Source organism: Balaenoptera borealis (assembly GCF_965194805.1).
Source record: "Balaenoptera borealis genome assembly, chromosome: 13".
NCBI classification, from domain to species: Eukaryota; Metazoa; Chordata; class Mammalia; order Artiodactyla; family Balaenopteridae; genus Balaenoptera; species Balaenoptera borealis.
Genome location: NC_138870.1, coordinates 46,352,068 through 46,407,317, shown reverse-complemented (window position 1 = coordinate 46,407,317; position 55,250 = coordinate 46,352,068). Strand labels below are relative to the sequence as shown.

Sequence of the window (55,250 nt, the reverse complement as noted above, 5' to 3'; positions counted from 1 at the left end):
AACCACTGCGCCACCAGAGAAATCCTTTAATGGTTTTCTGAACAACTTTTCAAAACTTCACACAAGGGTCACCTCTTCAATAATGCCTTTGCTGACCCCTATCCCAAGCCTCTGTGCCAGCACTGCATGAGGCACAGATTTCTCAAAGGATCTATCTACCTGCACATGTATACATAGTTAGACCAATCATGAGCCCCTGCTCTTCTTCAAAGCAGGAGTTACGCCTTTCCATACTTTCACATCCATCTCATTATGGGGCGTATGGTAAGTGCACAACAAATGTTAATGGAATGAAGAAATGAAGGACTGGCAAATCTTGTCTCCAGGCAATTTGAAATACTTATTATGTTCCAGCCACGAAGACAAAAGTTGGCGGATAAGCTGTAAAACAGTATTCTGTTAAGGAAAGTAACCTTCTTTTCCACTTGAGACAGAGGTAGAAGAACTCAGCAACAATCATTGCAGGATAAGTGGCAATGAATATTTGGAGAAGAGACTTCGGAGTTGGAAAGAGGGGAAGGACTCATAAAGGTAGGAGTAGAATCTCATTCTTGAGAAATAGTTCCGTGCCATTCTTTCGTCGTTGGCCTGATGTTGGTGGCCAGGCACAGCTGAGCTAGCCGGCAGGAGGATGGATGGGATTTAGGAAGGTCCTTTGAGTAAAACTCTCTTCTCTCTTTCTGATCTAATCTAATTCCAGGGGCCCAGATTGGATGGGGAAGACAAAACCACCCAGGCAAGAAGAGTCAAATATCCTCAGCAAATATTGGCAGCGCTCATTTACTCCTCATTGGCCCCATACCCCAAAGGTGGGGGAAGAGAATTCCAGGCTGAAAATATAATTAGTCAGCCTGCTGGTTTGGGCTCTAATTTAATCTGGGCAGCTGTGCCAGGAGCCTGTATTAGCATGACACTGGGAGGCGGAGAATATAATTACTGAGCAACAGAGTAGGGGAGGAGAAGTGAGATGGTGTCCAGTTTGTGCCTGTGTTAGAGGATGGGGGGTGCAGGGTGATGTCAGTGGAAAGTGAGGATTCCCCTGGGAGAAGGGACGAGGAAAGAGACTTCTGTCCGTGGATGGACGGTGACTTTAATTTGGCTTTTGAGAAATTATGTGTGTGGAGCACAGAATGTGTGCACATGTGTTGGTGTGTTTTTTTTGGGGGGGGGGGTTGGTGAGCTTGGTAGCTAGCAGCTCGTCCACTCTGCATGACAAAGGTGAGCTTGAGAGTTGATGGATGGGCCTTGTTAGCTAGTGTGGAGGAGAAGGGGACAGGGGACGGGAGTGTTGGAGCAGGTTGTGGTTGAATTCTGGACTGATATTCTCAGATACCTTTTCAGTGGGTCTGTCTAAATGGAGAAAGCAGAAGGATTTTAAATTGGTACACTCATTATCTCCTCCTTGTCTTAGGCAAAAGAAATGTGATTGAAAAAAATACTTCGTAGGCAATTTCATTTAGACCAAAAGGCTACCAGCTACTCATTTTACTTTGAGGATGCCTACTTTGTGCAGAGCTCTGGGTTAATAAGCAGCTTATACTTTAATGTCTTAAATTGTCCTTTGAAAGCTCAACAAGGTATTTGGTATTATAATTCCCACTTAACAATGGAGGAAACTGAGGCTCAGAGATGTTAATCGCAATACTCACAGTCAGACAGCTAGTAAGTGTTAAAGGTATAATTTAAATCCAGGCCTGTCTGACTCAAAACACTATGCTATTAACCAGCAACCCAAAATAGGTGTTATCCTCTCCATATATATTTGGGGAAACTGAGGCTCGGAGTAGTGACATAATTTGCATTAGCTCAAAACGTGAGTTAGTATCACAACTGGAAACAGATCTTGGATCTCACACTATGCAGCCTTTTTTGCATAAAGGACATATAAAGGAAAGAAGATATTGTTTACCAGGAAAAGAACTGGATATCTTGAAAGATGTAGAAATAAAAGAACGGTTTTCCTCACCCTCAACCCAACATTCTTTTCATCATAAGTAAAAAGTGTGAGAACAAACAGCTAAATTCTTTGCTCACTTACTATGTACTGGGTGATATACTAAGCTTTATATACCCTCTCATTTCACTCCCACTACACCAGAGATGTGCACTATTATTGTCCCACATTACATGAGAAGACTAAGGCTTCAGGACTGTGCAGCTCGTCCAAACTCACATCGCTGGTTAATGATGGCAGGGCAGGGATTCAAATCCTGACAGCCCACCACTCGCTTCATCACTGTCTTCCTGTGAAACACACTTTTCCTTCAAGCATCATCCCACCCTTCCCTCGGTGTCCAAGCTGGACCTGCCAGGTTTATCTACCCCCATAAAGCGACATAAAACTTCAAAACTCCACAGAAATCTTCCTTTATTTCAATCCTAAGCCAGTTCCCACTCACATTTCAGCCTGTTATTTGGGGGAGTGGGAAGACATGTAGATATTTATTGGGGATCTTTTTCTTTACTCTCAGAGTTAACGTTCCCTGTGGCTTTTAACTTTTCCCCTCCCCTGCAACGTCCTGCAGATTTGTCCTCTGTTCTATATCCTAGGGGCCTCTTGTCTTTTAAGCAAAAATCAGAGGCGAAACCTGGTTCTTCCTTTGCTTTTGTACTTTGAGGTTCCATCACTCCTTGGGCTCTCTTGTTCCCAGGCAAAGATCTCCCCCGGGGACCTTGAGAGCCACTGGGAGTAGGAAGGGAGAGAAGTCAGCTCTTGCCTTCCGAGGGAGGGAAGGAGGGAGGGAGGAAGGGAGGGAGGAAGGACAGAGGGAAGCTATGCTCCAGGGACTCTGGACAACGATTAGCTGGAGGAGATGGCCCTGCCTGCCTGCCCAGTCCTGCTTGCTCAGCTGCTCAGCGTCGGCCCTGCCCCCGAGAGAAGAGTGGTTCTTCTCTAGGGTCCCTGCCAATCTCGTGGGCTCTGGCAAAGGAGCCAAGAAGGACTCAGATGTGTCCTGCATCCCAAAGCCCACAGGCACCACTGGGCAGCTCCACAGCCCACGTCCAGGAAGCCAGAAGAGGCATCTTGATTTCACAGGTCTCCCTACCCCTGAAATCCTCCATCCCTACAGCTTTTACGCCCTATGTTTTCCCCCCTCAGCCCCCCATATCCTCTCCTCCCTCCTCAGAAGAAGGAGGGACGAGCTATAATTAGAAAAATCTTCTGACTGAAAGTCAAAAAGGTTAGTTTTGTCACTAGCTGTGTGAGCAATATCTTCCTCTATAAAATAAGACAAATGGCATCTGCTCCTTATTGCCCACCATGCTGGGAGGAAAATGCATGTTAAGAAGCTGGTTATATCAGTTACTGAGACAATGACAAGGGTTGCTCTTAGTATGGCCATCGCAATGAGTGGAGCAGAAGTGACACAGGTTTCATAATCAGACAGACCAGGGATGAAATCCTGGCCTTCTACAGAGACTGCTGGAACTCATTTTCTTCATCTGTACATTAGGAATAATAATGCCTGCCTTGAAGGGTTGCTGTGAGATTTAAGTGAGTGGATGCATAGTGAAACATCTAGAAGAGAGGTAGGTGGATAGTGAGAGCTTAAGAAATGTTTGTCCTCTCCCAGATTCTAATGGCCCCCAAATCCAGCCCAGAGCTGTAGGCTCCTGCAGTTACCACTGTGCTGGTTGTGCCTTGCACAGGGCTGTCTGCCCAAGCGAGCAAATACAACCAAGGTGGGTGCTCTGAGATCAGGCAGCATTGACCTGGAAGAAGGGTATTTTTTCCCCCTCTAATCTATCAAGGTTGTCATGTGCTAGACTCAAGGTTAAAAGGTTTCTTGAAGCAGGTTAGGACTCCAATACCAGAGTTCTAGGCAGAAGAAGGACAATGTACAGGAGTTAAAGATAGTAAAATCACTCTCTCTCACACACACACACGCACACGCACACACCACACACAAACGCATAATGCACAGACACAGCTTCCAGAATGATATTTCTAAACATGGTTCTAATTATATCTTGCCCTACTCCATATATTTTTGATATATTTCGGACTCTCCACCATTAAGAAAATATAATACTAAAACTAGTAAGTGAAAGTTGAAAGTTTGATAAGGAATAGGATGTTTACATACTTTCAAAATATTTAAAAGCACTTATTAATTAGATAGGAAAATTATAACTTTACAATGAAAGACAAAACAAAAGGAGAATACTGCCTCGTGTTACCAATAATGGGAAAATTTATGCCATGTGCTTCCCGATGTGATGCACTGAGAAGGATGTTACATCACTTACATCATCCTGACCCATGAAAGTTGTCTAACCCAGAGTTAAGCACATGCAACTGCAAAAAAACCAACTTGGGGGACGCTCTACAGGATAGAAGGACTATACTCTTCCCAAAAGTCAAGGTCATGAGAGAGAAATGGAAGTTGAAGAGCAGTTCCAGACAAAAGGAGATGAAAGAGACGTGAAATCTATGTGCCGTGTGTGATTCTGCACATTATGGGGGAAGAAATGAAATTTGAATAAGATCTGTATTAGATAATAGTATTGTATCACTGTCAGATTTCCTGATTTTGATCATTGTACTAGACGTGTAAAAATCAGTAGCTTTGTTTTTAGGTAAAGGGTAAAGGGGCATAACATCTGCAAATTATTCTCACATGGTTCAGAAAAAAAAAGAGACTGTGTGATAAAGAAAAATATTAACCGTTGTCAGTCAGGGTGACAGATGTCCTGGAGTTCTCTTTATTCTTTTTACTCTTCCATAAGTTCGAAATTATTACAAAAGAAAAATTTACAAAATAAAACAAAGTTCAAACCCTGAACCATGACATCCAAGGATTTCTTAGATCTAGCCTCAAACTGTCTTAACAATCTTATGTTCCTCTCGTTCTTCGTCATACAACTCACCTTGCGCTACTTAAGTTTTCCCAAACATAACCTGTATTTTCCACCTTGGTACTTAATGCTCACTCAGATCTGCCAGCATAACCTTCATTTTTTTTCCTCAACCTTTTGAAATCCTATTGAACTTTGACCCAAATAAAAATTTACCCAATCTGAAGAAGAAACCCGCATTTACCCACTTTAGCCCCTAAATCCAGCCAGTCTCCTGGGTTAATTCATCATTTTGGGTTAGGTCAACATTCTGAGCTGTGGGCTAGCTGCTGATGCCACCTAGTAAATAACCACAACCGGAACTCAGAGAATTGGTATAGGCTGCCACCTGGTGGTCGTCAGGGAAAAAATTATTTGAAGAATTCATCTGTGAGTACAGAGGTTTGCGGGATGGGAAACGTCAGGACACACAGATTCTGCTTCAAGTCTCATTTAATTCATCTGTGGGTTATCAAATCCACTCTACAGAAGTGGGTTTTGAAGACTAGAGTTAATATACATTCATTGTTTTTCCCAGAGTATTTACTCAACAAATGGTAACTAGTATTATTAGAAACAGAAACTATTATACTGGAAAGAACCTTAAAGACCATTTATTTGTATCTGATCATGTTGTAGTGAAGAATCCTGAAATCCAGGAGAGATGCAGAGCAAAGCCTAAAGGACAGGCTTTTGGACTCCTCACTCTTTTACCAAATGTAGGTCAAAAGAAACAAGTTCAACCTGAGTGCAGCAAAAATGATAGTATGTGATTGTAGAACACTTTGGTTTAAATCTCATTCACACCCACCCTCTCATTTACTCCTACCTTCTAAGGTGGGCCCGGCCAGCTGCTAGGTCCGGGCTTCTAAGGGCAGGAGGGGCTCCAGAGGAGGGAACTGCTTCTCCAGGGAAGGAGGAGGGCAGTTGTGACAGGAGCAGGTGCCTGCGAAAGATGAGATGTTTCCTCCAAGAGGTCTGTTCGAGCAACTCGCCTTTCAAAACTGGGGTGGTTACGCTCCAGTTTTACTTTCTCTTGTGTGTGAATCACTTCCTTTCAGATTTTCTCTCTGTGCTTCTCCCTGGTTCGGCTTCTCTTCTTTCTTCTCCTCACTTCTTCCTCTTTGTTTCTCTCTAACCCTAACAAAGAGAACTCTCCTTGGAGCCGAGACTCCTGCCCAAACCAAGCGCTGGGGTGGATGCTATACGATCTCCCTCTCTGCAGCTCTCCCTCTGATCAGAGGCAGACGGTTGTCCCACTTCCTCTGATCAACTGACACAACGCGGATGAAGCATTTTGACATCTTTCCAGCAATCCTGGTGTGTTGTTCTACCCCCGTCACTGGTGCTGCCCCACGCCCTCCCGTGCCTGCCTACCCACTCCGCCCACCGGGTCTCTGGTCCACTGTGTCTGGGGAGAGCATTCTCGCTTTGGGGGAATGGCCTCAGGGCTTCAGAGCTTCCCTTCCGTAGAGATGAGCGAAGGACGTAGGCTTAGAAAAGAGCCCCCCGCTTCCTCCAATCTGTTTAACTCCTGCCCCGTCCTCACCGGAACCCAAGTTCTTGTGTTCTGCCTCTAAACCCTAACCCCACACTCAAACCCTACATTTTTTCCCCTTATACTAAATCTACAGCAGCCTCCAAATTCTACCTGCTGTTGTGACTTTTCATGCCTATCCTTTTAAGGTTTTAGAGTGCTGGACCTAAAGACCCCAGCTTAAAATGTTTCCCGAATCCGTGAGGTCACTAGCCTGCTGGCATTTGCTCCATCGTTTCTCGAAGGTTCAACCCACCTTAAATGCTCTTTCACCCAAACATTTTGATTGCATTTCAGTCATCCCCCTCGTTCGTTTCCTACCACCAGTTTTACCATTGCTATGAGTGTTGACTTTGTACCAGGTTCCTGGTAGAGAGAGGAACCCTCCTAGAAGCCCTCTTTTCTTCTAGGTAGGGAGATCAATTTGAAAATTATTCCACATTTCTCATTCCTTAAGTCCACAGGGCTGTCCTATCCCCCAAAGTCCTCTGACTCCCATCCTGTGAAATCCCCAGATCCCTCATCCTCCACTGCACTTACACTCACATCCTGTGGACCCCAGGCTCTGTCCTCCTCAAAGGGGTTGTAAAACACTGAGCTTACTACGTGAATCACACTTGAGACCCCAGTGAAATTAAACAACGTGCTTCTAAATTAAACAGGCTTGATCAGATGAAAGCTAGGACATAGGCTTACCAGATAGTCAAACAATCTGTGTTCAGATCATCTGAGTATGATAAAGAGAGGAACATCATTATTTAATCTAGAGAAGGCAGAACTGAAATGGCTGTAGTGGAGGACAACTTCCCCATAAGTAATTTTCTTGGGATGCTCCTCCAAAAAAAAACAAAACAAAACAGACTAAGACATTTGGGAAATAGAAACTCCTAAGAGAGTCACAATTCATATCAGCTTATTAAAAGCTTCGAGAAGTTGTGCCTTAAAGAATCAGGTTTTTCTTTTGTTAACCATGTATTTTCCCAAATAATTTGATCACACAAGAGAGTAAGCCCTCTAGGAGATAGCATTTCATATTGTCTCTCTTTGTATCCCCCTGGATCTAGCTTATCTCTGGAACTTAGAAGGTACCCAATTAAATACAATTTAAATAGAATTGTCATTTCAGATCTCTACAGGAATACCTTCTGCAGAGGCCTGTGACATATCTTTAGTTCTGCTGGACTTGCAACTAGGGAAGAGATAGCAAAACAGAATTAAGAACTTTCCTGCAATTAAGTTGAGTGATTCAGGGGGACGGGTGCGATAGAAAAGTTAGCAAATCGCATTTCTTGGAATCCTGTACTCACAGAGCACAGAAGCAGAGAAAAGGACAAGATGATCTCGGAGGACATTTTCTGGTGTGGAGAAAGTTCGGAAAACTTTCAACTCCTTGACGAGTTGAACCCTCACCTTCTCCCCTAGGGTTCCATCCACGCCCTCGCCCCACTTTTGAGCCTTTGGCACAGGAAGGAGACAAACTCACTCAAACTCCCACATTGGTAATTTGAAGAGACAGACTCAGTAGAAAATGACTGTTTGCAAACCCGAGGGTGTGGAAAAGAGAAAGCTGAGAACTGAAATGGAAGCATGTCGCTTGCATCTGGGCCTGGGCAGGGGGGCCCAGCTGCTCGGCCCAGAGCAGCGGCTGTGAACAGCAGCTTCTCCATCCTGGGACAGCCTCGCTGGGCAGCTGTCCTGGCTCTGCCCCAGGTCTGGCTGGGCAGCCTGCCAACTAGCTCTCAATTCTATAGCTTCAGAACTCATGCCCAGCCCCAGCTCATCTGTTTGATGACACCTCAGTGCTCAGAAACTGTTCTTACTTATCAGTGTTATCAGGTTACATGTCGGGAGGATAACATCATTCAAAAGCAATTTTTACTTAGCTTTGCAAAGGCCAACAGGTTGTTTTTCTTTTTCCCTAACGCATTCTCTCTTATCTTCCTAGTGATTTCTTACCAAAGATCCGTCACTTAATATTTTCGTTTCCCGTAATAAACCACACGTGGGTACATGAAAGAAGAGAAAAACAGTGTATGTACATATTATAGGTTTCTAGAACCAAGAGAATCTTAGAAAATATTCCTCTGTTTGTCAGAAGAGGAAACTGATAGCCAGGGAAATTAAGTAATTGTCATATAGCTAGTGTTAAAGCCAGATGGCTTTTTTACTCCCAGTTCAGTGTTTTTACTAAATTTCATAAAGCACCGAGGGAGGCCACCCTAAAATGACAAGCTGGCCATGTGATAAAGTGTTGAACTGAAGAATTGCATGGGCAGCAGAGAGCTAACTCAACATCTCAGATGGTTTAAGCGTTTTTATTTTTAACCAGGGAAAAAAAAATGAACAAAATCTCCTAAAAACCTCCTGAAATCCTGAACTGCATCTAGCAGAAAAAGGACAATTGGTCAAGGTTTCAGGAAGCCTGTGGAATATACGATCAGAGAACTTGACAGTGTCAACTGAGGCTCTTAACGTTATTAAAGGACAGAGGAAGAGTAGCTGAGAGAGAAATACTCTACAACTGAGGAAGAAGACAAACATAGAAGAATATTCTGGCCTTCTTTGTCCTCCTGGGAATCATATAGCCTTCATCCTAATCTTCCAGCAACAGCTTATAAAGAAGCAAACATTTCTTTAACAAACAAAATCTCTAGAAATTTCCTTGTGAAATGGCTTCTTTAATCAGTAAGGTCACTTTGATGGATACAGGGATATAGCATTTCAATTTATAGATAAATTGAAAACGTTGTATTAAAGAGCTTTAAGAAAATAGCCGCAATTTGTTGAGCATTTGCCGTGAGTTAAGCCCTGGACTAAATACTCTACATTCCTTTTTTCCTAGAGCTTTGCAACCAGTCCTTTAAGAAGATTATGGCCAGGACAGTCATTCCTGTTGCTGACCAGTCCTGTGCCTTCAGAGACGTTCAGCATCTTTGGTCCTTAGGCACTAAATACCAGGAGCAGCTTCCTATCACTCTAAAAATTAAAATGCGCTATAGAGGTGGTATTTCCCTGTCCCCAGCATGTTGAAAATAACTGTTAAGGAAATTAATGAATTTCAGAAACTTAAGGTTAAAAATAATTTTAAGAGTTCCCTTAGTTAGTTTTTGTAGTTAATTTGTACAGAAAAAAATAATGTTAAAGAGACCAAGGGAGTGCTAGCACTGGCTTTTTTACTTGTTGATTTTGAGTTAATTCTCAGAAAAGCATATGTTTAGCACCTACTATGTACTGGGAAAATATGTTAGACATTTTTATCCCTACATATAAATGAATGTATTGTGTGTGTCTCTGTGTATTAGAGAGAGACATCAAGAATTATTATTTTAATACTAATCTTTGAAGGAAATAACATTTAGAGAACCTAATTTGCTGAGCAGAAATTTTATTTAGGCTTCTTTCCACGATACTATAACTATATTGTGAATATTCAATGAAGTTGTCCTACTGGCAATTGGAAATGGAATTTGGGAACATGGTAAAAAGAGATCCAGCTGTAGTTATAGCCATAAATTTGGGGGGGAAAAAAGAATGAATATGCGAAAGTCAGTCACAGCACATCAGAGCTGTGTCTTGTACAATAAATATTATGATAAATATTTATAAGTAAATGACACAGGGAAGGAACCATAATTAGGACCAGGAAAGAAAGATAGGAAATAACTTGAATGGTGCAACATCAAAGAAGAAAAAGTATTAGGAAATATTGGAGAGATAAGGAGAGGTATCGTCAAGGATGCTGAATGCTGGTCAGAGGTGAAAGTGATAGAGGAATGGGAAAAAATTCTAGAGTCTAGTAAGTCTTCTTGGAACTGAAAGCCAATAAATTGAAGACATCTCCAGGGTGTGACAGATTTTGGAAAATCTTTGGAAAGCAATCATTTATTTAAAAAAAGAAATACTTTGAACTGGTTTGAGCATGAAAACAAAACATTAAGAAGTCAACACAGAGAAACAGTTGCTTACAATGGTGCAGTATTTGAAAACAAGCTTCTGGGGAATTTACCAGAGTGTGAAAGAGTTACCAAAACAGATCCACTCTGGCTTAGAGCCCTCCCAAGTGTGTGATGGGGCTGTAAGCATCTTCTCTGAGATAAATGTGAGATAATTTTTGGGAGAGAGCCTTACCATTTTTAGACACCTCTCCTCCTGGAGACAGAAGCTTTATGTGAGGCAGTGGGGTTATCTGAGGCAGTTATATGGTTAGAAGACTTTCCTATACACACATCCTTAAATGAGCTGTACCTTCGCCTTAACGGGAAAAGATCTCCTGTTGTCTTGCAAAGACCACGGCAGCTCTGTGATGGGATGGGCGCCCTAGTGGTGAGCTCCGGGGACCGCAGATATTTTGTTCTACAGTCAGTCTGCCGAGCTACAGAGCAGAGGATGTGGCCAGGGTAGGAGGAGGGGACTGTACATATGTGAGCGTATGTGTGTGTGTGTTTTCTCATTTCCGCTTCCCCTTTCAAGCTGGCAACAGCATTTTAATGAAGACAAAGATACAATATGCAATATGATACCTTCTCCCTGTCCTCACCTCCATCCCACCCGGGAAGGGCTGTGCCCATCTCTGAGAACTGCTTTGCCTCAAACTCAGCTCTTTACCAGTGAACAGGTGAGTACAACTTCCACCTCAATTTTAAGACTGTACTGATTTAGGATGGTGCCGGGAGATAGGAGGAAACAAGTCAAAGAAAAATCAGGCTGCGAAGAAAATGGAAATGTCAGGAGAAAAGCTCCCACATCCCTGACTTCAACCTTAAAAAATACATCACTGCGCCTCTTGGAACACGGTCTCTTTATTTTTTTTTTCCTTCCTATTATCAGAGAGGTACTCTTGCTAGGGTCACAGAACATGGGTTCCTTTGACGGCCTGAATTAATATTTAGGAATTTTTCATCCTTCTCACCTGAGAAGTTCCTCTCTGTGTCTTGCTGTCCTCACTTTTGCTTCATTTCAGTCTGATTCTAACTTGGAAAAGTTCTCAAGGAGAAAAGTTTCTTAGCTTCATCTGGGTCCCATTCTAGCATCCATAACTCTGACTCTCGGGAATACCTAGCCAGAATTAATTTTGCTTTTTGTGGGTATGACCACTTTCTTCAAAAGCTGTAGAAGAAAGCTGCTGAGGAGATAACTATAGCAACATATACTAGGGTGAAAGGGGAGGGAGAATTTATACAACTGGACGACACCGGGCCAAATTTACTGGAAGGCTCAAGATCAATAACCACCTGTCAGGTTTGGTGTTCAAGCCGTACATCTCAGAGATGGATCAATGAATATATTGACCACTTAATGACCTGTGTAATTCTGACGAGGGATGGGGTCTGCTCCTCCAACACACCTGGTCTCAGTGGTAGCCAGGCTGAGCATGTCACCACCTGCATGAGTTTGGGGGAAGGTAGAGGAGTGGAAAGATCCTCTACGCTGGGGTTTTCCCATGCCCTGCTTGATACTGAACCCACCTTTGGGTGGAGGAGCAGAGGTGCGTCCCCAGTGTAGAACAAGGACAAGATGAAAGAGCCCCCCAGAACTGATAAGACCCCAAGTGTTTGGAAGAGATCCCCAGTGACTCTGTCTACCACAAATAGCCCTAAATAGAGAGGCAAGGGAACTTTCTAGACAGTACACAACAGTGCCCAGGATAGGAGGTTGGAGGTTGCAGACTTTCGACTTGTGTGTCCAATCTTCAGTTATTAGGCTTGAGTGATTAGAGCTAAAGATCTGGTCTAATTTTCCTGTAACTTGGAACATTATTAGGAATAAGGTAAGACAGGTTTATTATCTACCTCTACTGAGAATATCAGAGATAACAAGCTAAAGCTATCACAAGAGAGATAGAAAGAGATCTTACAAATGATTTTTTCTTCACGTGCACCCCAAGGAGTTTAGAAACTCTTTACACCCATGCTAAAGACACTTTCTCATAACTCCTTTGCTCTACTGAAACTTAGATGGAGTCCTGTGATTAAGCATAATGTAGTAGCCGTGGAGACCCAATACCATCATTTGGTTAATGATTCATATTCTGTTAGAAAATGGAGAGGAAGTTTGGTCCCAGCCCAGGTGATGATTCACATAGTAAGAGGAAATGATCAGACATCTATCTCCACTTGATAACTGCCAACTGTTCTGTTTACAGCCTAAAGGACAAGACAAAGGTGGGTATTCCAGTACCCACAGTACTGTGTGCCCGGCCCACACATGGGCCTACTGCAAAAAGGCTTAAACACAGATTTTGAGAAGAAGAAAAGAGGGTGTAGATATTGTGAAAGAAAAAGAGGGAAGAATAAACATGAGTATCTGAGGGACAGAGCTTCATTACCAAGGAAATGAGACTGAAGAATTAAAGATAGGAATTCACAGAACTAACTCAATGATCGAGAAGTCTGCTTATTCTCACTCCTGTTTCTAGACTGAACTACCTGTAAACCAGTCCAGGCAAACTGATGTCTCTTATTCTTGATGCCTTGATGATAGCCCATCCAGATGAAAGGATCTAGTGTCTCCCAACACGGACAGCACGTGATCCCTTTTTTCCAAACGTACAACTTTAATATTTCCTGTAGGAGTTTACAAGGCTTCCATAAAACTCATCCACATCGTGGAGGTAGAAGTAAGTAAGAAAGAGGAGAGAAAAAGAGGCTGTAGATGGTCTTTTTTCGGGATTTATTCAGCTAAACTTATTTGTGGGAGGGAGGGGATGAAAAGAGAGAGGAAACGAGTTACAAAAGTGAATGGGCATTTTTCTTGGTATTATTTATCAAATAGCATCCCTCTTTTCTCCTCAAATCAATTGAACTGCTGCCTTAGACCACAAGAAGTCTCAGGATGCAAAAATGCTGCACTCAGGGTAATTTTTGTTCTGATGATCTTCCAAATGGCAGTGACATGGGAGAGGGTTAGAGATGAGCAAGACATTGCCTGTCTGTGAAGGAGTGTGAGAGCCTGTTGCAGGGGTTGGGGGTATGGAGAATGGGGGTTAGTCAACCTGGCTTGAGGTGGAGTTTGTCCTCGTTGAAAACCGAGAAACTGGCTGTCCTGGGATTTCCCACAACCCCTTGCAAGAGTGGTGATGTCTGTCTTGGCTGTGACTGCAGAAAAGATGCATAAGTTGCGGAAGGTCTTACAGGCCTCATCATGGAAACTCCGTTTCCTTTTTCTCTCCTCCCACGCTTGTTTTCACTCTCAGTCCCAGTTCACAGGCAGTGCTGGGGTATAGGCACAGTACAGCCAGAAGAGAAGAGAGGTCTGTCTGATACACGTCCCGGGAGGAGGCCCAGCATGCTCAAGAGAAACCTAAGGTTGGGTCTTGGAAACCAAGAGTGAGGAGGAAGGCTGTGTGATATAAAGGAAGAAAGCACACACCTGGGACTCAGAACTTGTGTGTGTCCTGTTGATAACAGTTAATATTCTATGTGACTTCAGATAAACCTCTCTCTCTCTTTCTGCCTCTGTCTCTCTCTCTCTGTGTCAGTTTCCTTCACTGCAAAATGAGCGATCAGGATTAGATGATCTCTCTGATCGCTTTGGGCGTTAAGTAAGAACAGAGGACCCATTTACTGCTTATTTTTTATCTCTTCTTAACAGCGTCATCCTTCTTTCACCATGTGGATTTGATGCACACTTCTGTACCCTGCTGCCCACTCCTTCTCCTTCCTTCTTTCCTTATTCCTGAAAATGTTCCAACTTTAGTGAATGGCTTAGACTGAGGGGAAATTAATAACAATAATAACTATATTTATTAAGCACCTCCTTTATACATCAGGGACTTAGTATGCATTATCTGATTTTTGATTTTTAAACCCCAATAACCCAACAAGTTTGGTACACTATGTTTTACATTTGAAGAAACTCAGGTTTAGAGGGGATAAGGAATTTCACTGAGGACACATATGCAGTAAGTAGACAGAACTGTGATTTCAGACAAGCTTTACTCCGATTGCACAGCCCCACACTCTTTCTCCAGTTTTCCTCCTCAAGAGTTGGCCATCCTTCCTAGACCCCTTCAAAATATCCCCACGGTAAGACATCTGTAACTAGAGCTGATATTTGGCAGGTACAGATTGGTAGGCCCAATCTGGTTGCTAAGATATTAAAATATGTTCATATCAAATTATGATAAATATTCATCATTCCAAGACTGCTGAGTGCCCATCACTAACCCAGCTACCCCAGCTCTTCCCACAAGACTCCCCAGATGGCACCAAAAACTCAGTGCCAAGCTAGCCACGCACTTGTAGGACCCAGTCGCAGCACCGTGACTGGTGTCACCTCTGAGTTGCCTGTGCTACTCCATAACCATTGCTAAATGTTCTGAATGCCACAGCAGTCTAAAAGTAACGTGAAATTCCAGGCAGACTCTCTCCTCTTACCTAGAACCTAGCTGGGCCCTGGCTGCTAAAGCACTCTAAGCCTGAGGAAGGCAAAACTGCTTCATAACCATCTAGTTGGAGTCAAGAAGGAAAACTACACTAATAACCAAACAAAGCAACTCTTCCTTTACTAAGATTGTCACAAAGCCAAGCATAAATTACTTTTGGTTTATCTGCCTCTTCTATACTAGACTATAAAATGGAGAGTTCATCTAGCATGTGAAATAGAGAATCTGCTAACATAGTTTCTCCTTCTTTTATCCTAAATTACATTTATCACTGACACCTGCATGGTGATCTTAGGTTATTCTCTTACTCTATTATTAGTGGAAAGATGATACAACTAGGGTCAGACTAATGTGAGTTTAAATCTCAGCACCACAAGGTCCTAAATACATGACCTTGGACTAGTCACATATCTCTCTGAGCTTCAGATAACAATAATTAGCTCCAAGGAGATTGTTGGGATTAAGTGAAGTAGTTTGTGGGACAGTTTTATGGATAAATATAAGGAACTCTATACATCTCAGTTATTATGAGTACCTATTGCTTTGACTTGCCCATGTTTATATAAAGTGAATCTCTGACTACATTCCTTAGAAAAGAGACTGGAAGTAAGTTATGTTCTCAGTGTAGTAATAATCACATACCCATAAAGTTTTTCTCTGCTACTAAAGTTACTGCTTCTGCTGATGATTTTAGTTGGAAGATATTCCTTTCAAAGCTCTGAAACAACTCCCTAGTCTTTTTTTTAAAAAATAAATTTATTTTATTTACTTATTTTTGGCTGCATTGGGTCTTCGTTGCTGTGTGCGGGCTTTCTCTAGTTGCGGCGAGCGGGGGCTACTCTTATTTACGGTGTGCGGGCTTCTCATTGCGGTGGCTTCTCTTGTTGTGGAGCGCGGGCTCTAGGCGCTCGGGCTTCAGTAGTTGTGGCTCGCAGGCTCAGTAGTTGCGGCGCACGGGTTTAGTTGCTCCGCGGCATGTGGGATCTTCCCCGACCAGGGATCAAACGCGTGTACCTTGCATTGGCAGGCGGATTCTTAACCACCACACCACCAGGGAAGCCCCCAGCTCCCTAGTCTTAAACCATTAATGGTGATTCCTCTTGTCTAACTTCAATCATGGCTGCTGCAATTTCTGCTTTGAACTATAACATCCTCAGAAAAAGAATTCTCTCCTACTGTACTTGGTTGTAGTCAGATTCCAGAACACTCAACAGATTGTGGAGAAATATTTTGGGAGTAAATCCCTAGAAAAATGTAGGAAAGAAGAAAAGACAAAGGGCTGAAAATGATAGCAGAGGGGGAAAGGAGGCTTTGGGGTGGTTCAGGCAAGTAGAAACAGAACCAGCGTGGCATTCGTGTTGTTGTTTTTTTTGGGGGTAGGGGGGTGGTTAGTGGGAATGTCAGAGAAAATATATCAGCAGGCATCAGACTTTCATCCCCACAGAAGATAGACTAAATGTAATATTATAGTCTAAACCAGCATCAAGAAAAATGGTACTCAAGATTCCAGAAGGAACTTTTGACCAGGGAATAAAAACTTACAATGAAAAATTCTGGAAAATATTTTTTTTAGGATAAGAGAAGTTGATAGTTTCAGCTTATAAGTTCAGTCAGATTTGTGTGGCCCTATGTTCTGTCAACAAAGGGGTGGCGTGACTATGCCCCAAGCCTTTTTCCTTTTCATTAGAAGGCATCCAAAATATATACATTAGGATTTGAGACCATGTGGAAAGTCGGGAGCCCCTGGCCTGTGATACACACTAGAGGGGGATAATGTTTCAGCAGCAGTGTGACTCTTGGTCCTCTGCAGGTACAGTATCTACTGAGACCCTTCTGTTGCAATGTACCATGCACTGGCTTGAGGTAGGATTTAGGGGACGGGTTACAAGCAATGGTGGATAACGGCCAGAAAGGTAGCCACTTACGTCTTGTTGACTGTGGTCTAGGCGCATGTGCTGGGTGCTAGTGGTGGGCAAGAGAAAGGAGATGACTTGAGGAGCCCTTCAAAGTGTAGATAGAATGTGTTTGGGTAGAGAGGAAGGTGGCTGAAACTGGGTAAGCTAAAGCAAAGAAGCAGAAAAGTCCAAGAAGTGCTGGGGGTCCTTGAGCTCTCCTGACTGAATCACACTCCTTTGGGCTCCTTCTCAGCCTCCCTCATCCAGGCTCACCACTTTCCTGGGTCACTGAAGGTTTTAAGTCCAAGAACCTCGTAAGTCAGTGTTAATTTGAAAGGGAATTTGTTAAATGGCAAGTAAGTCCAGAGGCCACTGGACCATTTCCTAATTCTTACAAGAAAAACTACACAAATGCATCTTCTGTACAGGTATTATTCCTACAAATATTTCAGACTCAATTGGAATAAATTCATAAACATTGGTATTAGAGGCGAACTTTTACAACATTGAGTCCCACCAATTCATTTTTTAGAGGATGAAGTCAATGCCCAAATAGAAAACCTAATTGACTTGCCAGAAGTCAGTTAATTGTACAGAAAGTCTAGAAGAACGCCCAAGACTCCTGACTCCCATCAGCGCTCTTTTCACTGCACCAGACTCCATTATACATCCAGGTGTGTGTGTGTGTGTGTGTGTGTGTGTGTGTGTGTGTGTGTGTGTGTGTGTGTGTGTTTAAATTAATTAATTAATTTATTTATTTTTGGCTGTGTTGGGTCTTTGTTTCTGTGCGAGGGCTTTCTCTAGTTGCGGCAAGCGGGGGCCACTCTTCATCGCGGTGCGCGGGCCTCTCACTATCGCGGCCTCTCTTGTTGCGGAGCACAGGCTCCAGACGCGCAGGCGCAGTAGTTGTGGCTCACGGGCCCAGTTGCTCCGCGGCTTGTGGGATCTTCCCAGATCAGGGCTCGAACCCGTGTCCCCTGCATTGGCAGGCAGATTCTCAACCACTGCGCCACCAGGGAAGCCCCCAGGTGTGTGTTTTTGTATGACCTGTTTGGAGGAAATATCTCCATGCCCTCTCTCTATCACCAGGGCCCCCCATGCTTTCAAAGGTGCCATCTTGACAGCTGTGTGCGTCCATCCTTCAGTTCTTTCTAACACTCTCACTGCCGATGTGCTCGTCTGATAACCATGTGCCACTTCCTCCAGATTTCCACAAAGAATACCCAGTTTCTCATCTCCAAGCAGCACAGCTTCCCTCTGTTACCACTAACCAGACAATTCTATTTCTCCCGGCCTCCAAATACTGCTGTACTTATAGTGTTCCCACATAATGCCCTGTGAACAGCTCTCTATAACCCACGTGTGGCAGAGATTGGGGAAAATCAGTTAGGTTCTGTTTTAGGCATCAGGGACATAGCAGTGAACAACCCAGACAAAAATCTCTGTCCTTGTGGAGCTTCTATTTTAATCAGAAGAATAAACAATAAATTGGATTAACAAATAAAACATAAAGTGTGTTAGTGATAAGAACAATGAAGAAGAAAATCAAGCAGGGAAGGAGGTCAGTGGAAGTGACCAGCATCTGGAGGCTGTGGAAGCCAAGCCTGGCTTCACGGAGAAATTGGTTAAGAGTTGGGCTTTCAGGTTAAGTGTGCCAAAGGCTGAGAGGGAAGAAGAGGGAGGGGAAAAACATGGGGAAAGCCTAGGGTTGAACGGGGGATAAGCATTTTCAGGGGGCAGAGGGGAAATGAGCCTGTATGAGTCTGACGTATTTTCAAAGATGTAGGAGGAGTGTGGGATAGATTCGCATCACAGAGGATGCTGAAACCAAAGTAGAGGCCTCCATCACTCATCTCAGTTAGTGAGATTCTGACACTGTGCTAGGCTATAACATCCTCATTGAGAAACTGAGCCCAGAGAAAGGGATTGAATTTGCCAAGGCTATACCATTAGTAAGTGGCAGAATAAAGTGTGGGAGTTAAAGGTTCCTTCCTTCTTTCCTTCTTTTTCTCCTTCCTCCCCTCCTTCCTTTCTTCCTTCCTTCCCTTCTTTCTGCCTTCTTCCCTCCCTCCCTTCTTCTCTCCTTCCCTTCCTTCCTTCCTTCCTTCCTTCCTGAATTCCTTTTAAATTCCCCTGATCACCAAATTAGTTCTTCTTATGACCTGAAGATTTCTTGTGATTTAGGTGAGATTCATTTGCTCTGGAAATTAAAGACAACAGGCAAGTCAGCCTTTGATATTTTCTTCCCCGGACTGACTGACACCAACCTATTAAATATTTTGGATGGAGGTGCAGGACTAGGTAAATGCACACTAACAAGGCTTTTTAGACTCTTTCCCTAAATTCTTTATAGTGGCAGTTTCGTCCTCATTTTATCACCTCATAACAGCTCTGGCCAAAGGACAACAAATTCTCTCTTCTACCCCTCTTTGTGGCTTCACTATACACCACAGACTTCATTCAGTTTAATTTCCCCTCAAAGGCACAGGCAGTGGAGAAAGGGCCGGGTGTCCAGGGTTAATAAAGTTTCATAGTGCCAACTGCTGTCTCTCTCTGGGGGAGAGACATGCCTTAGGCTGGACCTGAAGTAAAAGAATTTAGATCAGACAGCAGTAATTATGTACTATTTTTTCTCTGGCTATGTTTTGTCTGTAACAAGCAGAAACATCCAAAACAATTTTATTGCCCTAGGAATGCATTTTATGTTCAGGACTTTCTTTTCAAAAATAGGTATTTTAGTGCCTAAATTGTTGAATGCTTCACTGATGATTTTGTTTTTAAGTGTTTGAGAAGCAGAAGTCTCTGGAAACTGGCACTCTTCTTATTCATTTCCCCCTTTTATTTTTCCTAACTCCAGCAGTTAAAGGTGTAGCCATGAGGATGAAGCGTTTATGGCAGCTCCAGTGACAAGGGCTGGTCCCATCTCCACCTGTTCACTGTGGGGATTGTGAGTGCAGCTGGTGGGGAAGAGGCAGGAGGACAGAGTATAAGCCAATGACTGTACATTAGCCTCAAGTCTTTTTAAGCTCTATTTGGACAATCGAATGAGTCATCCTCTCTGTCTTCCTCTTTGAATAAGTGGCTAGAGCCATCAGGATGTATCTCTTGGAAGAATACAGAGGTGTTGATTAGGCAGTGTTAAATGAAATATTAGCACACTGATGAACTGGACAATTAACTCAGAGCCATGGAGAAGCCCAAGCTGACAAATTAGTGAGTGATGATCCTGAAAGTGGTAACTGCTAATTGCTTCAGGCAATGTCTCCTTGTTGTTTTTATTATGGGATTCTCCCCACCCTCATCCCTACCGCTCCCAGAGAAATCCTATGCTAAATAGGAAACAAAACAAAACAAGCCCAGAATGACTGTAGTTAGACTGACATCCCGGTTATGAGACCTTAGAAAATCCGTTTAACCTTTGAGATCTGAGACTCATATATCTTTATGAGGATCAAATAAAGTGAAATTTGCCCATTGCAAATTTAAAGATATTTAAATTACAATGGAAGATTCTGGGAGACAAATTTCTTAAGAACTAAAGAAAATGTTTTCTAATACAGCATTTCACCTGTCATGAGAAGTAGCAGCTCTTCAAGTCAGAAGCGCTTTCTCAGTGTCCCTTAAATCATATGATATTTCGAGTTTCCAAACTTGGAAGACCTGGTGTTTAGATTGCTCAGAGCATCCCTTTTGTTGGAAGATGGAGGAAGAGCCAGACATCTCCTCCCTCCTCCGGAACGGGCAGAGGGTTACGCTCCTTTCTGCAGAGCTGGGAAGATGTGGGGACAGCCCTGGGGGTGGTGATTACTGACCAGAGGATGACAGAGCATCACTGTGTTCCAACTCTCAGGACAGCATCCCTGTGGCGGGAGGCCCTGAAGTCTGAACCAGCGCCATGGAGGGCTCTGTGCTGAGCCCCACGTCCTGGGAGAGGCGACGGGCCTGGCTCCGACAGAGCCGCCACTGGCAGACCCAGGTCCTGGAAGAGGAGGCCGCCGCAGCCCTGCAGGATGTCCCAGATCCCGAGCCTTCTGGCCTGGATGATGTTTTCCAGGAAGGTAAGAGGCCATTAGACATCAAACAGACTTGCACGTTGTCTTGTGATATGGAAAACGTGCCACATGCCCAGGTCTGCAGTGCGGGCAGTGGGTTCTGGGTTTAGGTTAGGCGCCCCCCCATGAGGCTTATTTTGACTGGGTTAAATGAGTTTAAGGGAAGATGAGTAAAGTAATATGAAGCATGAATTATGTGAGAGGGAAACAGCGTACGATTGGGAAAAAGGAAGAGGCGCACTTTTGCCTCGTCCTGAGCAGCTATCTGTGAGGATCCGAGGCCAGGGTTCTCTATGAATGTTTGAAGTGTTTCTGTGTTGTCTGTGTAACAAGGTTACACGCAATCTGGGTGCCTGGACTCTGGCTGCAACTCAGCTGTGTGACGTGACCTTTGGCAAGTCACTCACCGCTCTATGACATGCTTGTCTAATTGAAGTATTAGTACCTGAAATAGTAATAGTACCTTTTCCACATGCCTCTCAGAGCTTCTTTTAGGTTCCAGTGACACTACAGACATAAGAATAAAAAGTAAAAAATAAATTAAAAAATAAATCTTAAGTAAGTGAACCTACCCTCGCTTATTTGGTAGGAAACAAAAAGCGCAAACGCAAAATTGTGCTTTTTGTTTTTCTTTCTGTTTTTTTCTTTTCCTTTTTTTTTTTAAAGAGAAGGATCTATTCCTGTTCCCAAACCTTGGGGTATTTTCCAAGTTTCTGGGAGAAAGGGGGCACAGAGGCAGAGAGAGAAGAAATATCCACTATTTTTATACACCGGTATATTCCTCTTTTATCTTAAAAGTTTTATGGGAAGAAAAAGGAGTCATGAGGTGGCTTATATAATGATAAGTTTGTGGAATGGGATGCATTTCAGGGGGGAAGTCTGATTTCCTTCAGTTTCCACGGTGATCTGATGTTTGGCTTTTCTAGGGAATCCAATCAACAAGATTGAAGACTGGCTGCAGGATTGTGGGTAAGTGCTGGTGAGGCAGCTGGACTGAGCGTGGTTGATGGTCGGGTGTGCTAACAGGCTCCGGCTCTTGAGAACTCAGAGAGCAGGGACATGAATTTTAATTGGGCGTAATGATTAGAAGTGAGGTTGAAATAAGGGAGAGGGGATTGTAAAAATTTGGGGTGAGTGTGGGGATTGAGGCTATGAATCAAGTGTGTCTCTGGGCTGAGACTAAGTTAGGGTGAGGATCTGGAAGTACAGGCTGGACCTGGTCTAAAACTAAGAAGGATGGAAATGGGTAGCCATAGGGAAGAGCTGGGCTAAATTCCAGATTCCTGCTCCATTGCTTTTCCCTTCAGACTGGAGTTTTACACTGTGTAACAAGAGAGGAGTTAGAAACCTAATTGTTCTTATGGTCAGAGTACTTCTTCATTATGAATCATTATGTTGTTTATTTCTACTGCAGAACACAGGAAGAGGGGCTAAGGGTTTACCCCAGTCATTCAAAGCAGTGACGAATTGGAGCAGGTACTTCAAGGCAAAATGTAGTATCTCTTTCCTGAGAAACACATTAAAATTGGAAACCCTACACCCCCTCTGCCTGTACCATTTTAGGTTCAGTCTACCCAGACACAGAGGGAAAGCTTCTGTGACCTATTTAAGTGTGATCATTTGTGTGATAATGAATTCTCAGAACTTATCACTCCCGCCTACTCTTTATTTCCTCTTCAGAAATGTTTCAAGCTTTATATAGCCTTTCATCTAAACTTGTTTATTAACATATGAATAAACCCATCCTGGCTTATTTGGTAGGAAATAAATAGCACTGCAGAATCCAAGGTTGTTTATTTTAACTCTGCCCTGGGAGGTAAGGCCAGGAAGAATTTATTTTGTGTTTTTGTTGTTTACAAAACATGTTGTCTTTATTGTCATAATCTGGTTCGGAATTTCAAAGTCAATTAAGGGTAATCAAAATATAGGGAAGTAAATGGATGGTGGTAATGTTTGCAGGTTTGGGTGTGTGAGAACTGTCCCAGGATTTAAAATGCGTCTCCAGATACGTACAGGAGAACCAGTGGGCTCAGTTACTGTCTTTATCCCATTAACTATTCTTCAGTCTTATCAATTCAAGTCAATAATTATTATTAACCGTGCGTTTATTGACTGTCTGATTGTCTAAATGGCCTAGAGGGGTGCCAAGTAGTTTAAAATATGCTCCTTGACCGCAAACATACTACATTCTAGTTGAAAAGAATAAATTCCCAGAAATACAAGATTGTAAATTCCAGAAATCACCTTTCCCTACCTATATTCTACCAAGATAAACCCTGAACCAAAATTTATGATGAAAAAGTAGTCTGGTGAGTGAAAAGGCTCCAAGATTTGAGCCTAATTCTTGTGCTAACCATCTGTGTAACCAGCTGTAAGCAAACAGCTGAAATTCTATCTCAGACTCGTCTTCTGTAAAGTGAAGAGCTAGAATAATAAAGTTGCAAAAGATTCTTGTGAGATTTAAATGATATATGTGTACAAGTGCTTTATACTCTGTAGTAATATGTGAGTGGTGTCAGGGAGGAAAGAATGTTCCTCTACCCTTCTTTCTAGGTTCTTCTTTAATTCTTTAATCTGAGAATTAAATTGACATGAGACAGATCAACAGGAGAAAATCAAACAAAAGTTTAATAACATGTATACATGGGAGACATCCCGGAGAACTGAGTAACTCACGAAAATGGTGAAACCCTCACCTTAAATACCATCCTCAGCTAAAGCAAAAGATGATAGTGAGGATAGTGGTTTGGGACTTCAAAGGGGGGGAAGGCAATTCACATGGAGATGAAAAGGCAAATGTTTGGTAAACAAATACTTACTGGACTGTGTAAAGACAACGGGATACCGAGCAGACTCTGATTTCCAACACACCTAGTTCATATTCTCTAGTGAGATCTCTATTCCTGTTACCGTCCCTCTATCCAAATTCTTTAGGCAGCTAAGGGAGAAGGTCAAAGTTTCTTCCTGAGCCTTTTGAGCCTTGGTTGTTTTCAGCTTGAAATAATCCACATGCCAAAGAGACATTTCAGGGTGGCAAATTTTGCTCCCCTACATGAAGTTTATAAAGGTGAACTTTATGCTACTTTAAAATTTCACAAAATAAGTCCATCTATCTATTTACCTGGCATCTATCTGTATCCTTTTATTTATCAGAAAAGTGTGTCTAGATATGATACATATCAACTTTAGGACAGTGATTACCTCTAGGAAGGAAGAAAGTTAGGAAGGAAGGGGAGTAAAACTTCTCCTGAAAATATCTAACTATCTGAGGGCCAGTTCTGTCAGTTTTCCCAGAGCACAAAAGTGCCTTCTCCTGATCTTTGCCCTGAAATCCCTTCAAGGTGTACTGTAGGTCAGCGATTGCAGTGGCTAATGACTTGATTCTTGTAGAACTGGCTGGTGGGCAACATTCTTCATTTTGCAATCCCTTCCCTTTCAGTCTTAATTTCGACCAAGCTTTGAGAGGCACTTCATGACCAGTTTGTCCCATGGCACTAGGAATGCTTATTCCCAGGTCAGGTGAGGATTTCTTTGATAGGCCACTTAATATGCTATTACTGGACTAGGCCTTGTTAACAGTAGCCAAAAGCCTCTGGACCACCTGTCTTACTGGTCTGTTATGGTCCAGGAAATTGTTTCCTCTTGCTGTTTCTTCCTATATCTAGACTTACACTATCACTATCATTGATCTTATAGAACTACATATTTGATCAATCATTTCAAGTCACCTAATCATCATTAATTTGATCTGAGGCTCAGTCACACATACGGTAATGCAAGAAAAAATAATCTTGTAAAATAAAATTACAAGTAATATAGCTAGTAACATTAATAGGTCATAAGTAAGTATTGAAGCTAAGAACTTCTATTAGGTGCTGCCCTGTATCTCCCCAGGTCATCTGACCAGTCTGTTCTGCACCAGTCACTATCTTTAAGGGAAATGACATATTGGAATTGTACATAAAGTTCACCAAAGATGTCTGCACGTACAAGGCGAGAGGTGGGTCATCACGACCTCATACATAGGATTGAGAAAGAAATATTATCATCTAGGGCATTACATGGCTGGTGCCAGAAGAAGAAAAATTGATCTCTACGGTTGAGCAGATATTTCTGCCATTGCAGAGGTCTGGTTAATGCATAATGCAGGTGTACAATGCACACCAGAGGGGAGGAAGGAGGCCAAAATGGGCAGGAAAAAAAATTTGTTTAAATTTCTGTCTTGCCTGAAAATGAATTTTTATTTCATCAGTCTCTGCAGGCAGAATCTATGGAAATTGCTGGAAGAAGCTAAAAATAGCCACATGCTTCTTCTCACAGTCCAATCCTCCTCCCTACTCTTTGTTTATGAATTGGGTATACAGGAAGAGCAGTAGCTTGGCTCTTCTATGTCAGACTTGAAATGATGCTAAGGAACCTTTCAGTGCAAATGTGGAGAGAAGCAGCTATGGATCTAGTCTCTAGTTATTGATTTTATGTTCTAAGCAATAACTCATGAAAGGCCTGGGACTTGGATGAGGGACATGAAATTTCAGACCATCATGCTCAGAGGAGCTGAGCATGGATCAACAGATCCAGGCCTATGTCCATACTTGTGTGGTGTATTCCACATACACATAGAAAAGCATACCATCACAAGGGTCAGCCTGAGCTGGTCCTCATATAGAGACTATGGACATGCCTGCTAGGGCACAGCTAGAAAATAGAAATGAAGGATGCACACCCAACAAATATTGTGTTACTAAATTTTGCTTTGGGCAAATAAGGAATTTTATCAGTGATATTTTTTAATGTAAATTTTATTGAAGTATAACATACATATCAGTAGCATTTTTCTTTTTAATATAAATTGTAGTGCAACTCAATGGATGTAAATTTCAGCTATGCTAGATGAATAAATTCTAGCGACCTGCTGTACAACATAGTGCCTATAGCTAACAATATGGTATTGTGCACTTCAAAATTTGTTAAGAGGGTAAATCTCATATTAAGTGTTCTTACCTCAAAAAAAAAAAAAAATCAAAGGGAAACAAGGATACTCTGGGAGTTGTTGGATGTGTCTGTTAGTTCGATTGGTGATGGATGGTATCACAAGTGTTTACATACGTCCAAGCTCATCAAGTTGCACACATTAAATATGTGCAGTTCCTTGTTTATCAATTATACCTAAATAAAGCTGTATATAAATATACATATAAATGTATACATATAAATATCCATATAAATATAAATATAAAATAATAGCAATATAAATTGTGTTGAAGTATAAAGTATTTACTGAAAAATAAACGAGTCTTAAATATATGGTTCAATGAATTTTCTCAAAGGGAATATAGTGATGAAATCTGAAATAGAACATCACTAGCACTCCAGAAGCTCCTTCTGTCCCCTTCTGTTCACTGCCCTGCTTCCAAGGGTAACCAATACCCTGACTTGTAGCATCAAAGATAAATTTTGTACTTTTTAAACTTTATATAAATAGAATCATACAATATGCACTGTTTTATGTGTCTTTTTTTTGTTCGGCATTATGTTTGTGATGTTCATCCATGTGTTTGCATCCAGCAGTAGCTCATTCTTTTCCATTGTTGTGTAGCATTGTCTATTGATGATGCAATTTATCCATTTTACAATAACTAGAGATTTGGGGGCCTGCCGATTCTGAGTTATTGTAAACATTATTTCTTTTGGTGAACGTATACAGGCATTTCCATTGATTGCATACCTATAAGTGTAACAGTAGTGTGTTTTATTGTAGTTATAGTAATTGTAGGCTTTAGTAGTTGCATTACTGTGTAGCTACAGCACAAGCATTAAATGCAACAGTAGATCTCAGCATTCTAGTAGTTGACTATATTGTTATCATAGTGTTTTTTAATAGTAATAGGAAATATTAATTTATACTAATATTTGTAATGTTATATATACTAACACGCTTGTAGTATTATAATATATATCTTTATGTAATTATATATTAGGAAGAGAAGTATGTATTTGTAGTTCTAGTTGTGTTTATTAGAGTTACCCATTCTTAATTACCTTGAGTATCATTCCACATTTTATAGCATATATTGATGTACAGTTTTTCTCATGAGGACATGTAAAAATCCAGATTTTAGACAATATTGTTGACTTTTTCACTATTGAAAGGAAAGTACCAGCAAAAGATGTCTATATATGTAGGGATTTATTTTGTAAAATTAAACACAGCTCATTCTACAGGTGTTGAGTCTGTAAGCCCATTTTCATTATTAAACATTTCGTGAACTGATACTCCAATAGCCTGAGAGGTGCCTGGATCTCTGGAGACTGATAAAGGAGAAGGCTCGTTTAAGACCGGCTCCAATGGATGCTCTCCAGTCAGTTTCCCTGTTAACTCACTTGAACAACTCTTCTCTATTCCAGCCTCCATTTGAGATTACATTCAAAGCATCATGCGCAACTTCCATTTTTAAAACTTTCAGGAAAGCCAACTATAAAACTCACAACACGTCAGTGTTTGAAGTGAACTTAGATAATGATAATATCTAGGCATCTAAATCCCCTTACTTAATATTTGGGAACATAGCAGCAGCCAGGAGCCAGGACTGGAATCCAGGTGCTCTGGTCCCTGTTCAAAGCTTTTTCACAGACAACTTCAATCACCCGTTTGAGACAGCGAATTTCTTCCTCATTTAAGTTGTTTCTCACTATCATGTATGCTGAATTCCAATTGTTCTTCCTGTGGAGACAGTAAATGTTTGATAAGCTCATATCTCAAAATGTAGAAATGTAATCTCTAACCAAGATGCGGTTCCTGCTGCTTCCTGAAAGACGTGATATTCAGCAGGAACGGGGCTCAGAGAAAAGGAAGGAGGTGTAGGTAGATAAGATGACCTCCTAAAAGTTTTTTCTTGGTTTCAATATTTGTATTTGTGATGGAAAGTTTATGGCACCCAGACCCCTGCTTCTGTAAATATATTTCTCCAGTTTTGCTTCCGTATCTTTCCTATTTCCTAGCTACTGAAGAATCATTGCTAAACTGACTTGGGACACTGTTATCAGCACAATGGCAGCACAGTCTAAAATACAGCACCATGGCAGTTTATGAAGTTTTATGTATATACATATATATGTGTGTGTATCATACTAATAATTTCCTTGGGATGTAAAATTATTTTATGTAAGAAATTGTGGTGTGTGTCTGTGTGTTGGCAAGATCTCTAACAACTCTCAAATCCATTATCTAACAAATCTCAAATCCATTATTCCTGCTTTAACTAATTCTATTTATTATTAATTAGGATGAAAATGAATAAATGTGATGAACAAAAAATAAATAAATAAATAAATAAATAAAATAAAATACAGCACCTTCTGTCTACCTCTATGAATTTGTCAGTCAAATCATCACTCTCCATTTTCTTCAACATAAAAGCAATTTAAATACTACTGACTCTCATTGGAAAATTACGTGAACTTGTGGGAAATATTTGAAGAAAAGCCCTTTCGAAAATGTAGTGATTTAAACCTATGAGATTCTTTTTGGTTTTTAGATACTTTGAAGAAGGGTTTTTTGAGGAAGCCGGACAGCCGATCCACAACGGTAAGTTGAGGCTCTGTTCTTTCTCCTCTTGTTCCTCTACCTTAGACAGAGACACGGCTGTGTGTGTGTGTGTGTGTGTGTGTGTGTGTGTGTGTACATGCACATGTGTATGCGTGCGTAAGATGCTATCTTTTCATTGCCTACAGAACGCCTATTAGTGGTCATAAGACAGTCCAGGAGGCCCAGAAGATAGAGTAAGTGTTGGGTCAGAGCCTGCAGGCTGACTAGTCCTCAAAGGTTATCTTCTGTTAGTGGCTGCTCAGCTAACAACCACTGCTATGGAAAACGAGCTTTATAAAATATGTGTGTCGATGTAGAGAACAAACGTATGGACACCAAGGGGGAAAAGTGATGGGGGGGGTGGTGGTGGGATGAACTGGGAGATTGGGATTTACATATATACACTAATATATATAAAATGGATAACTAATAAGAACCTGCTGTATAAAAAATAAAATAAAATTCAAAATAAAATAAAATATGTGTGTCTATGTATGTATGTCTATGTGTGAGTGCATACCCCCATGTGCCAATTCTTTGGCAGAGGATTGTGTACATGACTATGTGATATAGGGGACAGGTTAATTATAGGTGAGTTTTTACGCGATTTTTTAAATCAAAATATGAATGTGATTTCTGAGGTAGTATATGTATGGCTGGGGTAGTTTTTCAAACATGTGGATGTATGATGTAATTGTGTGGTTGTAGATGTGTACACAAATGTGTGATTGTGTGTGTGAGTCCAAGCCTGATTTTCTGCAGCCTTTGCCTTATTATTTGACAGGGTGCCCCAGCCATGGAACCAGCTTTGAAGATGACTTGACCCTCGGAGCAGAAGGTAAGTGGCACAGCTCTCTGAGGTTGGGATTGAGGAAGAGGCTATCCACTGGATGAATTAAGGATAGAATGGAAGGGGAGAACTGCAGAAAGAAGCAGCCCATCCCTGGGGTCTTATCTGCAGGGAAAGAGCAATCTCATATGATCTAATGGAAAACTCAGAAAGTGTCACATGCCCAGAAGTACTTCCTCACCAGCCTATCAAGACATCTACTGGTCCATCATTGGAGCTTTCCTTCAGCCCCTGAATATATAAAATCACCATAAAAGTGGCTGCCCAGACATCTTTGAGATGGTTTTCTGTATAGGAAGCCCCAGGCAGCCTGAGTACTGGGTGTAAGAGAGAGACTCCATTGGAGGAAAATAAGGGCTGGGATAAAGGATGGAGGTACCGCAACCTACCAGTGTCTTCTGGCACCCGTAGAGACTCAAGTGGTGAGGCAGGAACACTAGCCTGGGGGCCTGAATGACTCTGTCCTCCTCAGGACAGCGAAACTCTTGTCTGGGCACCAGGCATGGTTCAGAAGTTCAGAGGCTTGGGGCCAGTTTTTCTCTGCTATATTTGTCCAGGTCTGTGTTTGATAATCTTCAGATACTTATATAAAGAACAGAGTTCATGGGATTCAGGGGCTTATAGTAGTGGCAGAGGGGAACAGAGGGGGTTGAGTTTTAAGCTCAGAGGGGCAGCTTAGGTGATTTGCAGTTTCCCTTCTAACTTTTTCTTTGCCTTTCTGTTCCTTGTCCAGCCACACTGTTGGCCACCAACAGCAAACTCTTCTCCAGGTAAGTGTTCGGTTGAGTCAGGCTGAACGATGTCTCCTTCAGGACCTACTGAACTGGGGTGGGTGTCAGAGTCCAAGAAGTTAAAAACAAAGAGCTGAAGGTTCACAATAGAGTGTGAAATTTCCAACTAGGAATGAGACCATAGATTGAGTTTTTACAGTAGATGGTTCAAAGGTACCCAGCAGGGAGTGACAATGCCCAGTAGGGCATGTCTAGGAACCAGGGTGCAGACTGCTTACAAGATTAGTATGACTTCAACGTTGATCCCTGCAGGAGTTTCCTGGAGACAGCCCGGCCTGGGCAGCTACTGGATCTTGGCTGCAGTTTGGCTTCCAGCAGCATGACTGGTGGGACCAACAAGACTAGTTCAAGGTATGTGCCAAGTTTGGCAGGGGGTGTAAGGGTGGGGAAGATGAGAGGTAGAAGAGAATGGAACTAAGAACCATTGCCAGTTTTCTTCTGGGATATACTACTAGAGCTTTTATGTAGTCACATACTTGACAAGCATAACAATATTTGCTTCAAGAATAGTAGGGATGCAGAGGAATCTACTGCTCAGAGCTGGATGCTGTGTGTAAAATACAGGTGTCTCCTCCCCTGCACCTTGTACCCCAGGAGGTGTAGTATTGGTACCATCACAGTTCCTGGACTGATAAGTACTCAGTAAACAATCAATAAATGTATTAATTGATTGATTGATTGGTTGATTGAGGCAATAAAATACTGATTCATTCAGATAATTTTGTACCCCCAAATGCAGGCCAGGCAATGACTGTCTGGAATTTGAAGATGAAGCAGACAAAGAGTTTGCCCCCAGGAGCCCACCAAGCTTATAGGGTGAACAAAATACACACACAAATAACTTTAAAACAAGATGGAAAGTGATGAAAACTAGTGTGCTATAATAAAAGTTGTTTGGAATTTGGAGTCAAAGTTTGAATTTGAGACCTTATTAGCTATTAACTATCTTTAGTGATTTGTCTTTACTGAACCTTAGCCCTGGCAACACCCCAGTTCAGTTAACACAGAATCTCTGGAGATGAGACTCAAATATCTGCATTAAAATTTTTTTTCGAAGTATATTTGATTTACAGTGCTTCAGGTGTACAGCAAAGTGATTCAGATATATATATAGATATATATATATATATATTCTTTTTCAGATTCTTTCCCATTATAGGTTATTGCAAGATATTGAGTATAGTTCCCTGTGCTGTATAGTAGGTCCTTATTGTTTACTGTTTTATATATAGTAGTGTATATGTGTTAATCGCAAACTCCTAATTTATCTTTCCCCATCCTCTGCTATCGCCTTTGGTAACCTTAAGTTTGTTTTCTATGTCTGTGAGTCTATTTCTGTTTTGTAAATAAGTTCATTGGGATCATTTTTTTAGATTCCACATATAAGTGATATCATATGTTATCTGTCTCTGTCTGACTTACTTCACTTAGTATGATAATTTCTAGATTTATCCATGTTGCTGCAAATGGCATTAGTTCATTCTTTTTTATGGCTGAGTAATCCATTGTATATATATACCACATCTTCTTTATCCATTCATCTGTTGATGGACATTTAAGTTGCTTCCGTGTCTTGGCTGTTGTAAATAGTGCTGCTATGAACAATGGGGTGAATGTATCTTTCGAATTAGAGTTTTCATCTTTTCTGGGTATGTGTCCAGGAGTAGGATTGCTGGATCATATGGTAACTCTGTTTTTAGTTTTTTTGAGGAATCTCCATACTGTTCTGCATAGTGACTGCCCAATTTACATTCCCACCAACAGTGTAGGAGGGTTCCCTTTTTTCCACACCCTCTCCAGCATTTATTATTTGTAGACTTTTTTAAAAAAATTTATTTTTGGCTGCGTTGGGTCTTCGTTGCTGCACGTGGGCTTTCTCTAGTTGCGGTGAGTGGGGCTACTCTTCATTGCAGTGTGCAGGCTTCTCATTGCAGTGGCTTCTCTTGTTGTGGAGCGCAGGCTTCAGTAGTTGCAGCATGCGGGCTCAGTAGTTGTGGCTTATGGGCTCTAGAGTGCAGGCTCGGTAGTTTTGGCGCACGGGCTTAGTTGCTCCATGGCATGTGGGATCTTCCCCTACCAGGGATCAAACGCATGTACCCTGCATTGGCAGGCGGATTCTTAACCACTGCGCCACCAGGGAAGCCCTGTAGACTTTTTGATGATGGCCATTCTGACTGGTGTGAGGTGATACCTCATTGTAGTTTTGATTTTCAATTCTCTAATAATTAGCAATGTTGAGCATCTTTTCATGTGCCTACTGGCCATCTGTATGTTTTCTTTGGGAAAATGTCTATTGAGGTCTTCTGCCCATTTTCTAATTACGTTCTTTGTTTTTTGATATTGAGATGTATGAGCTATTTATACATTTTGGATATCAACCCATTATCAGTCATATCATTTGAAAATATTTTCTCCCATTTAGTAAGTTGTCTTTTCATTCTATCAGTGATTTCCTTTGCTGTGCAAAAGGCTTTAAGTTTAATTAAGTGCCATTTGTCCATTTTAGCTTTTGTTTCCTTTGCCTTACGAGAGAGATCAAAAAAATTATTGCTACAATTTATGTCAAAGAGTATTCTGCTTGTGTTTTCTTCTAGGAGTTTTATGACTTCTGTTCTTATGGAACAGTGTTTACCCATTTTGAGTTTATTTTTTTATACAGGGTGAGAAAATTTTCTAATTCTTTTACATGTAGCTATCCAATTTCCCAGCACCACTTATTAAAGAGACAGTCTTTTCCCCATTGTATACTCTTGCTTCCTTTATCATGCACTATAAGTGCATAGTTTTTTCCTGGGCTCTCTATTCTGTTCCATTGATCTATATATCTGTTTTTGTGCCAGTACCAAACTGTTCTGATGACTATAGCTTTATAACCGGGTCTGAAGTGGACACAAGTCACCTCTTCCCCCCGGGGTGTGCTGGCAGCTATCACCTTAGTGGAAGCTGTGGCTGGAGATGGAGGGGCTAGAGCCAGAGCCTGGTGTGAGCCAGGGCTTATCCTGTGCTCAGTGGCTCACAGCACCCTATCCGGGGCAAGACTGTGTCCTAAGTTGTTGGAGCAGAATTCCTGAGGGTCAGGTCTGAGCTGGTTCCATTCCCTCTGAGTGTGTGCTCTCCTGCATCCCAGCATTGATACCTTCGCCCCAGAGGGGAGCAGGGCTGGAGCAAGAAGGGCCGGGGCAGGTGCCCATTGCAAGCAAGGGCCCACTGGGGAGCGGTCCTGGCACACGAGTCAGAGTTCCAGATCGCTCTCCATCTGCCTCTGCTGGGAGCACCAGTAATGGCTGCCATCGCCCCATTCAGATGTAGCGCCAGGTCCAAGCCAGCTCCATCGCCCACAACTACACACTCTTCTCAGTAATGGCAGCCTTCACCCTAGTGGAGAGCTGCACCATGGAGCAAGAGGGACTAGAGTGGGTGCCCCGTGTGGGTTGCAGGAAGCTGGCCAGAGACAAGGCACTTTCAATCTGCTTCCTCCTCCTTGTCTCAGGGAGTCACGAACGAGTGTGCTCTCTTCGCGAGCAGAGTCTAGGGTTCCTGCAGCCCTCCTGTTAGTCCCACTGGTTGTCAAGCCAGCTAATGGGACTCCTCTGCCCAGCATCAGACCCTAGGGCTGGGGTGCCCAATTTGTGGTTTGAACTGCCCACTCCCCAGGGAGGATCTCAGAGCCCATGTAATCCCCCTCTTCCTCTGTGTCCCCTTGCAGGGATGCAGGTCCTGCTGACTGTTTCTCTTCTCTTCCTACCCAATTCCATGTAGATCTTGCTTTACAGCCTTGGCTGTGTAAGAGTGTATCAGTCTCCAATGTGTTTTCAGCGAGAATTGCTCCTCATGGAGATGTATTTTTGATCTGTTCGTTGGGGTGGGTGAACTCAGCATCTTCCTTCTCTGCCACCTTGATCTCCCCCCTCCTCGGTGATCTAGTCTTATGCCCACAATTCAGATAAGGAAACTTAGGATCATGAAGATAAAATTGGCAGTTAGGAGGAATGCATGAAAATAGATCCAGGGATTCCAATTATCCAGCTATTACTTGAATAAGATGGTCTCGATTTGGATCAAAAAGCCCAGCATCCTTTCTGAAGAGAGTAACAGTGATTAGTCAAAGCCTCAAATAATTCACAGCTCCCCTACCCACATTGTTGTTTGGAACACATAGTTGGTGAGCTCTAGTGTCACCCAGCTTGGTGCTACCAAGCTTTGGATGTAGACATATGTTGGTGCCATACCGAGAGAGAGACAGAGACAGAGACAGAGAGACAGACAGAGACAGAGAGAAAGTGTTTGGTCTGTAATGCAGGACTTCTGTCCTGAAATTGTGCTGTAAAGGGGCCTACTTGTCAAAAGCAGGTTTGAGCATACCTGTATAGATAAAATTTTATTCTCAGGGTGAGAATAAAATGAGTTTTATGTTCCTTACACACTCATTGCCTGGTTGTTCCACACAGCCACTGGCACAAGCTGGGTAGCAAGTTACAAAGCGCTTGGCAAAAGCCAGCTGTATCATAGTATGTGCAAGTGGGAACTGACAGGTTAATAACACAACCGCAAGGTTTCTTTGCGTCTAGACTGCTTTTGATTTTTCAGATCCCTCTCATAGCAAATTTTCATTCGTCTGTTATCACTGTAGTCATGACAGAATCTCGTTCAATTTTTAAACCAGGGAGAGATTGTAATTCCCATGTTTCAGACAGAGAGTTTAGATTCAGAGAAGTGAAAGCTTTTCTCAGTCACAGTGGTAGATGGAGAAATGGCCAGAAAGGTATCTCAGTCTCCTGACACTTTTATTAGATACTCTGGATTACCCTGTGTCTCAAAGCTTTGCTTGTTTACCCAAACCCCCTCTTTGCAGCATCTCAGAGATTCTGGACAAGGTGCAAGAAGATGCAGAAGATGTCCTTTTCAGTCTGGGCTTTGGCCAGGAGGACCACAAAGACACTTCTCGAATTCCTGCCCGATTTTTCACCACCCCCTCTCAGGCCAAAGGCATTGATTTCCAGCTCTTCCTGAAGTCCCAGATGCGGAGGATTGAGATGGAAGACCCATGCCTCATGCTGGCCAGTGAGTGTTACCACAGATATATGCTCAACTTCTCTCCCAGCCTCCAGTCATTCACAACAGGGATCAGTGGCTCTAAATCCTATTTTCTCTTGGTCAGCTTCACTCGACCTTTGTCTCTTGTGTCTCTTTCTTCCTATGCTGTCTTCAGTGAAGATAGAGAACTTTGACTTCTGCTTCTCTCTCTTGAAGAAATTGTCTTCAAGAGACCTCATATCACTATTACTTTCTTTAGATCTTCTCTCTTTTAGCTGAATCAAATAGGAACAATGTCTTTAAATCTTGTCCCCATTTTCTATTTCTCAGTTGGAATTATTGAATGTTCCCCATTTATAGCCACTACATTAAAATCATTTCCATTTAGGGCAGTGGTTCTGTTAATTATGTTAAATTGTGAAGGAGTTAATAAAACATTCATATTCATAGGCTTTTCTTCCAGAGAAGGAAGGGCTCAGGAATATTTATTTTAAGTAAGCACGCCAGTGATTCTTATGTATAATTCTTAGACCACACCTAGGGAAACAATGATTTAAGTTGTCCCAATTCCATACTAAGGAAAGATATATAGGGCTTCTCTACCTGGATGAGGGATAAAAGACTCTATTTTATTCTATATGTTACAATATATTTCAAATTATATTCTTTTACAGCCCCCCAACATAGTGTTTCTGATAGTGCTGTTTCAGGTTCTTTGTAACAGATTCAGCTTAAAAACTTGGTAAAACTACGCTTCTGAGCTCCACCTGCTGGAACAAGGATTTTGAGTTGGAGTATTTGCACAAGCACTTTAGATGATTCTTATGCACACTAAAGATTGAGGATGATTTATTGAATTTATTTTATGTGCCAAGTACATAATTAGTTGTTAAATTCTGGAAGAACAACAGCTAGGCAAGAGAAACATGATTCTTGCCTTTAGGACACTTACAGTTTAATGGATATATGGTTTATCACAGTGCTTTTCCAACATGGGTGTATGTATGAATTACTGAAGGATATTGTTAAAATGTGTGGGATACAGTCTGAGAGTCTGTATTTACAATAAATTCCCAAGTAATGCCAATGCTACTGGACTACTGGCCACACTTTGAGAAGCAAAGTCTAGCAGAAATGATATAGTCCATCTAAATTTCTCTACCCCTGTCCATTGCCTAGTAATTGCTATCCCTCAAATTTGCTGCTATCAAAGAAGACTTCTATAACCCTAAAGGTTTCTTACTAAGAAAATAATGTTAGTTTTGCCCTTTTTAGTCATGTTTGACATCTAAGGCAAACACAGTGATAGAGACCATTGTATACTGACAGCAGAAAGGATATGCTAAATCAAGATACAGAAAAGTTTTTCATCCCATATAGAATTAATTTTTGGACTATTTGGGATAGGGAGTCAAAAAGTCAAGAAGGTCAAGAAAGAGAATCCTGGGTGTCAGAAATCTAAATGGGAGAAACGCTGGTAGAGAAAATGGCACCTTCTTTCTGAATTTTGAGTTTTAGGAAGGCTATTGAAGGGAAAGATTCAAGAAGTAATTTGCTGATGACCCCTAGACTCACCATCTTCAACCCTTGCACTCAGGCAGGTTTAAGCAAGTGCAAACACTGGCCGTCACCGCCGATGCCTTCTTCTGTCTCTACTCCTACGTATCTAAGACCCCTGTCCAAAAGTTCACACCATCCCACATGTTCTGGAATTGCAACCCAACTGATGTGCCATCCGTCAAGATTCTGGCCCCAGAACCTGAACCTCACTCACCCAGAGAGCGCCTCCGGAAAGCCATCTCCAAAATGTGCCTGTACACATGCCCACGAGATAGGCTATCACCACCCGACCACACCCCCAAAAGGAACAGTTTAGACCAGGTGGTGTGGGAAGTGATGGACAGAGTGCGAGGAGAGAAGCTGGTCCTCCAGCAAGACCCTGGGTTTGGGCCAGTCCCACAGGGAGATCCTGTGCCCCCCATCAGGGGTACAAAGCTGCCCATTTCTTCCTGTCCATGTGCCCTCTGCTTTAAAGAGGAAACACAGCAGGGGATGTCCACATTGCAAGAACCATCAGAAACTCTGGATTCTAACCCCTGTTGCACACATTCTCTGCCCAGGGCAGATCTACAGTGGAGCACAGACCCTGCACAGGTAAAGAGACAGCTGTGGGGTCTACAAGCCACCAGTAAGGAAGCCCATTTAGCCAAGGATGAGACCTTCTGGAAAAGAAAGAGCAGAGCAAGAAAGAGTCTGTTTCAGAAGAATCCCATGGGCAGGAAGGTTAAATCACTGGACCTGTCCATCATCCAACAGCAATGGAAACAGGGCCAAGAGAGAACAGAACTGCACCGATCTCTAACCCAGCAGCTGCAGGACACTTTGGACTTGGAGGTGAGTGGGTTGAAAGTGAGGGAGAGGCTGGCAGAGAAAGGCTCTGGATTCCTGCCCTTGGGTAAAGGAAATCCAGGCTCCTTTTCCTCGCCAGATATATCAATTCTTGAATTACATTCAGAAACCTTTGGGAATGGGTTAATATACAAGGAGGGAGAAAAAGAAATGAGCCTGGTTTCTTAAGAGTGCCCAGGTTTCTAGCACTATTTTTCTAATTCCTTATCTAATCTGATCTTCACTGAAGTTTCTCATCAAGCACACCTGCCCCTGTCATTTGTGGGATCCACACAAGAGTACAGATAGAGGTTACACACTAGGCTAAACACGATTAAATAAAATCTTCTCTTCTACCTTGACAAGTATGTAACCACAAAGTCCTAGAAGTTCAGGTTCAAATCTAGAATTCTCACTCTTAGGACTTCAGTGCTAGAACATGGCAGGGTTCTGCCATGTGGGCAGAGCCCCTCCCTATCCTGTCCCCTTCTCTTCCCATGGCCAGATCTGCCCTGCACCATAAGGGATTTTGCACATACATATGTGAACACCCCAGTCTGCATATACAAATGCCACAAACCCCCTACCCACACATATAACCACCGTTAGTCATCACTCAGGCCTGGGAGTGCATACACTAGGAGAAATGCTGGTCTTTGAGAGAAAAGACACCAGGCAAAGCCAATGCATTTCCCTGAAACAGGCTTGGGGCCATTTGAATAGCATTTGGGGGGATTCTGGGTATCCAGAGCATGGTCTAGAAGGGGTAGTACAAGATCAAAGTGGACACATCCTCTAGGTCCACCAACTCTTCATCCCATGAGCTCTCTAAAACTCGGAATTCTTCTTGCCTGGGTCTATAGACAGTACTGCCATCAAGTGCTAGAGTCTCGAGGAAAAGCCCTCAAATCCTTGACACAAAGAGAAGCCATGATGATTTGCAGTGTCATTTGCATGTATGTCACCTCTCATTGAATGTAGAGCTGTTCCTGCCTTCCTCACTACCAGGCTCCTACCACAAGAGAAGAGGCCAAGTCTCTCAAGTACATTCAGCCTCTTTCCCTTACAGCTATCTGCCATTCTGCACTTTTCTCCAACACTGGCACTGACTGAGTTCTGCCGGGATCTTGGTTACAGGTGCAAAGCAACAGTGAGGAGGAGGAGAGCCGCTGGCCCAGCAGATCCAGAAACCACCACCTCTACCAGACTTTTGCTGGCAAAGACTCAGGAAGTAAGTGAAGTGGATCTCTCTCTCTCTCTCTCTCTCTCTCTCTCTCTCTCTCTCTCTCTCTCTCTCGTGTGTGTGTGTGTGTGTGTGTGTGTGTGTGTGTGTGTGTGTGTGTGTGGTTCTCAAACCTCGCTGCACATTGTAAGCACATGGGAAGATTTTTAAAAATACTCACAGTGAAGTGTCCCACATCCTGTCTTCTGATTTAATTGGTATGGCGTGGAGCCCAGGGACTGATTTTTTTGCTTTTAAGCTCCTAGGGTAATTCTATTATGGCTGGATAAATACTTTGCTAGATCAGTGGTTCTCAAACTTTAGCATCAAAATCACCTGGAGAGCTTGTGACACTACGGATGGCTGGGTCCCAACTCCCAGAGTTTCTGATTGAATAGATCTGGACAGGGCCTAGGAATTTGCATTTCTAACAAATTCTCAAGTGATGTCAATGCTGTTGGTCTGGTGATCACAGTCTGAGAACTGTTGTTCGGGGGGAAAATTCTGTATAACCTTAATATTCAAAATGTAGTCTGCAGATCAGTAGTATTAGCATCATTTGGGATTTTGTTAGAAATGTGGAATCCCAGCCCTTCCCCACCCCCGACCTAATGGATCAAATTTTATTAAGATCCTTAGGTGATTTACTTGCACATTGAAGTTTGAGAAGCATTGTAGTTTGCAACAGGTGAAGACCAACCGGATGAAGACCAACCATGGAGATTTATACCCCAGCACCTGCATTTAGCTACTTTCTAATCAGCCCAAATCATGGGACTTAGGCAAGAGTCCTCAATGTATCTCACATCTGTGTTCATTTAGGCTCTGAGTTCCATTCTGCAGCTAGGGTCTGACGTACATAGCTCTCCTTCCCTCCTCAAAGAAGGACAGTGAATCTCATGTAGGTAGTTATTGCAGCTAAAATGTCTTTCCTCTAGATATGAGTTTCGAGTATTAACTCTTTCAGAGCTTTCCTTTATTTTTTGAAAATTTTGGCTAAAGATTTATTATTTAAACTAAGCAGAAATTAATCTCCTGCTATTTCAACTGCCTATCCGCTAGGACCACAGAGAATATGGCATCAGAGATAATGATTTTTCCAAGATAGGAAGAATTGAAATATTTCTTGAACTAAGTAAATGAATCATCTTGCTTAGGGTTCCCTCCATTTTGAACATCTCAGTACTATTTACTGCACTTCCTAGTCCAATAGCTTTTTGTTTAACACCAAAATTTCATTGTTACTGGTCCAGAATCACAAAGGTCTTTATGATTCTAACTCCTTTAATTCAAATTATCTGTGGTTTTAGGGTCCTAATCACTCTACTTTCTCTCTAACCCATAACTTTCATCTCCAGATATATAGCTTGTATGTATCAGTCACTCACAAAAGAGGTAAATATCAGAAGACAGCAATCTACTATATGTAGTTGAAAAAATTTAAGATATGGAGTCAAATGACCTACCTCCCACTAGCTCAATAATCTTGCCAAAATCACTTAACTTTGTTTGTTCCTATGAAACCTCACAGAGAGTTTGTGAAGGTAATGTACCATGCTGGAATAACTGTTATGATGTTGCTGTTACTGCTGCTGCTGATTTTAGAAAAGGTCATCATGGGCAAAATATTTAGATCAGTGAATCCCAATCTTACAAGCTTTTTAAAAAATTGCTATTTCCTGGACTCCACCTAATAGAATTAAATACAAATCTCTTAGGTTTGGACTTGGGCATTATTGTTTATTCTTCTTCAAAAGTTTCCTAGTGTTAGCAGTTACCTATTTTTGCATAATAAACCACCCAAAATGTAGTGACTTAAAGGAAAACTTAGTTATTATTTCTTGCTATTTCGTGGGTTTGCTGGGGGGATTCTTCTGCTTGGTTCATCTGGGTTCACTTATGCAGCTGCTTTTGGCTAGTTGACTGGGCTGGCCTAGAAGGTCTAAATGGGCTCACCCTATTGGTGCTAGCCTTGGTGCTGAAGCTCGCTGCTGACTGTCAGCCAGGCAGGCACTCTCTCCATGTGGTGAGTCATTCTTCAGTAGTCTAACTTGTCTTTCTTACGTGGATGTTCAGCAAAAACTGAAGTTGCAATGGCTCTTTTTAAGGATGTGTTTTAAGTTGTACAATGCCCCCTCTACCGCATGTTATTGCTCAAGTCAAAGCACAAAGCCAACCTAGATTCAAAAGGAAGGAAAACAGACTTTACTTTTTTAATAGGAGTGGCAAAGTCACACTGTGAAAAGGCAATGTGGAATGGGAGGGTTGCTGTGGGCATCTTTATAAACAGTCTATCACAGTGATTCTGGCACCCCATGAGGGTTAAGAAAGACTAGTTTAATTAAAGGGCTTTATCCTCACATATTAAAGATGCCCTGAGGCTAAGCTCTTATTCTAAAGCTCATTGAAACTCAGCCACAGCATACGAAATTTGAAAAGGAAATTAACTGCTAAACTTATCAAATTCAAATAGAAAATGTGGAGTATATGCACCACAGCTAGGTTTCCCTGCCAAAAAATTTAATTTATTCTAAAATAGCAAAACAAAGCCTTGCTCAAGTGTTAGTTGTCCAGCAGATGTCAGCCTCGCACAAGAAAATGCCAAGATGTCCAGCAAAGCAGGCTGTGCAGGACCTATATGATTATACCTTTCTAGACAATTCATGCAATACCCAAAACATCAGTTCCTCTCACAAACGTCCCATCTTTGACTAAAGGTCAGTATACAGAAATATTGGAATTGAGTTGCCAGGGAGGAAGTTTCTAGGAGTTAAACATTTCAAATAAGTAACTAGATGTAACTAGACTCCATTTTCTGCTAGGGTGATGGGATTTCATTACAGCAGGAGTTACTGTGGTTAGAGATGCTGTATTTCACTTATTCTAAGATGTACATTTTTCTGCACTTGAATATCTCTGAAATAGAATGGGTCTAACAATTGGCAGTGTCAACCAATATACTTGTGTGTGGGGGGGTGTATGTATATATATAAAATACATATACTTGTCTTCTTAATGGAATACAAAAATAATTATGTCTTACAAACAATGATTTATCAGATTCAATGAAACACAGTAACTTTAGAAATTCAATGCACTTAGCCTCTCAGGTAAATGAGGAGGTGATTTTATAGATTTTCCTTTTATGATTCCCCTAGAAAAATGAGAGATCTCTTCTTCACTGACACAGACTTCAGCTGAGGCAGGGGGTCACAGTGGTTCCCAAATCATTCCAATGTTCTATGAGTTTCTTTAATAATCTTCTCACAAAGCTATTAGCTATCTCTCTCAATCCACTCCTCTATCATCCTTTAAGAGATCACAAGGAGTGGGAAGTAGCTATGAAAACAGCTCAGTACTGCCAAGATTAAAGACTGCATAAGAAACATGGGTAGGGAAATTCACTCACCACTATGAAAGGCAGAACTAGGTGGGACAGTTCCTCAGATCTACTGCCCCTTCCAGGATCTGTAATTATCTCCCAGAATCTCTGTATCTAGTCCCAGGTGTTAATCTACTACTTGTTATCAAGCATAGGAGAGGTGCAAGCATGGATAGGAAGTGGTAGCAGCACCCAGCCAGCAACTGTGTCTAGTTGTGTGGTCCTCATATTTCACAAAGACACTCACTTGAAGAGGCAAATAGGGGTTGGAACCCAGCTCTACTGAGGTTACCTTCCATAATCTCAAGGGTCTTCTTCTTCTAAGAGGGAGTTTCTTTTTTTCCCCTAATTTATCTATATAAGATGAGCGCCTTTCTGTAATTAGCACAAGGGCACATTTTCTGTTAAAAGAGGATCTTGTTCCCAGCTATCAGCTTTCATCCCTCCCACTCCATCTTTTAGTCTCTTCCAGAGAAGTCTTAATCTTCCTCCAAGTTCCTGGCAAAGAATGACACTCATCCCTCATAATTTGCACCTTGCTCAAGAATTTCAACTTCACGGCCCTTTTATTGGTGCCCTGTTGCTGAAATTTAAATCATTTGACCTTTACCACATTTATGAGAAGCAAGGCTAAGGAGAACATTTTTATTTTTATTTTGTTGTTGTTGTTGTTTCTTTTACCAGATCTGAGGTAGCACAGCATAATATATATCCTGTTTGTGAAGTGATCATATCTAGAGGTGAGAGGTTTCATTTTATTGTCAACACTGCTAGCAGCAAGTGGGAGAAGAGTCAGGAAGGATTAGGTGGGGAGGCTGGTGCAGAGCATAGGATAAAGAAGAAAACTAGTCTGAGATAATCCCAAATGGTGGGTAACTCAACACACTATCTGTTTGTACTTGGTGGAAACTCTGTGAGCCAGGTAGCTACAGACTTGCTCTTTGATGAAAGATTTTGCCATATGACTAATATTAACAATAACAAATATATATAGTGCTTATTACATGTCACACACTATCCTTAGCACTTTGTGGGAATTAAATCATTTAATCCTGTGATATAAGTTGTTTTATTGTTCCCCATTTTATAGGTGATGACCCTGGGCACAGTTATTTTTATACCAAAATAAATTCTCAAGAGGAACTATCAGATAGGAAGTGTAGGGAGAGACAAGAACAGGGAGAGGAAAGAGAGAGAGGACTATGAGAATGTGATAATTATTTTTCTGCCTCATTTACAATTCTTACCAAGGTTGTTTTGTGTCTGTGGGGGAAATATAATTAAAAACAAAATCTTCTGCCACCCCAGAATCCCTCTCCAGAAAGGTATAAGAGAAAGAAAAAAGTTTTGTTTTTGAATAAGCATTAAACCAGAATATGATGTGCATCGCAGGCAAAAGATGTGCTAAAGAGACTGCAGAGACAGAAAGGGATCTTACCCTCTTATATATGCAAGAAGATACAACCCATTACATACATGTTGTCAAAATAAACAATAACTAGTCCTCAAGTAAGAGGACTTGACAGCACCATTTTTCACACATAGTTCATCCTAGATTCACCTGGTAACTGAGGTGGCCAACCATATTAGCTAATTGCCTTTAGCCAAAGGAATAATAAATACCTCTCATGTTTTTATGGCAATTCGTGATTTTGCAGTTGGAGCCAGGCATCTAAGTTAGACTGGAGACTGGGAGATGGGGGCTCTATTATCCTTGATACATTTCAAAGCAATGGCTTCCATATCCTTGAGAGAGACATTTCTGGTTTGTAAAGGTGTCAAGGGGCTTATTTAGCCTTTAAAAAAGATTTACATACATTTCAAAGAAACAAAGAATTTACAAGTTTCCTAAAGAAACATGTTTTAACCTGCCAGGTGAGTGACCTGCCCCTGTGCACTACTCCCCCATGGCCCTACCAAAGTGGCCAGGTGAGCACAGCCCACACAGGGAATGCTCCTTGAGTCAACCTAGTTCTGATGGCCAATAGGATTGCCTTTCTGGGCTCCACAGGTCTGAAACAATTAGAGAGATAGTTCTTGGCTGGCTACCACCCCCAGGGCACTGCACAGACAGCAGACTGAAACAACCCCCAGTCTTCCCGTGCAAAAGGCCTATTTACTTGTCCTGGAGCATCAGCCTGAGAAGTAGGGTTCAAGTTAACCACACATCTAGATGCTACAGAAGTGTTCTCAGGGAACATTAGCCAGTACTCTCACTTGACTTCACTACAACTCACCAGTACCTCACAGAAAGGTGCTTATACACTCAACTGGAGCCCAGAATTTTGTAACATTCTCAAAGGGACACCTCCGGGTTCTTGGTCTTGATGCCAGCAGAGTCTACAATTTCAGTCCCACAGGACCGTATATATATTTGCATATCTTAAAAGCTGCTGCCTGAAGGTCTAACTTTCAATCAGCCCAAAACTGAGATCCCTCCTCTAGGACACTCACAGGTCATGGCACATTCTCAACAACTGGGACCTACCAAGAATAAATCAGGCTGCTTAGACAAACACAAATGTTTGAGAGACAACAAGCTAAGGAAAGGTTAAATGATAAGGTTCATCTCCTACACAAGGCCATTCCATCAAGACTGGGAGACCTAGCTATTTCACATAGAAACAACACAGAGAGTCAAGCAAAAATGAGGAGTCAAAGGAATATGTTTCAAATGAAAGAGCAAGATAAAAACCCAGGGAAAAGAAACAAAGAAACCTCAATGAAACGGAGACAAGTAATTTACCTGATAAAGCATTCAAAGTAATGGTCATTAAAGTGCTCACCAAACACAGGAGAAGAATGGATAAACACAGTGAGAACTTTAAACAAAGTTATAGATAATAGAAGAAAGTAGAAAACAAACCTCACAGGTTTGAAGAATACAATAACTGAACTGAAATGTACACTAGCAGTGTTCAACAGCACGCTAGATGAAGCAGAAGAAAGAATCAGTGATCTGGAAGACATGGCAGTGGAACTCACCCAACAGAGCAGCAAAAAGAAAAAAGAAATTTAAAAAGTGAAGATAGCTTAAAGGACCTATGAGGCAACATCAACAGGAATAACATTTGAATTGTAGGGGTACCAGAAGGAGAAGAGAGAAAGAAAGGGACAGAAAACATATTTGAAGAAATAATGGCTGAAAATGTCCCTAACTTGGTGATGGAAACAGACATCTAGATCCAAGAAGCCCGGAGTATTCCACACAAGATGAGCCCAAAGAGAGCCACACCAAGATTATAATTAAAATGTCAAACATTAAAGATAAAAAGAGAATCTTAAAAATAGCAAGAGAAAAACAACTTGTTATGCAGAAGCTAACCCCCATAAGACTATCAGCCAATTTCTCGCAAAAACTGCGGGCTGGGAGTGGCATGATATATTCAAAGTGCTGAAAGAAATAAACTTCCAACCAATTGATACTCTACCCAGCAAGGTAATCATTTAGAATTGAAAAAAAGATAAAGAACTTTCCAGACAAACAAAAGCTAAAGGAGTTCATCACCACTAAACCAGTCTTGCAGTAAATGTTAAAGAACCTTCATTAAGCTGAAAAAAGGGGGCACTAATTACTAACAAGAGAACATATGAAAGTGAAAATCTCACTGGTAAAGGTAAATATATATTAAAGGTAGTGGATTAATAACTTATAAATCCAGTACGAAGGTTAAAATACAAAAGCAGTAAAAATAACTAGAACTAAAATAATTAGGTAAGAGGTACACAAAATAAAAAGATGTAAAATGTGACATCAAAAACACAAAATGTGAAACAACAAGGTCCTACTATATAGCAGAGGGAACTATATCCAATCTCCTGGGACAAACCATAATGGAAAAGAATATTTTAAAAGAATGTATAATGTGAAAAACTGAGTCACTTTGCTGTACAGCAGAGATTTGTACAACATTGCAAATCCACTATACTTCAATTAAAAAGCAAAAATAAATTAAAATAAAAAACACAAAATTTGGATGGGGGGGTTAAAATATAGAGTTTTAGAATGCATTCAAACTTAACTTGCTATCAACTTAAATATATCAAAACTCTCAACAAAGTGGGCATAGAGGGAACATGACTCAGCATAATAAAGGCCATATATGACAAGCCCACAGCCAGCATCATACTCAATGGCGAAAAGCTGAAAGCTTTTCGTTTAAGATGAGGAGCAAGGAAAGGATGATCACACTCACCACTTTTATTCAACATAGTACTGGAAGTCCTAGCCAGAGCAATTAGTCAAGAAAAAGAAATAAAAGGCATCCAAATTGGAAAGAAAGAAGTAAAATTGTCACTATTTGCAGATGACATGATTTTATATATGGAAAACCCTAAAGCCTCCTCCAAAAAACTGTGAGAACTAATATATAAATTCAGTAAAGGTGCAGGATACAAAATTGATAAACAAAAATCTGTTGCATTTTTAAACACTAACAATGAGCTATCAGAAAGAGAAATTAAGAAAACAATCCCATTTATAATTGCATCATAAAGTAAATTAAAATACCTAGAATAAATTTAACCTAGGAGGTGAAAGACCTCTACACTGAAAACTATAAGACATTAATGAAAGAATTGAAGAAGACACAAATAAATGGAAAGATATTTTGTGCTCATGGAGTAGAAGAATTAATATTATTAAAACTTCCATACTACCCAAAGCAATATACAGATTTAGTACGATCTCTTTCAAAATACCAAGGGTATTTTTCACAAAAATCAAATACACAATCATAAAATTTATATGGAATCACAAAAGATCCTGAACAGCCAAAGTAATCTTGAGAAAGAAAAACAAAGCTGGAGGCATCACACTCCCCGATTTCAAACTACTACAAAACTATAGTAATAAAAAGAATATGGCATTGGCATAAAAACAGACACATAGATTGATGCAACAGATAAGAGAGCCCAGAAATAACCCCACCCGTATATGGTTAACCAATTTACAACAAAGGGGGCAAGAAGATACAGTGAAGAAAGGAGAGTCTCTTCAATAAATGATGTTGAGAAAACTAGACAACCACATGCAGAAGTATGAAACTGGACCACTATCTTACACCATACCTAAAAATTAACTCAAAATGGATTAAAGACTTGAATGTAAAACCAGAAACCATAAAAATCCTAGGAAAAAAAAGCATAGGCAGTAAGCTCCTTAACACTGATCTTAGCAATATTTTTTTTTTTGGCTCTGACTCCAGAAACAATGGAAACAAAGCAAAAATAAACACATAGGGCTATATCAAACTAAAAAGCTTCTGCACAGTGAAGGAAACCCATCAACAAAATAAAAAGGCAACCAACTGAATGCGAGAAGATATTTTCAAATCATATACCCAGTAAGTGGTTAATATCCAAAGTATGTAGGAACTCATATAACTCAATTAATAAGAAAAACAAACAATCTATTTAAAAAATAGGCAGGGTCTGAATAGACGTTTTTCCAAGGAAGACATACAGATCAGGTCAATAGGTACATGAAAAGATGCTCAACATCACTAATGCAAGTCAAAACCACAATGTGATCTCACCTCACACCTGTCAAAATGGTAAAAAAGACAACAAATATCAAGTGTTGGCAAGGATGTGGAAAAAAGAGAACCCTCATGAACTGCTGATGGGAGTGTAAATTGGTGCAGCTGCTATGGAACACAGTATGGCGGTTCCTCAAAACATTAAAATTAGAACTACCAATAATTGCTTTTCTGAGCGTTTATCCAAATAAAATGAAAACACTAATTTGAAAAGATATATGCACCCTTGTGTTCATTGCAGCACTATTTACAATAGCCAAGGTATGGAAACAACCTGTGTCCATCAATGGATAAATGGATAAAGAAGAGGTGGTATATGTATACAATGGAATACTACTCAGCCATTAAAAAAAAAAGAAATCTTACCATTTTCAACAACATACATGGACCTCAAGAGTATAAAGACGCAGACCTACTAGAGAATGGACTTAAGGACACGGGGAGGGGGAAGGGTAAGTTGGGACAAAGTGAGAGAGTGGTAGTGTATATATGGACATATAAACACTACCAAATGTAAAATAGATAGCTAGTGGGAAGCAGCTGCATAGCACAGGGAGATCAGCTCGGTGCTTTGTGACCAGCTAGAAGGGTGGGATAGGGAGGGTGGGAGGAAGGGAGATGCAAGAGGGAAGAGATATGGGGATATATGTATATGTATAACTGATTCACTTTGTTATAAAGCAGAAACTAACACACCATTGTAAAGCAATTATACTCCAATAAAAATAAAAAGAGTATTATGCTAAAGGAAATCAGTGTGACAGAGAAGACAAATACCATATGATTGCACTTCTATGTGGAATCTAAAACCAAAACAAACAAACAAAACAAAACTCATTATACAGAGAACAGATGGGGGTTGCCAGAGGGGTAAAGTGTTGGAGGGTAAGTGAAATGGGTTACGGGGATCAAGAGGTACAAACTTTCAGTTATAAAATAAATAAGCTATGGGGATATAGTATACAGCCTGGATACAGTAGTCAATAATATTGTATTGCAAATTTGAAAGTTGCTAAGAAAGTAAATCTTAAGAGTTCTCATCACCCACCCCCCCCACACACACAAAAGAACCATGCTTTAAGAAAAGGGGGGTGGAGGCAAAGCCTATTTCTCAACAAGGAAATTTGACTTCTTATTTTGAATCTGTATTTGCCATTACACTTCTTTGCGTCTTTGTTTCTCTTCCTTTGCTTTCCCTTTGTCTGTACTGCCTCATTCTTCTTTGGAACTGTGGAAGGCAGAAGAGTAATTTCTATATGCATAACATAATGTTCATTTTCTGAGTTACACATTTCACATATTCCAATGGATTACCGAGGCTGTATCCAAGGCAGTCACGCCACATGGCTTCATGTGTCAACATTCACATAGACTGTGGTGTAAGCATTCCTCCTGGAGATGTGCAGAGCAGAGGCCCTGGCTCTATCCACACCACCTCACCTAGCCCTTCATGTGAATGGCCTTTAGTGATTATATAACCTTTTTGGGGATATTATCTCACATAAACCTTATAATCACATAGAGAGCAAAAACCGTTTTATGCTTGACAAGGCTCAGAGCAGGAAAATTACTTAGCAAGATTATGTAATTAGTTAGTTAATATCAGAATCAGAGCTAGAACTTAGGTCTCCTGACTCCAAACCAGTGCTGTTTTCATCAGTGCACACTGCCCAGAGTGTGCAGGAGCTCGGACTGTAGCTGTGGATCAGAGCAAGTCTCACTACCTGTACTTGAATCTGACCTTCATTAACTTGTGCCCTAACCCTTTGAGCTAAGCACCAATAACCTCACTACCTTTGTCAACACTGAATTTTGCTTGCCTTCTTATAAACTCACTGGCAAGATGAGTGTTATGCAGGTTAAGCAGGAACACTCACAGGCCACTTGGAGCTCATAGTTTAGTGAAAGACATGATAGGAAAATCCACAATTACTTTGATTTAATTTCATCAAATGCCATAGGGACATAGAAAAATGAACTTCCCAGAGGATGACATGTCCAGGTGAATCTGGACAGATGAGTAAAGGTTGAACACGGGAAAGTTATGGGGGGAGGTAGAAGAAGAAACAAGACATTGATATCCTAGGCAGAGAGAAAACATGTTCAAAGGCAAAGAGGAATGGAATGTCATAATACTGTATCTTCAGAAGCTACACCTTCTGCCTAGTGGTCGAAAGGGAATATGTGGGAGAAGATCAAAATTAAGAATAGGAAAGATAAATAGAAATCAGATTATGAAACAAAGTCTTCCGTGTTATTTTCAGTGTTTTGATTTAGTCTAGGAAGATAGGAAACTACTTAAAATTTTATGAAGGAAGTGACATGATTAGATTTATCTTTTAGAAAGATCATTCTAGTAGAGGTATGGGAGATGGATTAAATAGGGAGCCAGTGGAGTAGGGAAAATCATCTAAGGGTCTACCACAAAAGATAGAGGAGAAATGTAATGACCAGAAGTAAGACAAGAGTGCTGGGAATAGAGAGGAAGGAGAGTGAGATTTTGAGATATTTAATATGTACAATGGCTAAGCCTAAGACCAACCATATTTGTGTTTGTGGGAGAGGGAAGGGATGAGAAAAATAAAGGAACACAGAGAAATTTGCAGGTTTCATCTTAGGTAACTAAGTGAATATTAATGCCCTTTTATTAAGAACAAAATACAGTAGAAGCAACAAGTTGGAAGGCAAATATTTTAAAGTATAAGTTTAAAAAGGCAAAATACTGCTTCAAGAAAGAAGGTGTAGTGTTCAGTAACATATGTCATAAAATATCCACTAGGAAAGACAATGCAACTATACCTTTGGATTTTCCACTAGAAAATGATTAGGAAACTTGATAACAGTATTTTTATTTGTGTGACAGGGCTTTACAATATTAATGTGAAAAATGAATAGGAAATTATGCAAACAAAGTAGGTAAAGGGGTCAAGAGACTCTAAGGAGTGTTTTGTTTTGTTTTGTTTTCTAGGATGTGGAAGTTTTAAGCATGTATATTTGCTGAAGGAAAAGAATCAATAGGGTGGAGAAGGCCGTGGTTCAGGAGGGAAGGGAAATGAGGATGTGAGGTCAACAGAGAGCTGGAATGAGTTGAGATCCAAAGCACTTTTGGAGGGTTTAGCCAGGAACTGAGGTACTGATCTTTGAGTTTAGAGGAAAGGAAAAAGGACAGATGTGAATACAGTTACATTGGTTGTCTGGAGAAGAGGTCAAGAAATATATGCTTACTGGTTTCTCTCTTTTTCCTGTTGGGTCATCATTAAAAGCATGAGGCAGGAAATCTGAGGAGGATCATAAAGATTTGAGATCACCACTATGGAGAAAGGACAAGAATAATATTTATTAATAGAAATATGTATTAATAGTCAAATTGGTGAATAACATCAAGGCTCAGCTCAAGGTGCAGAACATGGATTGGGAATAGTTTTGTCATTTTCTCCAGCAGTGCTCAGCAGTCTATACAAAAGAATAAGAATAAAAGCATAGGTATACTTTTATAAGTCTAAACATTAAGAAGTGAACTTTTTCAGGAATCTCATTTCATGGTGAGAAGAGCAGAAAGCCTAAGTCACATGACTCTTTGATGCCATTGCTGCTGCTGCTAATAACTTTAAATATTACTTATAGTAGTGAGAAACATTTCCCCAGGTAGGGTATAAAAGTTTCTACCAATCCAGTACACAAAGTTGTCTCAAAGATGCATGATGTGACAAACAACCCAATCAAAAAATGAGCTGAAGACCTAAATAGACATTTCTCCAAAGAAGACATACAAGTGGCCAACAGGTGCATGAAAAGATGCTCAACATCACTAATTATCAGAGAAATGCAAATCAAAACTACAATGAGGTATCACCTCACACCAGTCGGAATGACCATCATTAAAAAATCCACAAACAATAAATGCTGGAGAGGGTGTGGAGAAAAGGGAACCCTCCTACACTGTTGGTGGGAATGTAAATTGGTGCAGGCACTATGGAGAACAGTATGGAGGTTCTTTTAAAAACTAAAAATAGTGTTACCATATGATCCAGCAATCCTACTCCTGGGCATATATACAGAGAAAACTCTAATTCAAAAAGATACATGCACACCAATGTTCATAGCAGCACTATTTACAATTGCCAAGACATGAAAGCAACCTAAATGTCCACAGACAGATGAATGGATAAAGAAGATATGGTATATATACACAATGAAATATTACTCAGCCATAAAAAAGAATGAAGTAATGCAATTTGCAGCAACATGGATGGACCTAGAGATTATCGTACTAAGTGAAGTAAGTCAGACAGAGAAAGACAAATATCATATGATATCACTTATATGTGGAATCTAAAAAATGATACAAATGAAATTATTTACAAAATAGAAACAAACTCACAGACATAGAAAGCGAACTTATGGTTACCAAAGGGGATAGTGGGAGAGGGGGAGAGATAAATTAGGAGTTTGGGATTAACAGATACACACTACTATATATAAAACAGATAAACAACAAGGTCTTACTGTATGGCACAGGGAATTGTATTCAATATCTTGTAATAACCTATAATGAAAAAGAATATTTGTATGTGTAACTGAATCACTTTGCTGTACACCTGAAACTAACACAACATTGTAAATCAACTATACTTCAATTTTTTAAAAAATGCATGATGTGTTTCTTTTAAATTCCCATTGCAGCCTTTCACCACCACCACAGCACATGCTCTGACAGCAGCGGCTTCATAGAAGAGCCTAACTCCCACCTCCTCTTGCAGGAGGCTGTATGGCCTCCAATATCCAGGTCCTGCTCCCTGGCCCTACAAACTCCTGATCTCAGTAGGAGAAAAGCAGCATGGTACACCGGACAGAAGACCAGAGTAAGAGACTTGGAATCTCCATCCTGATGCTATCATGAACAGCATGCATAGAGACAGACCTTAGGCAGTCACTTCATTTCTCTTTGGTTTTTCTACTCTGTGGGTATTAGAATACATGATCTACATGGTAGGGACAGTGGTAACCTGGACAAATACTTAATTTTCTCTCAAGCTTTGACACTGCCTAGGACAGTTAGAAGATATAAGGATGATCAAATTTCAGGAACAAGGGTTGCTACTGGAATACCCTCAAAGGGCTCAAGCTAAATGAGGAAGCACAAATCCCACTTTCAGACCCTGAAACCTTGGTGCAGCCTACAGTAGGAATCCCCCTGATCCTCTATTCATCCCCCTGTGCTCCCAATTAAATTCCAGGAAGTCTTCCACCATACCGGTGTCTTGTTTTTCTTCTTGAGGCCTCATCCAAGGAGATCCACTTGGAGCCTCCCCACTAAAACCATTTTCTCCCTGTATCCTAAATTTTGGATCTTTATAGGAAAAGAGATGAGCGGGATTCAGAGTCCCTCCTCTTGGCCATTGCAAAAAATTCACAGTATTTTCTGCTGGCAGAAAACAATACAAATAAAAATATGTTTTTAAACCTTGGCATTTTTTAAAAAGAATAAGCAGTTGTGGTTTGTGTCAGAAGGAAAATGTTTTGTCAATAAACAGAGCTTGAACACTGACAGGATTCTACCAGGCCATATGTGGTATAGAGCATTTTAGATACATTCCTTCTCGAAGAAAATTTTAGTAGGGTGGGAGAGGTCACATGCGCGCGCACGCTTACAGTAATGTATTACTTGGTTGCCTAATACACTGCAAGATAGTGTATGGTAGACAATTAGAATATTGCCTACCATACCAGTAAACAAAGGATGTCACAGTCATCAGCGACTGCAGTGACTGCAGCCCTTCAACGTGAGTCGGTGAGCCCTGAGGAAACTCAGGATATGAAAACACAGTATACTGGCCCCAGATAGCCGAGGTGCATATCAAAGGAATGATTTCAGTGAGCCCGTACTCCTGCATCTTCTCATACATAGAAAAGCGCTAAATTCCTTAACTTGACATATCTGATTTTCTTTAATTAACAGTAATCTTTTGATGTTCCCGACTACCTGCCCTTTGTTACAAAACTCCTGTGTATCCTAGCTCCCCTCCCTTGCCTCCTCAGAGCGGTACTCTCAGGGTTATTGAGATTCTGCCTCCCAGGCTTGAAGTCCTAAAAATTCCCACCAAATAAAACATAACTCTCAGGGCTTCCCTGGTGGCGCAGTGGTTAAGAATCTGCCTGCCAATGCAGGAGACTTGGGTTCGAGCCCTGGTCCCGGAAGATTCCCACATGCCGCAGAGCAACTAAGCCCGTGCGCCACAACTACTGATGCTGTGTGCCACACCTACTGAAGCCCACATGCCTAGAGCCCATGCTCCACAACAAGAGAAGCCACCGCAATGAGAAGCCTGTGCACTGCAACAAAGAGTAGCCCCCACTCACTGCAACTAAAGAAAAGCCCAGGCACAGCAATGAAGACCCAATGCAGCCAAAAGTAAATAAATAAATTTATTTAAAAAATAATAATAACTCTCAACTTTTAGGTTGTGAATAATTTTTCAGTCGACAATAGCAAAGATCAGGAGAGAGGGATGAGAGAGAAAGGATAACCATGAGTGTTAGAGAAAAAAAAAATCGTACCAGATATTATGAGCAAACAGAACTCTATTTTATTTTGATACTATTGCCAGTCATAGAGCATAAGCCAGTCTGGTTGCCTAGCTAGGTGGAAACAAAGGGCTGGAGAGTTTTTAAGAGCTGTAGTGGCAGGCATCTTAGACCATCTCTGTTTGCTAATTGTCCTTACCCAAAGGAAAAGTAAACTTTCTCGTATCTTCTTGACAAGAGATAGTTTTGCAACTTGGAATTAGCCCTCCTCCCCCCACCCCTAAGTTAGGCTCCTACCCTCCCACAGAAACTGGGGAAACTTATCCATTCTTTTCTAGATTCTTTTGCCATATAGGCCATTACAGAGTATTGACTAGAGTTCCCTGTGCTCTACAGTAGGTCCTTATTAGTTATCTGTTTTACATACAGTAGTGTGTATATGTCAATCCCAATCTCCCAATTTATCCCTCCCCATCCTTTCCCCCCCACTGGTAAGCATAAGTTTGTTTTCTACATCTGTGACTCTATTTCTGTTTTGTAAATAAGTTCATTTGTATCATTTTTTAAGATTCTACATATAAGCAATACCATATGATATTTGTCTTTCTCTGTCTGACTTATTTCACTCAGTATGACAATATCTAGCTCCATCCATGTTGCTGCAAATGGCATTATTTCGTTCTTTTTTATGACTGAGTAATATTCCATTTGTGTGTGTCTGTGTGTGTGTGTGTGTATACACACACACAATGAATATATATATATATATATATATATATATATATATATATATATATATATATCACATCTTCTTTATCCATCCTTCTGTTGATGGACATTTAGGTTGCTTCCATGTCCTGGCTATTGTAAATAGTGCTGCAGTGAACACTGGGGTGCATGTATCTTTTCGAATTATGGTTTTCTACAGATATATGCCCAGGAGTGGGACTGCCAGATCATATGGTAGCTCTATTTTTAGTTTTTTAAGGAACCTCCATACTGTTCTTCATAGTGGCTTTACCAATTTACATTCCCACCAACAGTGTAGGAGGGTTTCCTTTTCTCCACACCCTCTCCAACATTTATTGTTTGTAGATTTTTTGATGATGGCCATTCTGACTGGTGTGAGGTGATACCTCATTGTGGTTTTGATTTGCATTTCTCTAATAATTAGCAGTGATGAGCATCTTTTCATGTGCCTATTGGCCATCTATATGTCTTCTTTGG

The 55,250-nt window shown here is 41.1% G+C and overlaps 1 protein-coding gene across 2 annotated transcripts; it reads left to right on the top strand.

The window, feature by feature from the left end:
• The first annotated feature begins 6,691 nt into the window (after nucleotides 1-6,691).
• TESPA1 (thymocyte expressed, positive selection associated 1) lies at nucleotides 6,692-54,781 on the top strand. Of its 2 annotated transcripts, XM_082350980.1 has the most exons (11): nucleotides 6,692-10,991; nucleotides 20,505-20,712; nucleotides 21,633-21,675; nucleotides 28,242-28,291; nucleotides 29,076-29,129; nucleotides 29,875-29,911; nucleotides 30,185-30,283; nucleotides 34,785-34,993; nucleotides 36,564-37,360; nucleotides 38,492-38,585; nucleotides 52,182-54,781. In XM_082350980.1, exons 2-11 carry the CDS (start codon nucleotides 20,550-20,552, stop codon nucleotides 52,385-52,387), a joined length of 1,752 nt encoding a protein of 583 aa, XP_082207106.1. In that variant the 5' UTR covers nucleotides 6,692-10,991; nucleotides 20,505-20,549; the 3' UTR covers nucleotides 52,388-54,781. The 2 variants fall into 2 exon arrangements, with proteins under 2 accessions (XP_082207106.1, XP_082207107.1); XM_082350981.1 differs by lacking the exon at nucleotides 6,692-10,991 and having other exon boundaries at nucleotides 20,622-22,182.
• Nucleotides 54,782-55,250: the final 469 nt, after the last annotated feature.

Coding starts and splice junctions, on each gene's coding strand:
- TESPA1 (XM_082350980.1), top strand. CDS start 20,550: ATGGAGGGCTCTGTGCTGAGCCCCACGTCCTGGGAGAGGCGACGGGCC. Junction 29,912..30,184: donor AACAGCAAACTCTTCTCCAG/GTAAGTGTTCGG, acceptor TGATCCCTGCAG/GAGTTTCCTGGAGACAGCCC. Junction 37,361..38,491: donor AGGACACTTTGGACTTGGAG/GTGAGTGGGTTG, acceptor TCTTGGTTACAG/GTGCAAAGCAACAGTGAGGA.